This window comes from Nansenia antarctica (assembly GCF_963989245.1).
Source record: "Nansenia antarctica genome assembly, chromosome: 5".
Lineage (NCBI taxonomy): Eukaryota > Metazoa > Chordata > Actinopteri > Argentiniformes > Microstomatidae > Nansenia > Nansenia antarctica.
Window position 1 is genome coordinate 60758050 of NC_137690.1, and position 72089 is coordinate 60830138.

Below are 72089 nucleotides of genomic sequence, written 5' to 3' on the forward strand. Positions count from 1 at the left end.
AAATAACTCTGACATTAATGATCACACAATGGTTCCAAATTGAGATTAAACTGTTTTCTCAGGAGATAAGAAAAATACCTCAGTGAGCAACACATTTTTCCTTTTGGTTTCTCTTGGCATTGTAAAGGAAGGAATCGAGGGCCCCTTAACAATGTGGTATACAGTATAATCATTTTATGAAGAAAAGCTAAACTCTATAGAGTTTTGATAGTTATAGTATACACACACACACACACACACGCACACACACGCACACACGCACGGATACAGGGGCAGTTACGGAAGATGAAAGTCTGCGCAATTGGAGGACCCACTCACAGCCTCTGTTTGTATATAAACCGGATTTAAAAGTTGGGCACAGCGTACCCTCTGAGAACCTTTTAACTGTGTGACGCGTTTCAACAAGACACAATGCATTTTGACAGGAAGCCTGTGTAGAGCTTTACTGGCAGTCTCTCCTTCTGACGCCATCCTTCTAATTGGCCCATTCTACCTGTCCCAAAGACTTGCCAGGTTTGACTGGCCACTGCAACGTTGACTTAAAGCAGGGAAATGTCGAACCGTGGTGGTGACTGTGCCGCTCATTTCACCATGTTGCAGAAGTCTTTTGTTGGGACAATTCCAGCCTCAGAAGCAGTAACGAGTTAGCATTTAGCTTTTAGCATTTAGTCCTAGCTCAGACCCAGGGGACAGCAGTAGAGTATTTCTCTGTGGTATAACCCTGTCTCTGGTCTGCCCTGGCTGTGAAACCTGCTCCAATATGATTGGATGGCTTCATAAACCCAAAATAAACCCCTGGTGTGGCCCTCGTGCCCAAACCAGCATATTCCTAGCCTGGCTTGGCTGAAACAACATTACATAAACATAGATTACTGCAGATTAGGGGGTGTCAACACTCACACAGGTCACATTACTCTCCAGCTTCAGGATCACAATGTGAGAGAGGCCGTTTTCTGTGGCTCAAGGTCTCAGTTCGTGTTTCAAATGAGTCGTGTGTGTGTGTGTGTGTGTGTGTGTGTGTGTGTGTGTGTCTGTGTCTGTGTGTGTGTGTGTGTGTGTGTGTGTGTGTGTGTGTGTGTGTGTGTGTGTGTGTGTGTGTGTGCGCGCGCGTGTGTGCGTGTGTGTGTGTATGTGTGTGTGTGTGTGTGTGATTGATGATATCATAAAACATGATTATTGTTATCCAGGTTATCCAGAGTGTACAGAGCTGTAGTCTTGACCCACGGTCTGAGAGTCTGAAGTTAGCAAAAACAGCAACCCTAAACCCTGAGAGAACGAAGCAGTACTGTAGATAAGCTTGTCATTTTCAGGGAAACCAAACCCCTGCAGGCCCCATCCTGGGACAGACAGCTCGTTCCCATGGGGACAAATTCTGCTCTGAAAGGGGAAATTAATACAGCACCTCACCCCCCCCAACCCCCCCCCCCCAGAACCCACTGGAGGACATGGCACAGCTACCTCTCTTTCTCTCTTTCCTTCTCTTTCCCCTTTATCTCCTGCTCTCTATACAGATATAGAGATATAGATATTGACATCATTGTTTTGTGGTAACCAGGGGGGTAACATCATGTTTTGATGTCGGCCATGTTTTTTTGTTTTGAAACGCCATCGAGATGGTGCATGTATACAATAACCATAACCGCCTGGCACCTCTTTCTCAGCTGTTTGATTGTCAGAGATTAATGCGTGGCTTGGGACGCAGTTTTAGGCAATCAGATCCCATATTTCTCTGAACCTGTTCTGTAACCTGTTTTCTTTCACTCTATTTCCATTACATCACAATCACTACCTCCACTCTCGTCCTCATTCTAGTGTCCCCTCTATTTTACCTTATGTTACTACACTATATCTATCCTTAACTTGCTAGAGCCTTCTAAAGCGTTCTTCCCCACTATCTTTCTCTCTCTCTGTCCCTGTCTCTTATCCATTCACCCTTTCCCCCCCCCCCTCGCCACCCTCCCTGTCACACCCCCATGCCAGCAGGTAGCGAGTGTCTCTCTTGAATCAATGTAGCATAGACTGTGTAGCAGCAGACTGTGCACGGGGTGCAGGCTGTGCCGACAAGGAGCTTAGGCAGTTGCTGCAGAATGTGACAGGGCACCGAAAGAGACGTCAGGACACATGACAGAGACACACGGCTGGACAGAGACACACACAGGCCAGGTGCTGGGGTAAGAGAGGGACAGGGGGAGGAAGGAAGGGAGAGAGATGGCAGAATTAGAGCTGAGAAAAAGAAGGGGGAGACGGATACAGTACATAAACATTTTCACGGTGAAAGGAAAAAGTGTAGAGAGAAAGACTGATGAATTTCATTGAGACTATCTGAAGGCCACAGGTCCATTGCAGGTCAAGGCTAGTCCAGACCAGTCCGTTACCAGAATAATACTCTCAGATCTGTGGAACGGAACAGACCAGCCACTGCCCCCCCCCATCCCCATACCATCCCAAATAATCATCTGCTTTCAGTTCTGATTCATCCAATTACTCTGACCCTAATACTATTAGCTGCTCAATTGGATATTCGTTTTTTCCTTTGGTGCTCAATTGGATGTTAGTGCTTTATTAAAAAAGGATGTGCTCTGTCAAAGAAGCAGTTACGGAGCTGCTGTCTCTGCTGTATCCTGCTCTTGGCTGCACAGTAGACCCTAATAAGGCTTGGTAAAGATTTAAGCAATATCACACGAGAGGGAGTGTGTTATACTGAATATCAGCACGGCTGTGATTCGGTCATAGGTACGAGGCCGCAGGCCGAGTACCGAAGACAATCACAGCCGTGCTGATATTCAGTATAACACACGACCTCGAGTGTGATATTGCTTTTATACAACAGTTCTACAGCGCAATTTATTAGTTAACAGTAATAAGTGACAACAGATTATGATTTGTTTGTTTATTTAATCATTTATTTTGGCTCCGTCAAGAAAAAATAGTTCCGCAACGGGAAGCGAAGTTTCCCACAGAAGTGGGGGAAAACGTCAGATCAGATACATAAACGGGTTATTTTGATAAACTGGACACATTTTGTGAATATATATGGTTACTTTCTCGCCTGAAAACATATTAAAACTTCATAAAATGACATATTAACACTTGTAGAGCCAAATTACAGCTTTTAGCCAATGGTGGCCAAAATTGAGGATTTAAAAACGGAGGGTTTTGCTTTGCTCGCTGATTGGCTATAATGTTCTTCTTCTACGTTTTATGTGACAATGTATTTTTAGTAACAACTTGCGCATTACTAAGTATTTACTAGCTAAGATTGACAAACGTTTGGCGTGGTGCAACCGACATTAGTAAACAACTAGTTTGAAACTAGCTAGTAACTACTAGGGGTTTAGTAACTACTAAATGCCTACATTTAGTAATGACTTATGCCAAATTGGTGCAACCCAGGCCAGAACACAAACTAGCATACTTTGTATCGTAATGTAGTCTAATTAAGGTCATTTAATAGAACACCTGTGCGGCGGAGTGATACATATAGTTAAAAGTCCCAGTGCTGTTATACTGTATATCGTAACTCATGGAATGCCTCTTGTCCAATCAAATTACTTGGTCGGAACTAACTGTTGTATAAAAAGCCTTAAGCTCTGTCAGCTTCAGGTACTTCAACCTCAGCCCCCAAAAACCCACAGTCCAGAGTCTGACAACACTTCTTGGCCTCCCTCTTAGTCTCTGTTTCAGGGCTAGGAGGAGTTCATGCTCTGCTGACAATTAAAGCAGAACCCAGACACCTTAAACACAGGAAAAACAGCACTTGTACAGTATATGTTTGTCTCTGATGAAGAGTTTCAAGAATACAAGATAACTCTTTATGTGCGGGACAGTGAGCTTTAGTCAGAAAGTGTCTATTTTGGGCTTTTTCTTGTGTGTGTGTGTGTGTGTGTGTGTGTGTGTGTGTGTGTGTGTGTGTGTGTGTGTGTGTGTTGTTTACCGCTAGGTCTTGTGGTGCTACATTAAGTGTCTGCACAGTTCAAAAGTCCTTCCATCTTCGATGCTCCCTCTCCTCATTTCACATGACTGAGAAAAGAGAAAGCATACAGACAACAGAGGAGGAGGAGGAGGAGAGCTTTGGGGGAGAGGGGAGAACAAGCAAATCAAGAGAGAGGAAGTCAATTAAACAGGGTGGTTGAGTGAATAAGATATCCCCACTTCAGAACAAGAAGAGAGGACTGACGAGAAAAATAGAAGCAGCCTTTGAGGATTGTGAATGGAGGAGAATTTACACATCCCACTGAGGTGAACCAACAAGAAAACATTTGGTAAATGAACAACAAGGCTACTGTGGAGCAGGTTAAAACCCAGACAAAGGGCCAAGTGGCTTCCCCCCTCTACCGCTTTCTAATGTTGCTGCTCACTCTCCCTCATTATCAATAAACACACATTCATATGCTGACTGGAAAGGCAAACGTCAATACAAAAAGCTCCTTATGATGCTGCTTAGTGCATCAATAATAAAAACACAGCCCTAGATATCATGCATCATGAGGTGTTTTGGGCGGGGGGGAAGCTTTAGTGATGTCTGCGCTGCGTGGTAAATGTTGTTGTTACCAAACTGTTGACACACGCTGTTTGGTGTGACTGTTTGGTGCCCTGTCAGACCAACTCAATCGAACCCCACTCGACCCAGGACAGAATGGAGGACGACAGAGGGGGATGGAGGGAGAGATGGAGAGAGGGCGGGTTAAGAGCACTTGGCTTATTTAGAGAGGTCGTCAGGCGGGCAGCTCACATCTCTACAGTGCCGAGGCCTAATCAAAGCCAATTCACACATGTCATTTGCTTTGTTTGTTTGAACCGGCATTTGAACTCCCTTGTAGCCTTGTTTGTAATGTGTGGTTGTGCTCGTTTCCTACGTCAATCTGTTCTTGGATGTTTCACTAGAACTTCCTCTTGAGTTACTACAAGAAAGTACATATTCTCTTTAAGTGTTATGCACAGTGATACTCGTTTCATACTGATTATATGTTACTCTGGGCGGAAGCGTCTGTGGAACAGCTAAAATGAGATTGGGAATAATAATCTCAGATATCATCCTCTGTCCTTAGGGGACGTTGTGGGAGAGTTGTGGGAATGTTGTGGTAGTGTATCCATCCACATCGATTAACTAATGTGGGTATAAGAGCCAAAGAAGGTTAAAGTGGGGGCATACACGTGAATATGACTGTGATTTCTTGCAGCGGTTGATTTGTAGATCAGTCATTTTGCAGCACCTTGTTCAAATGTGACCATCAAATGTGGAGGCTGTCTCGGAGGGGAACAGACCTTTGCAAATTGTGCGCGGCCCAGGACAGATGCTCAAAGGGCAGTAGTCTTGCTGCAGCCATCATGCGTGCACTGTCTGTGTCCAGCATGGTTCACTTGACTCCTCCTTACATTTCCATGTTTTTGTATAGTAGCTACTAGCTTGTCATTTTGAATACCATGGATATGGCAGAGTAGATACAAGTGAGAAGATTTTCTATTTACGTCATTTCATCTTATTTGATTAGTTACAGATACCTTTATCACACCTGGCTGAATTGTTGTTATTGGTTGAGAAGATACTAATTAATAAAACGTCTTTAATTAGACCAAATCAAAATTGCGATTAATCACAGCAAATTATGCGATTCACTCAATTCATAAATACTGGAGATGCCATGGTTTAGTTTGGTTGGTACCAATGACAATGAAATAATGGGACAAATGCAATAGTCCCAATTGTGTAAACTCTAAAGTAAATAAAGAACACATCAAATGTCTTTTAACCAAGGTCTGCTGTGGACCTCTCTCCACAGTGTGTTTGTGTCTTGGGCTAATTGACAGGGCACTGCGACTGTAGAGAGATCCCAGACTTCACAGAGAGAGAGAGAGAGAGAGAGAGAGAGAGAGAGAGAGAGAGAGAGAGAGAGAGAGAGAGAGAGAGAGAGAGAGAGAGAGAGAGAGAGAGAGAGAGAGACCATCACCATCGGACTCATGATCACTGTGTAATTTTTTCTAAAGGAACAAACAATGCATTATTAAACACAGTAACAGCACAGCAAAGCTAAAGCACTGTTGTGGGTGTCTGTGTGGTTTTAAATGTGTACAGTTATTAAGGTATTGTTAGGAATTCATAAACAATTTGAATAATTGTATGTATTTCAGGAGAAAAAAATTGTAGGAATCAGATAATTTAGAAACCAACACAAGTTACAACTATGTTAGGTAACAATCATACTGTTATGTGCTTCATGACCAATTTAATATTGATTTGCCCTCTCTGCTTGTTCATGTAATTTGGCACCTCATAAAACCAGCTCTCTGTGTCACTTTCACAATTCTCACCCACACTCACCATCTCTATTCTTAGACTTACAAATACTGGATCTTACCAAGATAGAGAGATCTACTCATGCCCTTTCAACTAGAAGAGCGCTATTCCTGCTCCTGTTCCTTGCTTCCAAGGCATCAATAATACATGACCATTCTGACTCTATAAAACCAATCACTCATTTCGTCTGGTCAGCCCCCCTATTTTCGTTTCCTTTTCCAGTCTGGCCACACTGGCGTCAGTCCATTTGAATACTTCTCTTAAGAGTGGGTATCTGAGACAAAAAACAAGACATTACTAAACACCTCCGGCCTCGGTTTTGCCTGATCACCGCTTGGCACTGCGTGGTGCAGACAGTATGAGCTAGCGACCTGCTTTTAGAATGACTTCTGCGACCCAGTGGGACCCCTGCAGATCTGAGCTACAGGAGCCATGTGATGTTCTATATGTGGATTGACTGGAAATGGGGAAGTGGTCAAAGGTTAGTGAGGCTTGTTGGGTAAACCTGATCCAACCGAATGCCAGGCATCTGCCACGTTTACTGGACACATTCAGTTTGCCAAAGGCCCTGTGCTGTGCACACACACGCACGCTTTGTCTCTCACACAGACACAGACACAGACACAGACACAGACACACACAGACACACACACACACACACACACACACACACAGACACACACACACACACACAGACACACACACACACACACACACACACACACACACACACACACACTTTAATGAGGCCTCTCTGACCAACCCACTGACATCATGAGTTAACAGCAGGTGAAAAGAGATGGTTGAAAGGTGACAAAGAGGTCTTAGGCTTTTCTGTAATTGAAGAAGCCATTTTAAGATATGGGCCACTTAACATTTTTACAGCCCACACACTGTTTAAAACGGATGCACGTTGCACGTCATAGGGCACGTGTGTCTAAGCAACCGATCAGGTTGGTGAACAGAGGAATTCGGCACAACCTGGGTTGGTGGGAAAGAGCAGCAGGAGTTCCTCGGTCTGATACTCTATTTTAACGAGGACCCCGGTTTTGTCTCTCACATTCTGGGAACAAAGCGTTCGGGTCAGCCTCCTCAGACTTCACCCAGGCTGTGCCAGCTCTAGTCAAATCACTGACACGTTAGCAGTCTGGAGGGCACTGGTCTGAACCCAGGCGAGGGAATCAGAAGAGCCCCTCTCAATCGTGGGACCCTTGAGTATGTGTGCAGCTGTTGTTGTTAATTAATTAATTAATTAATTTTGCCATTTAGCAGACGCTTTTAGTCCAAAGCGACTTACAATTACGAATTACAGGGACATTCCCCCTGGAGTAACTGAGGGCTAAGTGCCTTACTCAAGGGCACACTAGTAGTGGTGTGGTTTCAGGCGGGATTTGAACTCACAACCTTCCGATCACAAGTCCAACTCACAAGTCCAACTCACTATCCACTAGACCACCACTACCGGAAGCAAGTGCTTGAGAGAGGGTTGAGGAGTCTGTGGAAGGAGAGACCTTGTATTTCGGGTAGAAGTTGCCTGTAGGCATAGATCTGGCTTACCCTCCCCATAATCCATTAGAGGGTCAAACGGGCCATAGCATCTATCCAACTCCACATGAATGGTCTGCTTCTGAGTGCAGCTGTTGCAGCGGAAGGGAGTGCTTGAGAGAGGGGATATGGTGGATGCCTAAGGAGAGACGTAGTAGAGGGCTACTTCACTCCGTTAACTCACACACACTCTCTCCCTCTCTCTCTCTCTCTCTCTCTCTCTCTCTCTCTCTCTCTCTCTCTCTCTCTCTCTCTCTCTCTCTCTCTCTCTCTCTCTCTCTCTCACACACCACACACCACACACCACACACACACACACACACACACACACACACACACTTGCCAATAGAGGCTCCCCAGGAGCAAGACATCTGCTCCACCTGCCCCCCTCCACAGAGTAGGCCTAATTAAACGATCGAGGGACATTAACACTCCATCCTGATGTCCCCGCGCAGCGCTGTATGGCTTGATTCAATTAGGATAGATTAAGCATGTCTTAATGCAGCGCCCTGATACAGCCCGGTTTCTTGACAAAGCATAGTTATCTGCATGCTGAATACCTCTACTGTAATTAATCAAAATAAATGCACAGCTCAGGGTAATATTGAGGGGGAAATGTGCTCGGTAGGCACATGTGCACCGAATAGATTGCATACCAAAATAAAGAGACTTTGTTTAAGAAAAGCCCTCAAAGCCCTCACTCATGTGAGCACATTGTGTATGCGGACAATGTACTTATGATGTTACGTAGTGAGCGCCAGCCGCGGTTAACAGATTAACGTATGTGTGTAGGCCTATGGGTGTCTGATCACTTCTGTATGGACAGGGCAGAACAGTGCTGGGCAGAGAGAGACAGATGAGAGCCACTGAGGGCATCGGCATCTGAAACATGAGCCCTGTACTTCCCTTGCCCGTCCGCCGCTCTAAATGAGAAATCACAACAACAATAGAGCTGCCAACATCCCCTCACAGCTCTAACACATAGTCAACTGTAATGTCATAGGAATAGCGCCAGTATTGGCCACCAGGAACTGTCTTATTAAGAGTTATCTATGGGGTTGCGATGGTGCAATGCATGCAGACAAGAAAACGTCACTGTGTGTGTGTGTGTGTGTGTGTGTGTGTGTGTGTGTGTGTGTGTGTGTGTGTGTGTGTGTGTGTGTGTGTGTGTGTGTGTGTGTGTGTGTGTGTGTGCATAGAATTAAGGAGAGTGCATGTGGACTCTACCCCTCCTTGGGTTTCCCTCTGGTATAAACACTTGGTGACACTGGCAGAGAGACAGCTGTGTCTGTCTAAACAACAGCAGGGTAAAACACCGGGGCTGACAGTGTAAAATACTGGACCTGAAGCACTTCAAACTTTTTCATTACTTACCATTCTTGTACAAGTTATGGATAAAAGCATTAGCCACCTAATTGTCTGCATTCTGTGAGGAATTTGCCATAAATGCATAGGGGTCAAACCTGTGTTTATACCCTCTCCCCACCTCATCCCCAAATGATTGTCATGAGAATGAGATGTAAGCAAAAATGAAAGCAAAACATTTGCCGAAATCTTTCAGATCAGTGCACTTCACAAGCAAACTCTGTCTGACTAATTGTAATATCAATGGAGCTTCGATTGTGATTGAGAAAAAAACAGCCCTTGTTCTGTATCAACTGTGTTGAGATGTGGCGGAACATGCAGTTCTCATAAGCCCAAGGCCCCAGATCTAGCTCTCTGGTTCTGGATATGCCCACAGCCTGTATGGGAGCCGCGTTGGCGATGACATCATCCCTCTCCAGTGTTTGTATGGGATAAGTCATTCTACTGGATAGGGCTTACGTATACTGTATACACTATGGGGCATATATTCACAGGGGCCAATGATAGATCACTACTAGAGTGGAAAAAGGAAGAAGAACTTACAGTACAGATCACACAGGTTTATTATGCTAGTATGGGAATACTATTGCCATTATTTGAGTGCTTAACAGGTACCTGACACCTTAAATATCGCATTAACAATTTTAAACAGCTGAAAATCCCTTTGATTGGCATTTTACTGCCAGCGTTTACCGCATGTGTTATATACCACAACTGTCACGAAACTGCTGTTGCAAACGAAACATGCGCAGAGGAACTGTTTTCTTCACACAATTACCCGTTCAATGACCCCTCTCACTCACATGACAACCCGGCAACACGCTGTGGTTTTTCTCAGGGGATTCCATTGCTCACCGTGCACATGGTCATAACACCAACATTGTGCACCGCCACTGTACTTATTTGTTCAGTACACAGAAAACTGATGATGGTCTCAGTTTATAGCAGTAGGTTTTGATACTTAAAGATGAAGACATTGAACAATGCCTGATAAAATTCCAATTACCCCCTCCGACTTTGGACAAATTTAATTTGAAACCAACGTTCTTACTATGATCAAATCAGATGGTGACTGGGGAAATTTAGTATGAGACCCCATGTTGGGATGATGTAGTAGGGCAAACACATGATCTAATTGCCGAATAAGCAACTTCACCTATTCAATGAGGCTATAGCCTAGATTCATCAGATGAGTTCGTTGCAGGTGTGTCGTAGTTGGCTAGCCCGAGCAGACAGGTGCATCTCAAAAAAACGTAATATTGTCGGAAAGGTTATTATATTGTAGACTCACACAGTCCTGAGAAGAGCTCTAATCAGCTAATTAACTCAAAACACCTGCAAAGGTTTCCTGAGCCTTAAATCTCTCAGTCTGGTTCAGTACACACAACCACAATCATGGGGAAGACTGCTGACTTGACAGTTGTCCAGAAGACACTCATTGACACCCTCCACAAGGAGGGTAAGCCACAGAAGGTCATTGCTCAAAGGGCTGGCTGTTCGCAGAGTGCTGTATCAAAGCATATCCATGGAGAGTTGACTAGAAGGGAAAAGTATTGTAGGAAAAGGTGCACAAGCAACAGGGATGACCGCAGCTTTGAGAGGATTGTCAAGCAAGGCCTATTCAAGAACATGGGGGAGTTTCACAAGGAGTGGACTGAGGCTGGAGTCAGTGCATCAAGAGCCACCACGCACAGACGTACCCAGGAACTGGGTAGCATTAGTGTCGCATTAGTGTCAAGCCACTCCTGAACCAGAGACAACTTCAGAAGCGTCTTACCTGGGCTAAGGAGAAAAAGTACTGGACCATTGGTCAGTGGTACAAAGTCCTCTTTTCAGATGAAAGTAGATGTTGCATTTCATTTGAAGATCAAGGTCCCAGAGTCTGGAGGAAGAGTGGAGAAGCACAGAATCCAAGTTGCTTCAGTCCAGTGTGAAGTTTCCACAGTCAGTGATGATTTGGGGTGCCATGTCATCTGCTGGTGTTGGTCCACTGTGTTTTATCAAGCCCAGTGTCAACGCAGCGGTCTACTAGGAGATTTTAGAGGACTTCATGCTTCCATCTGCTGACAAGCTTAATGAAGATGCTGATTTCATTTTCCAGCAGGACTTGGCACTTGCCCACTGTGCCAACACTACTAGTAACTGGTTTAATTACCATGGTATTACTGTGCTTGATTTGCCAGCCAACTCACCTGACCTGAATGCCATAGAGAATCTATAGGGTACTGTCAAGAGGAAGATGAGAGACACCAGACCCAACAATGCAGACGAGCTGAAGGCCGCTATCAAAGCAACCTGGGCTTCCATAACACCTCAGCAGTGCCACAGGCTGATTGTTTCCATGCGCATTGTTGCAGTAGTTCGTGCAAAAGGAGCCCCAACCAAGTATTGAGTGCATAAATTAACATACTTTTCACAAGGTCGACATTTCTGTATTATGAATCCTTTTTTTTATTATTATTGGTCTTATGTAACATTGTAATATTTTGGATTTTCATGAGCTGTAAGCTGTAATCATCCAAATTAAAACAAAAAAGTCTTGAAATATGTCACTTTGTCTAATGAATCTAGAATATATGAAAGTTTCACTTTTTGAATTAAATTACGGAAAATAATGAACTTTTCCACGTTATTCCAAAAAAATTGAGATGCACCTGTATAGGCAGGGGTGCACATAACTGGTGCGCCAGTGCGCATGCGTCGCCAAAATGCATGTTGCGCGGAGGATCAGCGGCATGAACGCGCTCTTGCGCACCAACAGCTGGAAGCGCTGGGAGAGGAATTGACTTCCTCAAAACTCCTACTGCTAACTGCTGACTGCCCGTTAATACCAATACCATATCCTTTCATGACCACAATGTACCCACCGACGACGACCACGGCGACTCCCCTCACGAAAACATTCGGAAAGTATCGTAACTTGTACTTTCATTCCGCGTATCGCGCATCGCATGGTTATCACGCCGACACGTGAAAATTCAGTCCCGAACGACTCGTCGCTAAAAGGAAAAACAACACCAAGGCACTTAACGTTTCTTTTCTCTGAAGCTTTCAAACGTTCAGACGTTTGTTTTACAGCTTCATTATCGCACCTCGACCCCTGACCCAGGGAATATGGTTGGGAATTATATTAGAAGAAAAAAAAAAAGACTTTGTTGCACAATCAAAATAATGAGCTATTTAAAGTGATAGCCTACAACATCCTCTACCATGGTTGAAATTGAGGACAGTATTAACAACAGTCAAGAGAGCAGTGATGATGATGATTAAGCTTGTAGCATAAGTAAATGCTTAGGCTGTAACTTTTTGTTGAAAGTTGATTTCAGTGTTTACAGAACAGAGCAGTGCTTAAAGAGATATCAGTTGATTTCATTGTATTTAAAGAACAGACATTCAGTTAGTGCTTAAAGAGATGTCAGTTGATTTCATTGTGTTTAAAGGAGTCTGACAGACTTTCATGCTTAAAGAGCAGTCATTTGATTTTTCATTTGTTTCTTTTGTTTTGCACACAATCATTTGTTCGTTCATCTTATTTTTGAATAAATGTCGTTTTGCTAATATAAGTTATCCATGTATCCCTTTTTTATCCATCCTGTGGGACGGATCGTGACTCGTGAGCTCGGGGAGCACCAAGCAGCATCCCTAGGTGCTCCTCTGAGCACTGGCCCCAAAAAGTTATGTGCACCCCTGTGTATAGGCCTACGTATGTGGGGTCTGAGCCTATGTTGCCTGCCAACGGTATTCACTCCTACAGGATAAAGTCGTCCTATGGGCGGTATTAATGTTATCCTATTCCCGAATAGGGTACCTCACTGTGAACCTAAAGTCCTCTACTTCCATACTACCCAGAAACAATTTTGAATCGCAATATATGCAACTTTATTCCACCGTCTACGACGCTTCACATGTACCACCATGTCCGCCGACAAAGGGTGGAGGCAATTAGTTTTGTAAGTGTGGAGCATCATTAGTCCCATTCCCAAACTAATTGCATCTACCCTTTGTGAGCGAAAGTTGTTGTACCTGGGAGGTACACGTGATGAAGATGTTTGTTAACTGAGCCTCTGCCTCAAGGCGTTATAGGACGTTATCGTCGGATCAAAGTGTTACATGTTGCTATAACATTATTTCTGGTAGTATGGAAGTAGAGGACTTTAGGTTCACAATGAGGTAGGCCTATCGTTAAGACTTCATTAAATATCAATTGTCTCAAATAGCCCACACGAACTCTCCATTATAGTTTAATTGGTAAGAGTGCGCAAACAACCAAGCTAGGACCGTTAGATATGACACGCAGTACAAAAAAAGGCTACTTACATGAACGCATGGTATATGAAAGCCCATCCTCGTGGTCTCTCCAGCACGTTGTACAGGCAGTTCTGTAACTTTCTGTACCGCTTGCTATGAGAGGAGGTGCCCGCCCGAGGTCCAGGAGGTCCGGGTCGTGGGGTGCCGAGGAGCCCGGTGCGGTGACAAGGGTGTCCCCGTTCGGGGGTCGACGGCTCGCTCCTCTCCGTGTGAACAGCGGTCAGAGCCACAAACTCAACCCGTCTATCATCATTAGAAGCAGGGGGAACCAGCATCCTAATGCCGCCGTTATTTGATGGGCTCCCTAACATGGCTAAGCTGATAAAAAAAATAAATATGAAACAATAATAATATTTCACCTAATTAACCGGGAGACCATACTTCCTTTCTTTTAGCCGAATGAAATCGAAGACATGATTGGGTTATCTGCTCAATAACCTGAGCTATAATACTTTCAGCCGGTCGGTTCCAATAGAAAATTGCATCCCTCCGATTTCAGTGATGACCTTCGAGTTTATAAAATAATAATAGCTACAAAATAAAAATGTTTATCTGTAAATTAAGTCACGACCGCTAAAGAAACATGGCAGATAAGTACAGGACGTTAAAACCTGACCTTCGAGGCACATTGTTAAAACTCAGAGGCAAAGTTCAGGGGGTTGCAGAAAAGTTATTAACGCAATAATCCCAAAGAGCATTGCACTTTGAGCGCCTATGTCGAACAAGCAATTCCAAAGATCCCTACCATACTCTTTCCTACAAATGACTGTCTATTCGTTAGTCAAAGTTCCTTTTGCTACTCATATTTTTGTAATTGCTTGAGGTTCGCGGCAACACACAGCCCACTCGCCCTCCTGCCTCTTTTCTGGTGCGTCTGGCTTGTTCAGCGCACTCACGGGGAGGAGCGCCGAATACAGTCCGTGGGATAGAAAGGGAGCTCAGCCAACTCTACATTAAACTTCTTTATCTTATCTCAGCGACGATTCCCGGGTTGCCGTTGACTTGTCACTAAAAGGATCCTGAGCGAAGCGAGGTATTAAGCACAGTTTATTCGTAGCGCGACCGACGACTTCGCACGCACTTTTAGATCTGTTAGGATGAACGCAGTTATGACAGGGAGAGTTGGAGAGCAATTGCGCACAGTGAGTGTGGCTAATTAGCATAAGGTCTGAGCGAACACTAATGTTTTCATAAGGAGGCCGATACGACTACTTGACAATGTGGAGATTAAATAAATATAGGCTAACTGATAAATAATGTTGTATTTGCCAAGTAGCCTAGACTAATTTGGTGAATGTTTTGATAGGACACTACGTCGATGATGTATTCGGCGCTCCTCCCCGCAAGTGCACTGGACAAGCGAGACCCACGGGAAAGGAGGCAGGAGGGCGAGTGGGCTGTTCGTTGCCGCGAACCGCAAGCAATTACAAAAATATGAGTAGCAAAAGTTAATTTGACTAACGAATAGGCTACAGAAAGAGTATCCTGGTAGGGATCTTTTGAATTGCTTGTTCGATATATAGGCTCATTTGGACGTATTTGCCTATAATTACCTCACGCTCAAAGTGCAATCCACTTTGGGATTATTGCGTTAGGCCTAATAACTTTTCTGCAACCCCCTGAACTTTGCATCTGAGTTTGTTATGTCACGACACAGACACTCTTCTGTGTATTGAAGAAAATATTTATCGTCTGAAAGCTGTAGCTATAGATATAGAGCAGCCAGGTAACACCTCAGATAGAAGGGGGTAGTGGCATGACCAGATTCCTCATGGAGTTATGACAAGGAATATAATGGGAATTCTACTTTTGATGTTCTGAAATAGAGAGGGTTAATATGGTCATGTTAATATGGTTATGGTTATGAAACACCATGCCCTGTAGAACTGCCACCTGTTTAGCATAGATCTCCAGCATGCCACCAATTGACAACAGGTACCTCATCAACCCTGATCTATGTTTTGAACACAACTGCAGATCAATAGATTTAACAGATCATGTCAGTCTAAAGGATATAAATTAATCTAATCAAATATGTGTTAAAACAGTACAACAGTGGCCAAAATCTGTATTTATTTTATTTATTTACTGAAATACGCCCCCAATTGATATGGGACTTGCAATGACAAATATTAATATTGGCTTGACAGGTGTTTCTGAGTCAGGTGGATTAGATCATTTGTGCAGGCATAAGAGAACTGTTGGAGGACCTGGTATTGTATTTTAACCATTTAGCCGACACTTTTATAAAATGCGATTTACAATCAGAGATTACAGGGGCAGTCTCCCTGGATTAATGTAGTGCCTTACTCAAAGGCACACCAGTGGCGGTGTTCCCAGGTGGGATTTGAACTCATGACCTTCTAATCACCAAACCAACTCACCATCCACTAGGCCACCAATTCAATTCAACTTTATTCGCCATGTGGGGTGCAGTAGGAACATGACTTGGTATTCTCCATGCTGAACAAGCTACAGTACATACAACAACAAGATGACAACACAACAATAATAATAATAATAATAATAATTCATTACATTTATATAGCGCTTTTCCGAGGCTCAAAGACGCACAATACTCAAGACACACAATATATACAGTACCAATACGAGTGAATACTGTACAACTATAGTGCAAAAACATGTAAAGTGCAAGGTGCAATGATCAGGAGTTATTAAGAAGGGCTATGGCTTTGGGGAAGAAACTGTTCTGTTGTCCAGAAGGGAGTAATTCAAACAAGCTGTGAGCTGGATGTGAGGGGTCAGCCACAATCTTGCATACTCTCTTCAATGATCTGGAACTATGGAGGTCTGTCCCTATTGGTGTCTGTCAACATGAGGACCAAAGAGACGTGACAAAAATCAACAGTTTGCATCATTAAAAAAAGAAAGAAATCACATGGTGAGCTCAGCAACCGCAAACAGGACTGCAGGCCAAGGAAGACTTCTACAGCGGGTGACCAAAGAATGCTCACAATAATTAAGAAAAATAATATTACTGTATGCAATCATCAATCACAATGTTGGTTAGTTTAATAAGTAGCATTAAGTCCTGCTGTAGTTAATGGAACATTTTGTGCTGAGGAACTAGCTGCATGGGAATGCATGAGGCCACATGGATTCTCTCAAAAGTCACACATCTTTACATTAGGCTACAGCAGGGATGGGCGGTTTCCAATATTTTAAACTGAGGAAAAAAACGGTTAACCGGGGATTCCAAATGACATTGTTGAGCCGCCAATTATAATTGATAATAAATAATGGAGCCCTATTATACTACTACAATACATGCATGTCGAAAACACTGGAAGCACAGTCGCAACACAATTAGGCTACTTAACGGTTTTCGGGTTAGCCGTAAAACCGTCCAACCCTTAACTCGTTACACCACATCACAACTCAGTTAGCTTACCATAGACATACAATGAGTAGTGCATATACATTATACAATCCCTACAATTTATCATGGTCATCCTATACGGCTGTCAGTCTTCATTTGTATGAAATTAAGATAGCATTCTATAAGGCTGTAATGCAGAAATAAAACTTGATGGAAATGTCCAGACTGCGGTCCTCAGATAAATACAGATACAGATTTTGGGAGGAGGATCCATAACATTGAGTGTGTATACCCCATGTTGTAGTGGAGTGGGCATCAACATATCAACAAATCAATCGTCTGACCTACAGTGTCTCCTGGTGTCCAGTAGAGGGAGAGGAAAGAAGGTGATGATAGACCTGATCTGGGCCTGATGGGACGGGTCAGGGTAAAACACTAACACAAGCTCCCAGGCTCAAGGGTGCACTTCTGACAACAAACAACAGCTGGGCAAGATCACTGTTTCAAAAGCCACACACACGCACACACACACACACACACACACACACACACACACACACACACACATACACTCATTAACACTTCCTTCCCCTTGTCCCCCTCTCTGCCTGGATGGAATTACTTTGGGTGACACAATGGGCGGGAGTTGTGCTTTTACACCCGACTCTCCTCTGTTGTCCCAAAGCGCACTTGGACTCACGCCCCACAGAGCCAGCTGAGCTGCAGGAGCCGACAGCCGCTCAGGGAATCTCTGGAAACTTAAAAATACCCTCAACAGCAATCCCATACAGTACAGCACAACTCGCTCTGAGCGACCCCCCGCCCACCCCCAACCTTGTATTTCCACTACGCACTAGGAACTTTACTTACAGCACTTAATGGCTTTCCCAGACCGCGTCATTGTTTGGCTTTATTTAATCCCCCCCCCCCCCCACCACACAACTGTACTAGCTGCTTCCAGGTCTTTCTGGAGCTCTGCTCGACTTTCTGACTGCCTGGTCAGAAATCTTGCGAAGAGTTCCTGTGCGTGGCCGGTTGATGGTTGATGGTCCATCCACTTCCGGATAATGGCCCCAATGGTGCTTATAGGAACTTTTAGGAGTTGAGAAATCCATCGGTAACCAGTGCCATTACTATGCTGCTCAACAATCTTGCTGTGAAGGTCTTGCAAGGGCTCTTTGCCTCTACCCATCATATTTCTTAGAGGAAAGCTTGGTGACAAATGATTTTTTTTACTTGCATTCAGCGGTGCGAACCCCTTTTTCAAAGTGTGGAAGTACTTACCCACCAACATGCACTAACCCAACTGATTCTTATTAGCACAGGTAGGATTAGTGGCATAAGCTGGTTTAGTGATTTTTTTCTTACTGTGTTCAATACTTTTTTTCCTGTGTCATTCCACTTTACACTTTACTGCACATAGCTTTTTTATGGATTGGAATGTTACAATTTCTTTAGCTGTGTAATTTTATTGAGTTAATACTCATCTCAAAATGTCATGTGAATAGCAATGGAAATATGCTGAATTTAAAAACTGATAATGTGTTGAATACTTATTTCCCCGACTGTAAATGCGAAATGTCAGAAGTGAATCGGTCCCAGAATAAGAATGCCACTGTAGGATGGGCTGTCTTCATCAACAACTTGATTTATAACCAGTGAAAAGAGCTTATGTACATCACCCCCTTTACCCGTTTTAAACCATATTTAATCTATGACTATAAGAAAGGCTCAACTATGGCATGTGTAAAGCCTACTGCTCTAAACCAGTGGAAGCAGAGTGTTCCTAAAAGCAGCAAGGCCTACGTTTGTCAGAAATCTGCCAGCTCTGGCCACCACAGTGAAATCCATCCTCTCTAACTATAACACAGTGATACAGTGCCCTCCAAGTATTGGAAAGAGGAAGCGTTTTGTCTTGTTTTAGCTCTATACTCCAACAGTTTGGATTTGAAATCAAACAATTACTATAAAGTAGAGATTCTCAGCTTTTCTTTTTTCAGAGAACTGTATGTGTGATTTTGCTGGACCGAAACAGTGTTCATAAATGAACATCTTTCAAGGGATCACATTCCCTGATCGCTACTGATTAAACATAGTCATTACAACCATTAGGAATCTTTTAGAAAGCTTGAATGTTACATACTGGACCTTTAAAGGTGGACTTATATGAAACACCCTCACCTCCGTGGCCTAAAACAAGTTTCCAGACGTCTCCACTATAAAATGTTTGACCAAACAAACACACATCTACAGTGGTGGTGTAACCGGCCCGGCACAGCCAGTACTTGCCAGCAGGTGACTCTTCAGCCAGAGCTGACATGAAATGGTCCTGCCTGTCTGCTATGTCTGCCTGTCGACTTCCATGGGTCTGGCTCCGCACTGCCTGCACAGGTAGCCTGGATGCCAGTCTGTTTCTGCTTTTACCAACCACAAAGCAGTTGGTTAATGGAGAAACAGACTGACAGCCTATTGGGTAGACTAGCACCTATTTTAAGCCTTTGTCCAGCTATATAACATGCATCTAAGGAGGGCTCGTGTAACATGTGATTGTATAATGTAGGCCTACCAGACTGATACTTTAATGTTTCTACTTAGGCATGGATGAAGTCACAGTGACAGTTGACATTAATTAAAAGAAAATCTCTAACACCTGAAGAAAAAAAAAGGATCAAACACAGTAAGATCAAACCCCATCTAATTCAAAGTCAAGTCATATTAGGGCCTATGTTGTTAACTTGGTGAGAAGAACTGATGTTGTGGCCGCGTCACAAGTTCCAGTGTCGAGCAGGGGCAGTCAGCGCCAATTCATCTTTCAAACAGGACTGGGCAGCTAAGAAAAATACCCATGGTCATGGAGAATCCTATGCACGCATCGCTTACGCTCAAACATTCTCGCAATCCTCATTGCCCTTATTAGATGGAGCGAGCATGAGTCTGCACTCGTTAATGCAGTTATTGTTCAGCGATTAAGTCGATTAGGGAGGGGAACGTGTCCACAAGAGAGGCCTGTCATGTCACTGTTCACCTGCGTTTCTAACCTCCACAAAACTTGACCAGACACTACTAAAGAGGAACTAGTGTTAGCCTGGTTTTAGAATGAGGCAGAAGCCACAAAAAAAGTAGGATTGTGTAAAAATCCCCTTCAGTTGCACAGTTGATAATATTTGACTTTTTTGAGTTAACAAGTGTGGTTTTTAGGATAATCAGTCGTCGAGGTGAAAAACGTAAGCACTCAGTGCTACTCTCCTTCTCCATGATTTTCTGTCCCAGCATAATTACCTCTTTCTTTTAAGATTTAGGTCGGATAAGGAATGCAGTCTGATCTCTCTACAGAGCTGTGAGCCGCCTCTAGCCAACTACCTCGTGACTCTATTGTTACCCGCTTGCCCTTTTAGACTGAAGAACTTATTCCAGTACGCGAGGCAAGAGCAGTAGGCCTATTATTGTTCTAAACCTGAAGTATGGGGGTGGATTTTTGCACAGAAAGAGCGCTGCACTTAAACATGTCTTTGTTACAAGAGATATAGAGCTATATATACGTAGCTCTAGGCGTATTTCTACGATATGGGCTTTAAATCCTGATGAACAATAAATCAGGCTACAACACGGTACCACGTTAGGTGGTTCAAAGTCGCCACCCTGTGGCCAGAGTGTTGACTCTCAATGTGGCAGTTCTCACAAGTGTTTACGTGGAGTGGGCGCACGTTAGTGATTTGCTCACTCAGATCGCACACGTTTGGGATGTTTTCAGGCCTTTCTGTTTTTTAAACTTTCACATACAGTATATCTCAAAAGTGAGTACACCCTTTAGATTTTTGCAAATATTCTGTTATATCCTTTCAGGGGATAACACTATCCTACTGAAACTTTGATATAACTTAAAGTAGTCAGTGTGCTGCTTGAATAACAGTATATATTTATTGTCCTTTGAAAATTACTCAGTACACAGCTGTTAATGTCTAAACATCCGTGTCTAAACATCCGTGGGCTCCGTGATGTCGTCATGGAGGAGTGGAAGAAGATTCCGGAAGCAACCTGTACAGCTCTGGTGAATTCCATGCCCAGGAGGGTTAAGCAGTGCTAGATAACAATGGTGGTCACACAAAATATTGACACTTTGGGCACAATTTAGACATGTTCACTATGGGGTGTACTCACTTTTGTTGCCAGCTGTTTAGACATTAACAGCTGTGTACTGAGTAATTTTCAATGGACAATAAATCTATACTGTTATTCAAGCAGCACACTGACTACTTTAAGTTATATCAAAGTTTCATTAAGATAGTGTTATCCCCTGAAAGGATATGACAGAATATTTGCAAAAATCTAAAGGGTGTACTCACTTTTTAGATATACTGTACATTGCTTTTTGCGGATGGAATCCTAACTCGAGCCGTTTGAAATCTTGCACTGATGTCGATTGGAAATGTAAGCGATGATTCGACTTGACGCGCGCAGATCTCGATTTAGGAGTCCACCCAAAGTGAACCAACAGGGTGGGGGGGGAAAAAGAAAAAAGTTATTGTTGCATTCACACTTCTGTGTGAACGAGTTGACAGAAGATTACATTTCAAAATGAGAGCTCTCGGGTTATGGGGCCATCCTGCTCGTGGCCAGTAGGATTTCCCCAAATATTTAACTCACTGGCCACCCGACTGGACCTTTATCAACACAATGAACAGTATTTGAGCAGTTGCCGACAAAAGCTGATCTAGTTGCATGATGCACTTTATCAATTCTTAATGGTGAAACCAATATGTGCATGAATACCATAAAATAAAGGCTAAGAATCTCTACTTTAACCTCATAGTAATTGTTTGATTTAAAATCAAAATTATGGTATTTGAGAGATCTATTGACTGTTCCTAGCTTCGCCTTAATTCTAGTCTGATTCCATTTTTTATTAAAACAAGTCCAATATCTGTTGCCTTGGAACACCACAGACCTATGTTAAACTCGCAGTTTGAGTCAACCTTGCATCACTAGCCCACAGGAAGTGCTGGACACTTCTCTGTTTCATCATATGTATTGTTCCGATGAGGACAGTCATCATGGTGGAGCTGACCGTTCCATGGGAAGAGGGGATGGAGGCTGCCTTCGAGAGAAACAAGGAAAAGTACACAGACTTGGCAGCTGCGTGCTCGCAAGCAGGGTGGAGGGCAGTCACCTATCCTGTGGAAGTTGGGTGCAGAGGCTATACAGGAACATCTACACAGCGGCTCCTGAGGTCGCTGGGGATCACAGGATCCAAGCTGAGAAAGGCGCTCAAAGACCTGGCGGAGGAGGCTGAACAAGGGAGCTTCTGGCTCTGGCTCAGAAGAAAGGACAAGGCGTGGGGGAAAGGAGGGTCCTAGGGCTGGCTGCAGGGAGTGGCAGGGAGACGTCCCTGTCACTGCTCCACCACCTTGAGATGTTCCGGGATTAAAGGAGCGAAACATCAGTGAAGGGTGGCTCCCGGCTGACGACCCTGCAGTCAGCCCACTGGCACCGTCGGAGGTGCGACAGGCAGCAATGCCCAGCAGGTATACCCACCTGTGCTTTCATCTACCTTCTATACTGGCTTTACTGAATAGTGATGAGCCTAATCCAGGGGGGTATTCCAACAACATCAACATCGCTAAAGGAAAATCCACTTATTTTTAAGTGTGGAGACTAATCAAAATAAGCCTGGATTTTCCTTTAGCAACGTTGATGGAATACCCCTCTGGTCTAGAAACAAAAATGTAATCACAACTTAATTTGCAACAAAAACGAGGACACGCCAGCATGTTCCGGTTTGCATTTTATTTTTTTCTCACAAACATAATTTGTTTACAAAAAGGAACAAAAAAAATAAAATTTGTACCTATCTATTGCATATCATGCTGGCAGTTTAAACTACATGCAAAACGACAATAATAAGAACGATGATAATGATCATTATAAAATAAGAAAGAGGGGAAGGAGGGAGAGGAGAGGTCATTTCAAAAACAAACCTTGACAAACAAACAAAAAAAGGTCTATAAAAGGGTATTTTCTGTTCAGGGGAAGTGGTGCTCATACATGAGCCCTTCCATAAGGTCAGGGAAGGACACCCAGAAACCACTTGTGTGTGAGTCAGAAGGAAAGAGAGGGACAGACTGCATAGAGGCAGAGGACAGGGCTAAACTATCCCTGCTCTAATATGATAGGGTGGATGAATACTAGGTTTTAATGACACACACACACACACACACACACACACACACACACTACATCAAAGTCAAATCTCGTAAAAATGGAAAACTAAAAGAAAGTACAACAAACTCTATTCATTGACCCATCACAGCTGGTGGAGATTCTCATACAATTTACAACGATTTATTGTGAATTAAAGGGGTATGGCTTTATCAATTATTTATTTTAACACCTATTCATTAAAACATCACAACAAAGGGTTTTCATTCATGCTCTCTCAGCTTGCAGACAAAACACATGTGGGTCCAAAGTAAAGGCCTTTTAGAGAGTAGAAACATGATATACTTCTCACACACACACATGTACAGACAGACATGCGTGTGTGTACATAGAGTTTACACAGAGGAAGAACAGAGAGTTGGTCACTAAAAGGAGATATGGGTCCTGGTGAGTGGGCCCTGGGTGAGGTATTTCTGGGGTGGGGGTGCTGTATAATATGGTCACCTGTTGTATAGCACCTAGGGTGCGAGAAATGCGCTTTATAAATAAAAAGTCCATACTATTATATATGACATGGCAATACGAGGGCATTGTTGGGAGTCCCTTTGGTATTCGACCCAGTGTGCTGAATAAAAACAAAGAGTCTTATCAGAGTCTCTTGGATGTCAGTGAAGACCGGTGTGATGAAAGAATGCGTTGCTGAGTGTCATGGGGAGTCCGTTAGGGATATGAGCCAGTGTTGTCCTATTTGAATTAGGGGTATTGTAGTCGGGTTGGGGTCCTGGCGTTTATTGGGGGGAGGGGTCTGGCGGATGATCCCAGAGCCTCAGTCGGCGCTGACCTGTGTGGTGACCTGGCCGTCGGTCGTCTGATTGGTCGACTGAATGAACATGGGCTGGGTCAGCTCCTGTCCTGCCGGCATCGTCACCTGCTGGATCTGATACAATTGCTGTGGGCAGACAGAGAGAGGTATTTGAGAGTGATTGTGTGAGTGTATCAATGTGCTTGTGGTGTGTAAGAGAATTAATTTGTAACTGGGAGTTTAGAAGTCTAACTGGGTTGAACTGAGGTCATAGGTTCCTCTTACCTGTCCGTCAGTAAACTGGTTGAATTGCTGCTGGCCTTGCTGTACCTCTGTCTGTGTAATCTGAGAACAACCAAAAGCAAGCAAGTCAGTCACACAGTGGTTGCATAAGTAAATTTGCTCCGAGAGCGTTGGGAGCACACACTGGGTTCAACGTCATAAAGAAGTCATTTAGTGCTGATCAGATTTCCAGAGCAAATTTGTTTCACACGGCTAACTATACATCTTTATGTATAGTTGGCCAAATACAACTCGAGTCAGAATTTATGTCCAAATAATACAATATGAATAATAATACAACTTGAGTCAGGGAACACGTTTTGATTCATTGAAGTTAATTAAGCATACTTAAAAATACAGCATTTGGATTTAAAACAGCCAAGAACATATTGTTTGATGCATAATTGCTTTGTCATGTGTTGCATCATGCAATGTATTGTAATACCACACCAGCAGCAAGTGTCTAATTCTGATGCAGTAGTTTATAGGGATGTAACGATGCATCGCGGGACAGTTCATTATCGATACAAATGTGACGATTCAAATCGATGAGATAAAAAAATCATCGCGACACTGTTTTTAACCCACAGCATTTTCCACTTGTTCTCATTTCCCGTAATTAAACCATATGTCCTAAACTATTATGTACAATCGAAAGAATCCCAACGATTCCTGAAAGCAGAGAAGCTGCACTTTCTACCCATGTAGGGTTATCACTGTCATTGAAAGCATGAAGCTGTGGAGAGTGTAATGTGGGCCTGTGTGCATAGTTTGTGTTTTGCAGTTACCCTACTTAAGAAATAAAAATGAATTCTTTAAGAAAATACAGTATTTTGTAGTTTTTTTGTCTGAGAAATTAATTAAATAATCTTTTTCAGCAATTGTCTGCATCTCATCTCCTTTTCTCACATTTCTATGTATCGCGAACCCAGTATCGTGAATCGTATCGAATCGTGAGTTGAGTGTATCGTTACATCCGTAGTAGTTTAGTTTCATGAGGTCCAATGGTTTCTTTTTAAAAGGTCTCTGTTCAATAAATACTCAGACAGAGAGTGCTGTGTACCTGCTGGGTGTTGCTGAGTGTCTGTATTTGTCCCTGAACCACCTGCGTTCCGGAGACAGGCTGTGCCAGCCGGATGTATTGGAGTTGGCCAGTGTTCAGCTGCACCTGTACAGAGCCACCACATGGGGGAGACAAACTCAAGCTTAGGCTAAGGTCATTCATAAACAGTACAGCACAGAGGTCATAAGTCAGTCAACTACAGGGGCAAACTACAGAAAATCTTTTTCTCAGGGGGAAATTCACTAGCTCCCTCAAGAGATTTTGCACAAATATTGAGCTTAAGAAAATGTCCCTCATCCACCCCTCTCTCTTACGGGTATCTGCTGTATCTCCCCAGTGTTGGTGATGATCTGCTGCATGACCTGCATGGTCTGTCCTCCAGCCTGGGACGTCTGGCCCTGGCCCTGCGCCTGCACGATCTGCACCTGCTGGTCGCCCACCTGCATGGTCACTGGAGCACTCTGAGAGGGGAAGGAGAGAGGGGGGGGGGGGGAGGGTGATACAGGAGGGTTTAACGCAACACGCTCTCGTTCTCTCATCCTTCAAGCGGACCGTTGCGCCCCTCCAGGAGAGGCTGGGCTACCTGATCTGATCTGGCAGCCACTAATGGAGCGGTGAGTGGAGCTCTGTCACCTGATGAGGACAGAGCTGTGACCTACAGGCCCGTACCGCCAAGTGGAGCACACCCACTGAGAGATACTAGACGAGAGAGGCAAGATACTGAGCAGGCAGATCAAACGCTTTTAGACACTTCCCCTAGCTCCCTTGAGGGTATGTAGTACGAAGGATGGACAGCTGAATGTGGAGGCTGTTCTAGAGCACTATACTAGAACATTGGAGGAGTGGAGGGAACAGCTAATTATTCATTATGATTATTATCTTCCAGGGGGGGGTCAGGGTGGTAAAGGGCTGGGTTTGTACATGTTGGCAGGATATGTGTGTGTTTGTGTGTGTGTGTAGGGTATGGGGATGGGGTTCTGTAGTGTTTACCGTGATGGGTGTGGCTTGTGACTGGGCTACCTGCACCTGTTGTAGCTGCTGCATCCCTTGCAGCACCTGAGGAGGGGGAGGCCAGGAGAGAGAGAGAGAGAGAGAGAGAGAGAGAGAGAGAGAGAGAGAGAGAGAGAGAGAGAGAGAGAGAGAGAGAGGAGAGACAGAGAGGAGCTTTACAAATGAGGCAGACACAGGCAGAGCACACAGGGAAAAGTGTATACATGTGCACATATATGACAGCGGCTTGTGAAAGGTGTACCAAGTCGGCAACCGTGAAGTCCCACAATTTGAGAAAAAAGTACTTCTTTTTTAAATGTGTTTTTCATTTTTTTATATTACGAAAGTTTAAAGGTTGTCACTATAACAAACAACAGTTTTAGGATCACTAAATACTAATAATTTGTAAGCAAACTAAGCTTGCTTTCACATACAGCACAAGTGATTCACAGCACCGTCTGCCGGAACACGCTCTGCTTTGTGCTCGGGTGAGTTTGATGATACATGTCTTGTTTATGTTTTATGCATTGTATTTTTAACAAGCTGGCTCTCCCACTACTACTACAGTACAGCCAGAAAGGAACAGCCGGTGTTTGTTTATTTATTTGTTTATTAGCCCACTAGAATAGCCAAACAGTTGTTCTTTGTTGTTAGCTAGCTAGCACAATGTTTCTCCGCTAGTTGACTTGAGGTATAGATGAGGTGTAACATTAAAATAAGCATATCTTCAACTATTTTCAGATTTTGAATGGTAAACTGCATTTCGTTGTATTGTACTTGTACTCTGCATGCGATGACAATTACATTTAATCTAATCTCATTTCAATGTAGGACGCATCATTTGAAAGCTTTCGTAATCTGTAAAAAACAGAAAAAATGACCGTGCCGACTTCACCAGCAAGTATGTACACTACATGCATGCTGTATCCACATATACAAAACAGTGACGCCTCATAGCTAAGCAGCAAATAATGAGCATATGAACTAAATGAAATGGAAGACTGGGAGAACTGTAAGCACAGCAGAGGCTGCAGAAGGAAGTGCTGTAGAGATAGGGAAGTGTTCCCTCAACGCTAACAACAGAGACGCAACGTTATTTAAATGGATGGCATGACAGCGTAGTTGTAAAATCTATGTGGAGTGACGTTCATGTACATAAAGATATAGGAATGGTGGTTTCGTAACAACTTATTAGAGACTTGGTGTCCTGAGAGGAAGATGACAGAACTGGTGCAACAGTGACGACTAGTGATACTGAATGCTCTTTGCAGGCAAGTCTGGCAAAGCCCACCCCCCCCCCACACAGCAATGAACCAGGAATTAAGATCTCTCTCTCTCTCTCTCTCTCTCTCTCTCTCTCTCTCTCTCTCTCTCTCTCTCTCTCTCCTCTCTCTCTCTCTCTCTCTCTCTCTCTCTCTCTCTCTCTCTCTCTCTCTCTCTCTCTCTCTCTCTCTCTCTCTCTCCTCTCTCTCTCTCTCTCTCTCTCTCTCTCTCTCTCTCTCTCTCTCTCTCTCTCTCTCTCTCTCTCTCTCTCTCTCTCTCTCTCTCTCTCTCTCTCTCTCTCTCTCTCTCTCTCTCTCTCTCTCTCTCTCTCTCTCTCTCTCTCTCTCTCTCTCTCTCTCTCTCTCTCTCTCTCATTCTGGGATTGGTATAACCATTTTTGGACTTTATATTCTTGAAGAATAAACAACTTTATTGTACACTGAATACCCTTTATGCTTCAGAACATGGTTAGAACTATCAGTTTGATCCCATGGGACGGTGAGTCCTTGCATCCATAGCTCTGTCTATGAATTTGAGAGTGGTTACATTTCTCCAGCCCCATCTCTCAGCTTTTTACCCCCCCAAAAAGGAAGTGTGATCATTTTGGTGTCGTTTGATTCCCAAATTGCCCCTTTAACATCCTCCAATCTCTCTGCCCATCTTTAATCCTTCATCTCTTCCGTCTCTTTACCCACTTCCTGTCCTCTCACTCCACCCTTTTAAATGTGTGTTGATAAAGGAAAGGGGACATGGAAAGGACACCTCTGGATACTATTCAGATATACATAGACTAGACATATATGTATACCTGCGTGAGAACTATAGAGTGTGCTAATGGCTGACCCTCCTCTGCTCTCTGAGAGGACTGCAGCAGTGCTGGTCTGACTGCATGCGAGTGTGACAGCTCAGCTAAAGCCAGCCTGCTGAAGCAGCACTGATCAGCCAGGAAAGGGGGGGGGGGGGGGGGGACAAAGACAGAAAGCGATAGGGGTGGACGATGACAGAGGGGCAGAGAAGGAGACATTAGCAAGAGCAAAGGCAAAGACCGTGTGGGAAAGGGAGAGAGAAAGAAAGCCTGGGAGTAAAACAGAAAGGGAGCTAAGGAGGGGATCTGAGAGGGAGCAGAGTAGTCTGAGAAGCAAACCATAACGTCTGCTGCTCTGGAGAGAGGCAGAAGAGAGCGGGGGGGAGGGGGGGGGGACTCTCTCTCTACACTGTATGTGGGGCTCCCTTGGGAGAGGAAAGGAGGAAGAGAGGAGTGACTACTGTGTATAGGTCTGAGAGGGGGGGCTGAGACTGCAGGACACACACTGGTTACACTGCATGACTCAAATGTTCTCCCAGCATGGCCATTGAGCTTGGCTGCAAGGTGTGTGTGTGTGTGTGTGTGCATTGTGCTTGAAGAGCTGGGGGTGTATGGGGTCATTCATCCCTGCTGGTGGGAAAGTGTTCAGGCTTTAATCTGAATACAGTGCATCTGCCAAGGCTATTATCAATAAAACCCTGAGTGTTATTACCCTTTTACGCCATTTTAATAGTAGACTTCATAGGACTACTGAGAATCTGGTGTAGTTAATGTGAGGGTGTTGCAATTGGGCAACTAACGATCTGTTCCGTTATATCATTGTGGTGTGTGTGAGTGTGTGTGTGTGTGTATTAATGTACCTGTCCCTGTTGTGGCTGAGCGATGATGATCTGGCCAGGCTGTATGGTGGTCGCTGTCTGGCCTGTAGCCTGCTGGCCCTGCTGTTGGCCCTGGACCTGCACGGCTCCCGGCTGCTGGGCCAGGGTGAAGTAGTACTGCACCGGCTCCGCTGGCGCCACCGACTGACGCACCTCCTCCTGCAGAGGACAGAGAGAGAGAGAGGCCATATCAGTCTGTTACATCTCCATCAATTATTTTTGCCGTTGTAACACTATAGGCAAGGAGCCCAATGAATAACTAATGGGCCTGAGGCCGGGTGAGTAATGCAATCTGTTCCCTTCACACTGGGAGACCTTCACATCAGACTGGTGAACACTCTGGTCTTTGGTAGAGCCGGCAGTATCTTCACCGACTAAGCAATACTTTACAGAACATTCAAAACGAGAACACAAAAAAATACCTTGAAGCAATATTATTTTATTTTCTATTCATCCACTGTGAAGGGAGAGCCACTTCAGTGACATAACACATTTTTGAACACCACATATTTGTGCTTGTGTCTTCATACACTATATGCAATACATATACAATTTGTATAATAATAATATCCATACTTATGAGTGTTAGGAGGTCAAAGACAGGGAGGGACACACAGCCTTCTGTGGGCCAGCAGGGCCTGGGATGGGTCGGAAGGCGACGGTTTCCCCGTCACCATGAGCGTAAACACCCCTCTCCCAGCTCGGTGATGTCACAGCTGAGAGTGTAGGATGTTTACACCCCTGGTCACAGACTCTCTGACGACTTGTGGTCAAAACCATACTGGTCCCACAAACAAGTACAGTAGAATACAGTTCCCCGTGTTTTCATGATTGTGATTATGATGTTTGGAATGGCTTTCAAGGAAATGGCATTTTTTTTATTACTTGACATAGGGCAGGAAGACAGTTAATGTATGGTGTTGGTGGCATTTGTTTATGTTGGTCAGGGGCAGCCGGACGCTGCAAACATCCGACTGAAAGCCCTCGCCAAACGCCAGCTTCCAGTCAAGGATGTTTACAGCACCCCTAGGCTGTCAGAAATGGAACTGCATTTGACAGAGGACAGCCTTTTACTCACACACACACACACACACACACACACACACACACACACACACACACGATGTTTGGCCTGAGACTTAAACTCTGCTGCAAAGCTGCTGGCTGCAGTGTTCACCTCTGCACTAACCCTCTCTTCCTTTCCCTCTCCTCTTTCCTCCTTTGAAACCTAATCTTCACCTTGCTCTCTCTCTCCCCTGTCTCACTGGCCCTCTATTTTTCCTCTCTCCCCTGTCTCACTTCTCCTCTGGTTTTCTCTACCTTTCACTTACTCTCTCACTCTGTCTCTCTCTCCAGGACAAGCACATATATACATGAACAGTGTTTAGGCCAGACTGGGTTCAGATGCAACAGTCACAGTGATGACCTCATCCTGGTTTTGTCTCCCACCTGTCGTTTGGGGGGTTTGAGCTCGTCCCGGGGCACAATGTCGATCAGGAAATCAAACTGGTCAAACTTTGTTATTGCCATGGCAATGTCGTTCCTCTGAAACACAGGAAATGGAATAGAGGTTGAATGAGTTATGCTTCATATTCAATATCGGCAGAAACTGTATCGAAAAATGCAGTTTGTACGTGGAGTTCTGTTCTTTCCAAAAATAGCAATCTGAAAGCTATTGAAGAGTTTAAATAAACTTCCTATCCAGATTAAACTAGAACATACAGTACTACAGTTTTGAAAACTGAGCTATAGGAAGGTCAACACTCGCAGTGAGTAATATATACCCGTCTCTACAGAAACAACAAATGGCAAGACCTTCACATTACAAAAATAACAGAACATTAATCATTGCTCTCAGCTACACTGAGGAACAGGATAGTTGTGACGTTTTTCTGACATCAACAGGCTCTTCAGACCCAGCCCACCCCAGCATGCGTCTCTGTGGAATTTTCCACAGGATATTGGCAGTACAGACCCCCCACATCAGCAGCTATTCTTAGCACTGTGATTAATATCTGGTAACACCAGGTCACATCCATAGTTGTTATATTGATGAGCGTCGTCATGGCGACCCTGATCGTCATGCCATCGGCACAATGGAATCCTGGCCCTGATTGTGTGGCAGGGGGGAGGGGAGGAGGGGCTTACAAACAAATCTGTCTTATTAATACACACACACACACACCCCTAAATCACCATCTGTGGTGTAAAATGCATTTAACATGTGAGGAACTTGAGGTAAATTGGTGAGCTATTTCTACGTTGTAACATAAAACACAATTAAAACAGCTTTAGAAGATGTTTTAGAGGAAACAGAAAAGTTTATTTATGCACACAGACACACATTAGGGTTGGGCGTTTTTTTGGTTTAATCGAAAACCCCTGTATTAAAAAATAGCAACGTTTTTTGTCAATAGCGTCATAAAACCATCATAAATTGCGATATATAATAAACGACGCCTTAAGAGTGTTCGTCCAGCACCACTGTATGTGTGGTTGAAGATGCTATGAAAATGATGACAGAACGTTTTGTAAACAATGTAATTTGTCAAATAAATAACCTGTCAAAAAATACTATTTAGAAGCATTCATAATCACATGTCACGTGACAGCTTCTCCTCAGAACGGAGAATTAGAAAAAGTTATGCCGAGCGCAAGCTTGGTCCCTAAAAAAAAAGCAACTGCTGCATTTTGGAAGCATTTCAGGTTCTGACCGAATGACAAGAGCAAGCCAGCAAATCTTGACGAGTCTGTGTGTAAGATTGGCATGAAGAAGGTGAAAGAGGAGCGAGCAGAATGAGAGACGACTGCCTATTGTTGTGAGCCTGTAAGTGACGGATCCCCTTCTCCGGTGGAAATCAAAAGGCCCAAATCAAAAGTCAACCGCTTTCCACTGATGTTTAGAAAATAGCATGGTTTTTGTCAATACCGTCATAAAACCATCATAAATTGCTATATATAATAAACGCCTGAAGAGTGTTTGTCCAGCGCCACTGTCGGTGGTTGAAGACGCTATTGAAAGTGATAGAACGTTTTTAAAAAAATGTAATTTGTCAAATCTGTAAAAAAAAGACTATCAAGCAATCATAATCGTGTGTACCATGACTGCTTCTCAGAAGGATACGCAATCACTAAGTGACTGCAAATGTAATGCTGTATTTATCCACGGCGTATTACTACACTTATTTTGAAAGTTCTATATTTTGACAGCTCTACAATGGGTACTTTTATTTTGATAGCGTTTTCTTTTCTCATAGACTTAGGACAGTTCAAGACGAGTCAGTCACATTGATTTAATGAGGAAGAGGCATGTGGTTTTTATGAAATATATTTCAGTGATTATTGAGCAGTATTCAAAAACTGAAATTGGCAGCTCCGACAAAGCCCTACAACAATGTCATTTTGAATCCCGCGGTTTAACCGAAAACTGGGGTTTTATTCTGGAAGGGTTTAACGATTAAAGTAAATAAAAAATTGGAAACCGTCCAATCCTAACACGCATAACTTAGAGGCATGTGAATGGAAACAGAGAAAGGGGGCACTTTGAGTCTGTGGCTTCCCCTCTTGACACCCAGGTGAGGCTGGCCCTGGCTTTCCAACCCACTCTGATCAACGCTCCCAGGAAAGGAAAAAAAAAAAAAAAAGTTCCTCCAGCGACATCTCGGAACCCATGTTATTTTGTTGCTCCATGCAGGCAAAAGTGCATTGGGAACACTGGGTCACCTTTGCTTCCAGGGCCGACTGGGAGTGACGGAGGGAGTCCTCTGGTGTGGGGCCTCTCCACACGCACTGGGAGTAGGACACTGTGTACTGTATGTGTGCACACGGTGTGTGTGTGTGTGTGTGTGCGTGTGTGTGTGTGTCCATCAAATACCAACTGAGACCTAACCTGTGTGTGGACTGGGGTGAGAACAGAGGTTGGTTGAGGGGGGGTGGGGGTGACGATAAGGAGAGAATGAATGTGATCGATGAGGAGGGAGGGGAGAGGGCGGGAGGAGATTTCTCTCACCTGTAGTGTGCGTCTCTTGTTGTCTTCTGTGTGGATCCAGGCCCTTAGAGTAAGCTCTGTGATGAAGATCTGTGCTGCCTTGGCAAACAGTACTGGAGCCTCCGCACTGATCATCTGGGGAGACGTGAATTGTATCAAATTCACACATGCGAGCGTGCTCACACACACACACACACCTAACCCTAAGCTGTTCGTTTCCCCCAAAATGCGCACATCCACTACTCAGGTAGTGAAAAATTATTTTCCCAAATGCACACACACACACACACACACACACAGTGACATTAAGCTGTTATTTTCCCAAATGCACACACACACACACACACACACAGTGACATTAAGCAGTTCTTTTCGCCAAAGAAATGATAAGCACTACAGACTATGCCTATGTAAAGTGATGGTCCCACTTTAACCCGTCTCCCAACACACGCACGGTGGAAACAGCTGCGTCATGGCGAGCAAAAGAAAGAGTCTAAAGTATATCAGTGATCGCCTGATCTTTTTAACCCTTTAACCCTCCTCTTACTTAAGCTGATGCTTACAGGACACTGCTCTGGACAAGGTGAGTCCTGAGACACACACACACACACACACACACACACACACACACACACACACACACACTCTACCTACAGAGCCCAGACTAATAGGCTCATATATGTCACCATGGTGTTGAATGGCAGGATCAAGTGTTGATGTGGACACGTCGTTGAAAACCTCGCCTCCTACCTTTACATCCTCATCCAGTTTCATGATTTTCTTGATACGGGCGAGAGGTAACTCCTGCACGCGGAAATCCTTCTGAAACAGAGCCAAGTGGCGTTAGGGGGGGGGACACACAACAACAGCACAACATATAGGCAGTACATTAACACGTTGACTGCGTCAGGTCAGTCAACGCGAAAGTGTGTGCATGTGAATGACTTGAGTGAGAGACGGAGCGCGTACCACAGTGAGGTTCCTGATCTCCTCCATGACGCGGGGCCAGAAGGACTGCAGGCTCTGCTGAGCATCGCTCCCCCCAGCTCCAAACGAATCTGCAGACATGCTCACTGCTGTCGAGAGAGGGGAGGGGGGAGGGGGGGAGAGAGAGGGAAGGAGGTGAAAGAGAGGAGGATGGGGAGAGAGAGGGAGAGGAGAGAGAGAGAGGGCACAAGGTCAGGTACAACCCACACAATTAGTAGCCTTAGTGAGTTGAAAGGACAAACAATCTCAGTCACTGAACACCAGAGCTGAACGTCACCGGCCGCTGCTGCCCAGCGCTCCCAGAACTACATAGGATAACCTAGAATTAGAATACAGTGAAATCTAAAAAAAGACGAGGCCACGTCTATTTCTGTCCTTCCCAAGTGTTGACATGCCTAACGACTGAGCTGCATGCCTGCATGATTTTCAATGTCTCAATCGTTCCCAGTGTGAAACAAAAGCTCACATCACTTGTAGGGTGCTGACCCTCTGTCTGAGGACAGTCCTGAGTGTGACTCCGTTGGTAGAGCACTGCGCGCCGCTAACAATGTTGTGGGTTTGATTCCCGCTGGGACCATACTGAAAAATGTATGCACTCACTGCAATGTAAGTTATTATAATGTAAAGTTTTATAAATTATTATGGTGGCCATACACACACACACACACACACACACACACACACACACACACACACACACACACACACGTCCTTATATATGGGGTCTGTGTAAGAAGAGACGCCAGGTTACTATGGCATGCCAGGAATCTGCTATGTGAATATTGGGCCAGCCTGCCTGAGCGTGTCTGCACGTAAACCTCTCTGCTCCCTTCTCTCCTTTCTTTCCCTCTCTCTGTCGGCAGGAGAAAGAGAGACAAGAGGGGAGACACAAGTGTAATAACTGGGTGGGAAGTGGGAACCCATTTAACGTCTGTCTCTGTGTGTGTGCGTGTGTGTGTGTGTCAAGTGACTTGTACAGTTCAGCCATAATCCAATGCTGAGACAATGTGCCAAAGGCTTTAACAGGGGGAGTTAAAAAGACAGACAGGGCCTCAGTTAGACAGCTATGCAAAGCAGCTATGTGGGTCAAACACGAGCAAGGGAGAGGGAGAGAAGCATGACAGCACAAAGACAGAGAGGATGGGGGGGGGGCGCCTTCTCCCTCTTTTTTCGCTGGGCAAGCTTCTCAATACACAGCTCTTAAAGCTCCTCTATGACCAGCCTAGACCTGAGCAGAACAAAGGAAGTCGCTTTAAAACCCTGATCATTCAATTCCGTTATTTATTTTTGAAATCTAGTATCAATGACAAACGGGGAAGGAGGAGGCGAAATGGATCAGAGCACTTTCAGGACGGCGATTGACCTCCAAAATGAGTTTGATGCCTCCAGCTGCATGAAATCCTGCCATCCCTGACCAGCGTCCCAACAAACAATCCCAGCATTCCAGAGGGCAAAGATGACAGTAATGGTGATGGGATTTGTAGTCATTCGGGGATACTAGCTAAGCCCGAAGACTGAATGCCCTCTTACTGTCCCTTGTCTTTGTCTGTTCTGACTGGGCTGGAGCATGACAATGCAATCGCATGTAAAATGACAGGAACAAGTCTGAGAATTTGTTAGTCTATTTTTACAAGCTCTACATTTTCAGAGAAGCATCAGGAGATGATCTTGTGATAGATATCACCAGGAAATGTGTGTGTGTGTGTGTGTGTGTACAGTATGTGTGTATGGGGGGAGGGCCTCTACAACTGGTACCCAGATAAGAAATGACAAATAGAAGATTCACTCAAGACCATTACAGACTATATGACAAATTACCACAGCAACAGTGCGATTTTCACCGTGGACCAGGGAAATGGAGAAGGGGGTGAATTAAGAGCAAACACTTCAATTAATGAACAATACAAATCCATAAATAAACGAGTAGGGCCTAACCACACCAGTTGTCTCTGCTTACATTCAAACACTCCAACAAACACCCAGCTGACTACACTACTGTAGGAGCTGTGCTTTTCTCTCAGAGAGACTAGAGAGACCGCGTGATTCATTTCCCCAGCTCTCTCTGTGACCCTATGACCTTCAATATACATACACCGCCGCAGAGGAGGAAAGATAGGGGGGGGGAGGGGGTAGTGAGAGAGCGAGAGAGATGGGTATGTGTGAGAGAAAAACGGTGTGTGTGAATGAGTGGGAAAGGGTGTGTGTGTGTGTGTGTGTGAGAGAGAGAGAGAGAGAGAGAGAGAGTTCGGCTAGAGAGTCGATCTCCATGAACATGCCTCAGGGCGTCTGTCGTATAGCATACTCTACCTATATTGATATAGCCTAGTTTCTCCGTCCTCACATGAATGGAAACTTTATTTCGGGCCATAGACAGGCGAGAACACAACCTCCAGCAATTCCGCTCATAGTCCTACACATTCTAACGGTCAATAGATATTAACATCGCCTTACTGGGTAAATCCTCTCCAAATGTTCCTTTGATATCCTTTAGTGGACGATAATATCAGTTGCACACCTTGAACCAGTCCCGATGATGATGATGAATGCGTTAGGCTTCTGGCTAACCTCAGCAAATACAACTCTGCTAAGACTCTGCGGCCGTGTTAGCGCCGCGCTGCGCAGTACGATGCTCTGTTGCCCTGTGCTGTAATGCTGCTCTGGGTCTGCTGGCCTGCACTCTGTTCTGCAGTGGTGCGCTCTTGCTCCTAGTTCTGTGCCGGTATGCTGCGCTGTGCACAAAATGATGTTGCCCTGTGCGATGCTGTTCTTTGCAGTGCAGTGCTGTGCTTATGCTACATAATGCTATGTGTCTGCTGGGCGATGCTGTGCCATGCCGTGTTCTTCTCTGCGGCTCTGTTGTCCTTCAGCAGGTCAGAGAGAGAGAGAGAGAGAGATAGCATTGGGTTTCTGACCTGCGCGCTGTGCTTGTGCTTCGTCGGCACTGACCGCACCACCGCCACTGACAGCCCCACCATCACTCCTCTTCCCCTCTCTCTCTCTCTCTCTCTCTCTCTCTCTGAGAAAGTCAATGCTGTTCTGCAAGCAGGAGCTGAATCAGCAGTATTGTTGTTTTGCCAGCCCTAGCCTCTGCTGCTTTCCCCCTGGCACATCAGGCAGGGACGCAGCCGGCCACTCCAAGCAGCATAAGGGCTGTGTTCCAATAGGAAAATGACACTGCCTTACCTGGGCCCTTACGGACTCGCCCCAGAAAGCCTGAAAGGTCTGGACAGGTGCAAGCTAAATGGTGGAAAGTTCTCCAAACCCACTAGAAGGATAGATGGACTTGGCCATCACCATTTCCGAACGTACACCTGTCCAGTCCATTCAGATCCGCCAGGGAGAGCCTGCCATGGCAAAGACGTTTTCAGATTCAGAACTTCCTCAGCACAAAGAGTAGCGTACTAACAGACGTGCCCTCTTCCGAACCCTAGAGGGGAAGTTATGGGGGAGATGGTGGGGTAAATGCACGGGCCGATGGAAAATTACTAACTAAAATGCGTAGAGAGAGAAAACGGCTTTACCCTGCTGTCGTTTGAGGGTTAATGAGGCATGGAGGACATAGGAAACCAGGAAACCTGGAGGCAGCGAGGAACAAACCCTCTGAGCTGACCTGAACTGCACAGAGGGAACAATAACACTGCCAGGCACACAGCAGAGGAACACATACAATCTACTGTCAATGGTCGACAGTAGACAAAGGCCTAATTGACTAATGAAGTGCCATTCGTTCAAAAAAGGCTATGAACGCACACACACACGTTAGCAAAGCCTGGAGGCAGGTTAAAGGGATACCGATTCAAAGTCATGGTGCCATGACTTCCTGACATGGAACAAAATGTTTACAGAAGTTATCTGGCTAACTCATTAATCCAGCCTGTTGAGACACCGTTCACAGCCTGCACAATTACACTGGGGGAGCGGGTGAAGAAAAACAACAATATCCTGGCTGATCATTCAATGGCTAACTAGACTTCATGAGGGGATATCAGGCATTTTGTTCATCACTAACATGATTAGACTAATTGTTAGCCCAAGCTGGTAGCCTAAGCAAAACCCTAAACTGGAATGACCTTTAAAAAGGAAAATGTCACCAATTGTCACCATGGCTAAACAGAAAGGTATGGTCTTTGTTGTTGTTTCAAAGTGGTCTTTGTTGTCTAAATACCCAGGAAGTATACAAAACTAAGCAACTAAGCGAGAAAATAGTCTTTTATTGGACCAGGAAGTAGGCTAATAGTCAGAATGATAAACTTCCTACAACGTGTAACAGAGGCACGCGCTGAGATGCACGTTCATACAAGTGATAGATGTACTGTTAGCACAGTGCTTAAATGCTTATGTATGCTGGATGGATGTAAACAAACCAGACAGCAGCTAATTTAGGTAATAATGGTGAGCTCACTCCTTAAAGCAAAATGACTTTTGGAGATAACATTTCTGTAATGTGTCCCTTTAACAAGACAGTACTATAATGCTTTGGCCCGTGTAGCCTAGCATGTGATTGAACCAACTACAGCCCTGCCTTTTCATGCAAACATTGAACTTGTTTGTCTAACTTTGTGTAGGCCTACGTATCTTAGGCAAATAATCACAGGTCTCTTCACAAATGAAGTCAAGTCATTTCTGACACTGACAGAGTCAAATGAGACTAACACCAAGGACAACTTCTAGTGTCAATCACCTCTTGTCTTAACACCTCCCTTCCTACCATGCTCCACTTTTTTTTTATTGTTGTGGAAACAACAAACCAATGAGGGCAGACGCAGAGCCTTATCAGATAAACCACCCTGAGGGAGGTGAGAGAGACCGAGAGGGAGATTATGGGAGGACAATCAACAATCCAACATCAACAATGGAAAAAGGTCACTTCAAGGAAAGTGGCTCGGAACCTTCAGCCTCTGGGACATTTTTATGACATTTTCCAAGCAGAAGTGGGTTCTTTTACACGTGACATAGCCTACTTTCTCTTCTCACATTATGGGTAATGACATTGAGAGCTCCCACCACAACTTGTTCAGTCACTATATTTTAGTATTCAAAATAATCTGTGGGAAAAGCAAACAACATCTGTACGACTCAGCAACACTATAGAAATGTGATAAAGCAATAGGAGGAAGAAAAAAAAAGAGTAAATGGAGGCCCTTCCTATTAAGGACTAGGCAGCATACTCATTCAGGGCAAATGTAGAAAGTCGGCGGAAAGGAAAAAAAAAAAAATGTCCATTGCAGTGAGCACAGGTAAATGATCTACTCTTGCAAAACATAGGAGTTCTCAGCCAGGAATTACAAATTAACCAACACATAAACCTGCATACATTCTGATCTGTGGGGGATTTTGCGCCCGAGAAGAGAGAGTGCTGTAATAATGGCTGACAGCTATCCCTGACCCGTGTCAAAGACGCCCCCGCAAACTTTGCCCTTGGTTCTGCTTCAAACCAACTACAGGAAGCAGTAGTCACTGATCTCCCAAGGTCATTCAACAGAGGAGAGAGAAACGAGGGGGGGGGGCGGGAGCAAGGAAAGAGAGGGGGGGAAAGGTGGAGAGGGAAGTGAGAGAGCGCCAGGGAGACAGGACAGGTTTTTCAACTTTCACTGCAGAACCCCATGGTTTTATCTTCACTGTATGAAGGGGCATCGGCGAACAAAATCACATCTCTCCATTTTCCTTCCTCTGTCCTTCTTCCGTTGCATTGTCCTTTCATCTCTCTCTCTCTATCTGCTTGTCCCTCTCTTCGCTGACAGAGACTGCGGGAGCCTGTCTCACATTCCTGTGACCTTCATCCAGCACTAGGCCCAGCTCTGGCGTCAAGGTGGGCAGGGCCAAAGCTACCTGCATTTCAGCCACAAAAAAAGCACCAGTAAACTGTGCCTGACAGTTTGGATCATGGTATTGACAAGATGCACAAAGCAGGGCTGCAAAGGGCAAATGAATAGGCACAAAGCTGGGCTATTCAGCATGTCTGCATATGTGTAGAAACATATGCAATGGTGACTACTGTGAAATACGAGGGAGCTTCAATTATATTCAAATCTCATGCAAACGGCGACCGGCACAGGTATTTGGCACGCAGGGCTTCAACTCAAGAGTTATTTTTAGTCCTCTCTCTCTCTCCCCGGGACTTGGTTTTGTCCCAAGCTCCGATGGAAACTTTCAATTAGGGAGGAGGGCTGGGGAGGTATAACGGAGCAGAGATGGACCAAGATTCCATCAAAAGAGATCAAATCAAAAGCTGACAACACTGTGTGTCACATTTGAGATTAAGGAGCATGATTCTGTACCAGCCATCACCACCGGACACACTTCAAACCCCCAAGGACCCCCCCCCCCCCCCGCCACACACACACACAACTATCTGGCCCCTGATATGTCCCCCAAACGCCAGAGCCATCTTGGACTCTGCTCTGCATCACTGTCACTCCAGTGTAAACAACACGCCAAGGACCAGGCCTTGGACAAGCCCTGGACCGCAACCACAGCAACGGCCATGACGTGACCATTCTGAATGACTTTGAAGCCTCGGAGCATAGCACCGGCCTAACACTACAGAGTCAATAACACACAGGCCCAGTTCTGCCCTACTCACTGGTCCAAAGTCAAAACATACCAGCAGGGTTGCAAACAAACAAGCTACACATTTATAACAAAATCAACTCAGAGAAAAAACAACTGAACATTCAACAAATCTAATGAACTGTGGAAATTGTTTTTAAAACCACACCACTTTTGATTTTGCCAAATTTATGCTACAGCTGTAGCACACACACAGTACTACTGTACTGGAGTGACAATTGAAGGACACGGGCCAACAAGGCAGAGTGCTGTCCGGTGCAGAAAAAACACACACGAACACACACACAGCCAAAACACGCACTCAGATTTCTCCCAAGGAGAAAAGTAGAGGACGAGAGGAGGGGGGGGAGGAGTACTGTAGAGGACAGAGAGAGCATCCAATCTCTGCAGAGAAGAGCGCAAAGAAGAGAGAGAGAGAGAGAGAGAGAGACAAGAAAAAGTACACAAGGGTAGGAGTCCAGATAGATAGATAACCTGCCAGGTCTGTGGTTAAGTCATTTTTGTGTGTGTGTGTGTGTGTGTGTGTGTGTGTGTGTGTGTGTGTGTGTGAGCATGAGTGCAGGCAGTGGTCACTTACCCTGTGCCCTTCATGTTGTGCAGAATGCTGTGGGAGAGCAGGACAGAGGAAGAGAGAGAGAGGCTCTACTGTACAAGTCTCCTTGAGAGGCGACAGAGAGGGGGGGGCGACAAACAAAGTCTCTCAAGCCTCCACTTCCTCAGGCCCCGGCCCCAGAAACAGACAAAAGGCACTCCGTTGCCTTTAAAAAGCTTAACAGCCAGACAGAGAGAGAGAGAGAGAGAGAGAGAAAGAAAGAAGAGCGATCACCACCCCCCTTTCTTCCACCCCTCCCCCTCTCTACACAACCCTGTCTCCTCCAGCGCCCCCCCCCCGCCTAAACACACCCCCCTCTCTCCTGTTTCTCCTCTGACCAAGTCCCCTCAAATGCCCCATAGCTGAATGTCTCCCTGTATCTTTCTCTCTCTAGTCTGTCTATTTATCACTTGCTCTCTCTCTCTCTCTCTTTCTTTCTCTCTCTCCAGCAGTGACCCTTGCATTTGTCTTTCAGTTGACCCCTGCCACAGCCCTCGGGAGGACAAGTAGAAAAAAAGAGGAGAAACAGAAAAGCAGCAAAGCGGCAGCAGCTCAGCGGCACTCCCGAGTCCCAGACAAAAATCTCCTTCTGCCTCCTTTCCCTTTAACATGCAATCTAGCCTGCTACATGATACTCAAACCCCGCCTCTGGCCGGGCTCCTGCCCAACTCTAAGCTCTTCCCTTGATGATAGTCAAGAACCTTCAGATTCTATTGGTCGAGACGCCTGCCTGTCAGGTCTGACACTTCCCCCCTGCTCCTCTACCTTCCTCTAACCAACCCCCTTTCACCGACAGCCAACTTCCTGTTTTAAGTTACCTTGAGCTGCAGGATAGGGGTCAGGGAAAGAAAAGAGGAAGAGAGAAAAGAACGACAGAGAAAAAGAGAAATAAAGTTATGAAAAGCACATTGTAGGGATAAAGTAAGGAAGTGCTCGTGGTAGCTTGCCTCTGCATTCTGTGTCCTCCAGCTGATCTTGGGTTTCTCATGGCTCGACAGAGAAGAAAGGAACCACTGGCTGCTCTCTGACAACTGTTCCCTGCTTATTTACAATGTCAAACTAAATGTCTCCCTAAGTCCCACCTCCCTACCGCATGGATTGGCTCAAAGGCTAGTGATGCAAAAAGCTCTGCTGTCTCTGATTGGACGCAGGGAGTGTCAGAATGGATGCCGCATGTTGCAGCCACATGATTTAAAGAGCCACGGTATATTAAACAGACTTGCCGTCTCATACGTGTGCGCAAGCATTTGTGCATGTCCGCACGCACAGTCTCTCTCTCTCACACACACACACACACACACACACACACACACCCTTCCTCAGAGTCACAGGTAAGCACCATACAAACACCAAGTTATTGCCAATGAATCATAGGCAATGCATTTTATGTGAATAGTAGCCTACAATTAGCGTAGTAGGCCTATAACATTTGCTGATAAAATGTGGGCATTTCAACTTAGGCTAGATGAAAAACAGGCTACTCAGTATACAATTGAAATATGTAGGCCTATAGTCAAACTCAACAAAAGGGCAAATAGGTCATCACAAAATGTTATCATAGAAATCATCTTGTTTAGCTGACCATATAAAGCAGCATGAACACAAACAAAAGTTCTCCACATTGTGCTCATGTTTGTGGGTAAACAAGATTTTTACAGATACGGGAGAAAGTCAGTAAACGCAAGCATTGTTGTCGCCTTCTTGACCTTAAAACTATGCTCACAGCAACTTCTGCAATAAAAATGGCATCATCATAAAACCATGTCAGCAATGTCATACATGCCTTTCTGTCATCATGGGACCGGTTAAACGGACAGGGATGCTTTTTACACACACGGCTAACCTTGCTTGCACGCACACATGCATGCCGTTCGTGCACCTTCTTGCTACAGCAATAGGCTACTGAAAGATATGGTTGGCAAGAGATTAAGAAAATGTAATGCCCTGGAAATGAAGTGTAGGCCTACTGAAGTGAGAGATTTGAGGAGCAGACATAGCAATTTGCTGAAAGAGTTGCTTTTAGCTGGCAGTCTGCACAGAGGATGGTGGAATGACCTGAGGCTTATCCTGCATATTACTGCAAATCCCCACTGTACCGAGAAACAAGCCAGGGAGAGAGAACAAACCTGCTCCATCAATGAATAAATTGGGGGGAGGGGAGCCGGAAGGATGGAGAAGGACAGAGAGGAGAGCGATGCTAACAGGATGGGAGGGAGGGAGGGACAGAAAGAAAGACTCAAGAGAAACAAAGCAAAATGTTCCCTTTTCTATTTTAGTAGAAAGGGGGACAGGGCAGGTAGCACGCTGGTTAATGATTACAGAACAGCACAAAGATAATTCTATTCGAGCAGAGCTGTGATGCCGCGGCCACGCTGCCTTCTCTCCCTGTGCAAGCTACTCGAAATGCCTCCATGATGACACCTGGCAAGGTCACACTGCAGCCGAGACCTTCCCATGACTTGTGCTGGTAGCTAGGACATGTTTGCTCACTGACTTTGTTTAGAGATAAACACACATGAAGGGCTATCAGTTTCACAGACACACAGAAGAAGAGAAGCATCAGGGCTGACGGGCAAAGTCATGCGCACACACACACAGACACACCTGCATACAAACGTACTAAACGTAGGCCTACTCAAATAGATGCACTGATAGCAAATCCTTCGATTAAGATACATTTTTGTTGTTTTTAGTCTATATATAAAACTGTCGTACCTCTAGAGATAAAAAGAAAAGAAAAACTAAATATTTTTAGTCTATCTATAAAACTGACGTACCTCTAGAGATAAAAAAGAAAAGAAAAACTAAATGGGGCAATGATATCTATCTTTCATAAAGAAGAATTAGTGTGCGTACAAATAAAATGAGGACTGTGATGATGAGCACATTGCAACTGTAGGCCAACGTAAAATCCTGGAAGAGGTTCGCTGAAAATGCTGCTCGTGCTGGGCGCCCTCACAGAAAGCAACACAGGGGAAATCTGTGCAGAACTGTGAACTGAGAAATACAGACAACCAATCCTAACGACAACGCATGTTCCTGAGTGCATAGAGATGTTCACTCATTACTCACAAACATTGGCCTACTGTAGCCCTGAACATACCCTAGAGATAATTGTATAACATAGACTATATCATCTGCATTTGACCCACACAAAAACCTCTCTTAAGCTAATATTCTGCCATGACTCATTAGAGGCCTTCTTGGACAGCTAGCATCCTCACCTTTGAATCATGTGATATTCAATTGTCCAAAATTAACTTTTATGACCAGCCACAACATAGATAGTTACATGGCCTAGACTAGTATAGGCCCATGCAGTGGCGGACTGGCCACCGGGCAAGCCTGGCAAATGCCAGGAGGGCCGCGAGACTCTGGGCCGCTCAGAATGTATTATATAAAATATATATATATATTAATAATGATTAATAACTTATTTCAGCAGACCACGGCCCAAAACATTTGATATCGGCCGGGCCATCCACGCAGTTCTGCATCGCGGATGCCCAGGGCCCTAAACCAATAGGAGCAGAGTTCCCCTATGGGGCGGAGCTCCACGATATAGAACTGGAGTATGTAAACCAATAGGAGCAGAGCTTTAGTTAGCGGGGTAAACCAATAGGAGCAGAGCTTTAGGTAGCGGGGTAAACCAATAGGAGCAGAGCTTTAGGTAGCGGGGTAAACCAATAGGAGCAGAGCTTTAGGTAGCGGGGTAAACCAATAGGAGCAGAGCTTTAGGTAGCGGGGTAAACCAATAGGAGCAGAGCTTTAGGTAGCGGGGTAACCGCTCCACTCATAGGGAGTATTATCTCCATAACTATCGTAGTCAGCTCTGTATCGCCAGTGGACACGCACCTCATGTCATCATTCCGTTTATAACAGCAGTTAACGTTACACTGCTTTCATTTTCAGAATGGGGGAATTTGATGAGAGCGATGTGCAACAACTGGATGCAGGGAGCAAGTGTAGTTGGAAGTAGGAATGCACCGAAATTCGCATGTATTGGGCCGAAAATAGCACAAAAAAGTACATTCGGTGTGAAAAGGCTATTGAAAGAGATATTGACTGATGACTGCCTACTGACAATACATATAATTACAGCAAACATGTCGGTAGTTTGGCATCTGTCCTCTGACTTTTTATGTTAACAATCCGTGTTGCGTTTGGAAATAGGGCTGTTGTGTCGCAAATGCCAGGGCTGTTTTTTGATCCCAGTCCGCCCCTGGGCCCATGTAAAAACATGTAGGGCATGTTCAGGGCTAGTTAGATTATTAAATGCAATATCATGTAAATATAATTATATCAATAGGCATTGCATGTAATTAATTGCAATTTCCTTTTTTCTCCAAAATGCATCTTGAAACAGAGCTAGTCCTAATGAATGGAATGGTTTTGATTATTAATCAATAAGGTGGGGTACAGCAAAAGACATATAATGATAATTCTATGTCTATGGGCTACAGCTCATAAAATGCATGTACACACAGTAGAATGGTTAGGAACTGTTGGCATATTGAACAGCATAGGACAAAGGACAGACTTCAAGTAGGCTACTCGAAGAGTGTGCGCACACATAAATGTGACTCACAAAAGAGCTGACAAAGTCAATACACGAATGAGACCTCGCAAATGTCCTTTTACCTCCACTTGTCATTTAAGCAATGAGTTACATATTAGCTACATATTGTAGAAAATGCAATCATAGGTACTTTCATATTGCCCAGTAGCAGTACTAGTGACTGATAGCCCACATAGGATATAAACGTTACTCCCGTAGCTAGAACTTCGTACGCTTGCTAAGGACCGATAATGAGAATATTATTTATTTTTTAAACACATGCAAGAAGCACGTCAGCAGCTGGTTTCATTGTTGTATCACTGGCTAACATGATAGCTAGCGTAAGCTAGCGTAGCCTAATCATCTATCTAATAAAAAACTAATGGTCTGTTACTAGCACCGAACAACAAGCAGTGATTATCAAAGGAAAGTTTGCAACGCTTTGGAAGGGCAGTCTAACCAATAAAGACTACGTTTGGATCTGTCCTTCAGACCAATCAAACCTCGGACTAGATTCCACCAATCAAGGTTTCTAAGGGTTCAGTTCGTTTGGAAACTGACGCCATTCGGGATCTCACAGAAATCGCCAATCATACTAAGCGGAGTGTAGACAAGAGCCAACATGGCGGACACAGTAGAGCAGTTTCCTGGCCGCCTATGTTCCTATCAGCTGGCCACCAATAAGCGCTTCAGAGAGCGGGGAGGGAAATGGCGCCTATGTTCATCTTCCAAAACAATCGTCTATTGGACAAGAAGAGCAATTGAAAATTTGTGAAGTAATAACCCCCCACTCCAGAGTGACATGAAATGCTTTCACATATAGATATTAACCAAGTATATAATTTGATTTCTTACTCACTTTTTAACGGGTTCGCACTCGCTGTGAAGTCCGGCTCAGTGTATTATTTATTTTTATTCAAGTGGCAACGGGAAACAAGATGGCTGCCACGTACTTCTGAACGAACCGGAAACAGTGCTACATTGACGCGCGCGCTCTGACGCTGTCAAAATTCTCTGTCCAGTAATTTGGGATAAGAATCCCAGCCCAAGATGTGTGCACTTTCCTACTTAATGAACTAACTGCCTGTCCTGAGATGGAAGTGTATTGAGGTGTGCACTGTCATAGAAATATCGGAACAGGATTGTATATTACCTCAGTGGGTAGCTGTATGTACAGTGCCCTCCACAATTATTGACACTCCTGGTAAAGATGAGTAAAAAGGGTTATGAGAAATGTCACCTTTTGGTGAATTAACTTAATGTCACACTGGAAACAATTTGAGAAACATCCAACCTTTAATTGAAGTAAATGTATTCTTTATTCTTTATAAGGTTTGAGAATACAGAACAAGGAATCTGAGACCATTCCTCTTTACAGAATTCTCTTCACTGTGCTTGGGGGCAAAATAAACGTGGGCCCTTTTCCAGGCAAGTTTGTAACAGTTCCAGTTGCTTTGAACTTTTTAACTACGGTATTGCCCTATAAAGATATGGGCATTTTCTGGGGAATAGATCTTTTTTATAGCCATTCCCTGACTTACAAAGCTCAATACACTTTTCCCTCATTTGATTTGACTTTCCCATGTTGATGTATTAATAAGGGAATAAGGCCTCTGTCACCTCATATTTATATCCCAGTGAAACAGGAAGTCATGGATTACTGCTGCCTAAACACTCTGATCAACTTTAAAAAGTTAATATAAATTGAAAAAATGCTTGTTACATTTTCTTCATAAGAATTTCTCTCCCAATAATTGTGGCACACATGGTTTTGTTAGAAATAATTATTTCTTGCTGAATTCTTTTTTTTCAGAATAAATATTTTTTCAGTGTGACATTAAGCTAATTCACCAAAAGGTGATTTTTAAAAAACCCTTTTTACTCATCTTTACCAGGGGTGCCAATAATTGTGGAGGACACTGTATGTATGCACTTCTGGGGTTGAAGTCAGCCTGATAAAGCATTGGTTAATTTAGGCTATGGTTGAATCATTACTCATACTCAACATCATACAAACAATTGTGACAAACATGAAATATTTATTCTGTAATAAACTACCATTTAGAGTAAAAAAACTATTCATATTTCACAAACATGTTTTATTGTAATGGTAGGATTGCAACGCAGTACTTTACTACTGCAGAGTTAACAGTTTGAATCTAAACAAAAGTATTACATTTCTATCAGATATGTACAGTGCTAAGCCTACTTATGTCAAACAATACTTAATCTTTTTCTTTTATCTTATCTTCAAACATAACAGCAGTATTACATTTTCCATATTGATAAATGTAGTGCATAGTTAAAATAAAATCATGATTTTCGTGACACAAGTTCCAAGAGAGTGGAGGTGATTTTGTCTAGGCTAGTGGAGGTCTGAGGGCCAGGGGGCATCCCATATCCCCACTCCCTTCGAGTGGGGGGTGAAGGTTGGTAAGGGTCATAAAACTCATCCACAGCAGGTGGATAGTCATCTGGGTACATGGACCCTTGGGACCTCTCCGGATACTTCAATGGCTCTTCCTGCCAGGCATGGGATGGTGGGTACCTGTCAACCTGTCCAAAGACCTCTGAAGAGATAAGGCATTGTAGTTGAGTTTTCAGATGAGAGAACACTGAAAGTATCTAACAACTACCATCCCATTTTGGGGTTGGACAGTAATAAAAACTGCTTGCAATTTGACAGTAAGGTAAATGCATAAAATTAATTGCAAGTAGCCATCTTTATCATATCTTAGTCATATGTCAACCATGGTATTTCTAGGACTGAAACAGTTATACATAAAACGTTTTTTATGATTTTATTTATTTTTTTAAACAAATAATGATAATAATAATAATAATAACTTACCTTCATAATGGTTTCTCCTTGAACCTCTGGGTTCAGAACGACTTGCATGGCTGTGTTTCTCCAATTGCTCCTCTGCGTCTCTGGGTCTCTCTCTGTAGAGACCCTGTGTAGTTTCTGGGGAGTAGAGTTTCGGTGATCGCCTGGGTTGGCTTTCATAATGTCTCTCCTCTTGTACTTGGCTGAAGTTTCTTTCGTATTGGTCTCTAGTAGATTCCAGGTGGCCCTTGCTCATGTGATTGTAGTCTTTGGAGACAACTGTTGGTCCTTGGCTTTTGTGCTACAGGGGAGAATGCGGAAAGGACAACCTTATTATTCAAATAAACCAAGCTCCTTTATAGTTTCCATGGCACCGGTTAATGTTTTGCATTCTATGATAAGCCGAGGCTACATGCAACACATGCTGTGCAACACAATAAAACCTACCTCAACCTTCTCTGATTTGTTGGCTTGGAACTCTTTCAGAAGATGACACAGCTTGTCCTTCAGGAAGTTGGCCTCTTCCACATTCTCAATTTGTATGTTGTTCTAAGAGGCGGAACCAATAACATCAAACAACAACATGAGTAGATGGAATAAGGAAGGATTATTTAGGACTTTCTCACAAAAGTCACCAATGCCCACTAGTCAACTGAAATCTAAATTAGTTGTTTTACACAAAGGGCATAACATCTCTGCCCCTTTTGAGCTTACCAACACATCCAAAACATTGCCTGTGTCTGGAGTCTGTGTCCGTGTCATCTCAGCTCTGGAGCTTGTCCCCTGGTAGACACCCTAAAACATCACAATAAGATACTCAATATCAGGATATCAACAAAACCATTCAAACATATCTGCTATCAACAGCTGGGTTAACAATGCAATTAGCATTACCTGTGGCTTGGCAAAGGTTTCCTGCCGTGGTCTATTAGAGTCATCAACACGTCTGCAAGGAAGAATTAAGAGCATTTAGTAAAACATAATATACTTATATAGATAAGGCCGGGCTACCATTCAGCACAATAGGGCCCAAAACATGATGGAACAGTCGATTCCATGTATGGTCATGTACATTTGCATTATCACTTACCTTATTTTAACCACATCCATCTCCTGGTCTGTGGCATCAGAGAACCGGCTCTTCTTCTTCCTCTTCTCAGGGTACTTGTTACTAACTGTGGCCCCAGACAGAAATTGTCTGAAAGGTTCTGGGATCTCAGACCTCACTCTGCTGCCCTCTGCTGGCCTCTGAAGGGGTGCTCTGCTGGCCTCTGTTGGCCTCTGAAGGGGTGCTCTGCTGACCGTTGCTGGCCTCTGAGGGGGTGCTCTGCTGGCCTCGAAGCTCTTTCCCCTTCCCTCCTGACGAATGGCCTTAACTAGGTCTAACAAATGGTCTCTACTGTGTTGACCACCCTCTTCCATTGGCACTGTGAACCTATTCTTGTCTGCCCCCCATTCCCCAGCTGCTGGCCAGAGTGCCTCCTTTGAATAGCCCCGCCCATTTGGATCCCTGTCACGAGTCCGCCGATGAGGGTCAGATTCTGAGTAGGCTAGCTCATCAGGTTGCCCCACAGGGAAAGCCCTGTGCCTCGCATCTTCTTTGATGAAGCCTCTTCTATTGGCAGATTCAGAGTAAGGGTCTTCAGGAATAGCTCTTCGATGGGTCACATCCTCAATGTATCCCCTCCCATGGTTATCTTCGAAGTAGCTTTGAACAGGGTCCACTTCAGGATAGGCATGACCATGTGATTCATCTTTCAGAAAGTTCCTGTCTTGAGGGGCCTCAACAGAGTGAGCTCTCCCACGAAGAACCTCTTCTGAATAGAACTGCTTGAGGGGATCATTTTCTGGGTAGGCCCTCTTGCGAATAACCTCCTTAGAATAATGATCATCAGGGTAAGCCTGGTGTTGAGGTATTCTCTCTGGGTGGCTTGTTCTTTGAACTTCCTCCTCCAAGAAGTCTCGTCTTTGCTGGTCCATTGTTCGATGGTCATTGATGAAAAACTCCTGTCTGCGAAGGTCTACATCTTCCAGGTAGTCTGCTCTATGATGCTCCTCCTTCACAAAATCTGGTCTATGGAGTTCTTCCCTCAGATAGGTCCCTCTCTCTGCATCTCCCAACATGTAAGCATCATCTTTATGGAAGGGCGGTCTATACAGATCATCTTCTGGAAGGCCCCCTCTGTGCAGGTACTCCCCTGGGTAATCTCGTCCCCGAGGAGCCTGGTCTCCTTCCTGCATCTTGTTCCCTCGGTTTCCGAGCCTCTCCTCCTTTTGGGGAACTGAAAGAAAACAGTCAACAATTACCATTGGTCGTACCGGGTAATTCAAGAAAGAAGTTTGGTGACTAATAAAGTCCATTCATTCATTCATAATAGATGGTGTCTATTTTATTTAGATTCAAGTCTTTTTAAGAATTGGTTACAAATTGGTTACAAAACATCCATAAATGCCAATGTGTCAATACACAAAGAGAAAAGTAAAAGATCTCACCTTTTGAGATATTAGATTTTCCCACATTTCTGTTTGTCCTTAATGGCTGAAATGTACATAAAAACAATTATGATCATAAGTATCCCAATCCATACCTGCATACTGTAATCTAAGGAATTAGTTAGTGTTTACATGTCAAACATATAAAGATGTGTATATCTATGGCTTTTTTTTAGAAATACTGAAATACCAAGACAATCTAGTCTTACCTTTGGAGTTCCTTGTCCATCCTGTCTCTCTACAATCTCTGCCTTGGCTCGTATAACCTTTCCTGATTGGGCCAGCATACTCCTAGTGTCCCAGGTCACCAGGTCCTTCCGTTTCACCTCCTGGGAGAAGGGTCACATTAAAGTCACATTCTGCTATTTGTGCATATCATCAGAGTGGGCCACAAACAAAAATGTTAACAATGGAACACATTTATCTAATCAGGTTCACATTCAAATAGCACTTGTTTTGTGAGATGTATCTGTATTGCTCAATGAATTGACATTCCATGAGCAGCATTAAGGCCCTTGCACACCAATGCGTTTTTTACGTCCGTTAAAAAAATAAATTAGAACTCATGTTGTGTCAACCACGCTTGCACACCAATCCGTAATATTCGCCCGAAAAAAAAAAAAAAATGCAACAGGTTCGATTTTCAAAAAGCCTTTTTCAAAAGCGTTTTTCAAAAGCCTTTTGAGAGTTGTTTTTGACCACTCCGCCATGGTAAAGACCTTTAAGGCCCTTGCACACCAATGCGTGCGTTTGTTACGTCCTCCCTCAGATGTAAGACTAGGGAGGAGGGAGGACTGCAACATAGCCTGTGTACAAGCACTGGTGAAGCAACTGACCGCGTGTGTGGTGCTCAAACACTCTCAGACCGACAACAAGGTAACCTTAAAGAAAAGGATTTATTTGCCACTAAATAATAATAATAGTGAAAAACATGGACATCCATGGACATACAAATATACAGGAAACAGGGGGGGGAAAGATAATACAAAAACTAAGCCGGGGAAAATTAACAGAAGGTAGGAAGGGAGGGAGAAGGCTGCGAACGGTGTCACACTAAAACCACAGCCCTATGCTTCCCTACACTTCTAATCTAGCCTATCTACCTAGGTACAGAACTGCTAACTAATCTACCCGGAACCTAAATCTAACTGCTACAAAGGATGAGTGACATCCGCTCGTTCTTACCTAGTGTTTTTAGACAAACAGTTACCTACATGATGTGATGTAAACCCCAGGGTATCTTACCTAGCCCTCTCCCAGGATAAGGCAACCGGGGACCATAGGTAACCAAACAAACACTAGACAGACAAATGTAGCAACCAACTAATATACTAACAAAACAGAATGAAACAGAATTACTCAAAATAGAATGAAACAAATATAACCTCACCCCTCTTCCCTCTAACCTACACAAGTAACAAACAGCCACATATATAGGGAACAGGTAGACAGGTGATTGGTTGACAGGACAGGAACACAGGTGGACTTGATGATGGATGATTAACAGGGAGACAATCAAGGGATCACGAACACCTGGGAGAGGGAGAGAGACACAGACACAAACACAAAGCAAAAACAGACAGGGACGTAACACGTAACAACTGTACAGTTGTGAACATCATCTAAAACCTGGTTAACAAGTCGCTGGAAGGTGGCAGGGGCGTTACGTAAACCGAATGGCATGACAGTGTACTGTAGAAAAGTATCCGGGGTAGCAAAAGCGGAGATCTCAGAGTTTTTTTATGTTGCGAACTTTCAGGGTCTGTTGACACTCCTACTCTCCTCTCCTCTCCTCTCCTAACCCTTTCGCAATACGCAACATGGAGTCTTCAAGCAGTGAGGATGATTTTGTGCTCCTCTCACTTCTTGAAAATAGGAAAAGGAAAAGGAAATATTGGATCCATCCCACCCTCAGAACTCGTCGGCAGCAAGGGGAGTTTCACCTGCTAATAAAAGATCTGAGGAATTATCCAGATCGTTTCCAGGTTTACCTCAGGATGTCGGTGGTCCATTTTGATTCGCTGCTAGCAATACTGGAACCACACATCATAAAGAAGGCCACCAATTACCGCGATCCAATTGATCCAGAACACTGTTTACCTCAGTGTACATTCGTACGGTGGCCAGAGTTGGCCAGTAAAAAAAAAAAAACTACTCTCAAAACGCTTTTGACTGACGCGAAAAACGCAGAAAATCGAACCTGTTGCGTTTTTTTTTGGGACGGACGAATATTACGGATTGGTGTGCAAGCGTGGTTGACACAACATGAGTTCTAATTTATTTTTTTAACGGACGTAAAAAACGCATTGGTGTGCAAGGGCCTTTACAGTTTATAATATACTTGTTTAAAAAAGTCTCCTATGACAGCAAAACCATACACAAAATAACTATTCCTCCACTGTGTAAGTTATATATTTGAGCAAATAAAAGTAACAGGAAAATTGTACACTTGGGACTCTAGATCATTTCATTTTGTGAGCATACCATCCTAGAAGGTTGGTATAAAGCTAAGTACACCCCTTTTCTTGAAACATTGCAATCTAGTAGTTGGTCTTTGGCAGTTTCTGAACTACTGCCAGTAAATTACCGACTTACCAGGAATTTCTGCCGATGTCTGCGCCCAACTATATGACTGACCATATTAGGCAAGTTTGCATGCAGATCGCATAGCAGGCATATGTATCTTGGGCCTGGCTGAGCGTCAGTTGTAAAAAAGTCCTCCTCCTCCAGTTGACTCAAACCTAAGATTAATAAATAGGACAAACAGATCAGAAAAGCACTGTCTAAATAATATGAGAAAATAAAACAATATTTTCGCCTCCAATTGTTTTTGACAACATTTCTTTTCCTATGGTATTTCTCTTGGAATTAACAATCCAAAAAAGTCAAACACATATTACCAATGATGGGCTCATCAAGATCTAGGTATTTCAGGTAGTGTTTGATGTCCCTGAAATCTGGAACTATGTGATCCCTGGTGGCATGACCTGTGAGACCCATACAACGAGTTAGATCAATGTAACAAAATCAGTGACAGCCAGTGAATGCATAAACAAAACGTTAAATACTGGCAAACTCAACAAAATTTGGCACTGGAAAAGCTGATGAAGCTAGTAAGGATGAGTAGAACATTTATTGTTTGAACAAAATAATATTGGTACTTACATGTATATACTTAATGCAGACTTATTAATCTTATTTCACAATTTGTCCTTTTAGATCTTAGTTATACAAAATCAGTAAAAGGTCACTGTTGCAGTACATCTATATTCAATATTGATATCATGTTGTTTTCATTTAACCATACGTATCTAGGTTAGTCTCATTGCGATAAATGTCTTTCAGGACACATTGTTACGTAGTACATTTGTACTTCCTTAAAAATGTAGTAATAAGGATCATGTTCTGGGCAAAGGTAGGAGGCGAAGGAGTTGCTGTATGTCAACAACAGGTGGTGTAATCTGGCCATGTTCACGTGAAGGAAAGCATGTGTAGCCCAGATATTGAACTTTTGGCCATAGAACATTGCCTATATTATTTGCCAGTTCTCTCATGCTATTGTTGTGGTTGCATATATTCCCCCATCAAACAATGCGGATGCAGCGTGTGAGACTATAGACACAGACTCAGCACCCCAGTGCATTCATTGCAATCTCTGGGGATTTTAACCATGTCACTCTGACAAAAACGTTGACAACGTTCTCCCAGTTCGTGAAGTTGCCCACTAGAGAGACAAAAACACTGGATCTGTTATATGCCAATGCATACATCTCTCCAGCACTATCCCCCAGATCGGACCACAAACTAGTTCACCTCAAGCCCATGTATGAGCCACTTGTCCAGCAGCACTCTGTGACCACTAGGACTGTTAGGAGATGGACACAGGAGGCAGACGAGGCTCTGCAGGACTGTTGTGAGACAACGGACTGGGAGGTTCTGTGAGTCATAGGGAGAGGACACTGATGGTCTTTCACATTGCATCTCGGATGACATTAACTTCTGTGTGGAGAACACTGTACCTACTAGGAGGGTGCAGTGTTCTCCCAACAATAAGCCTTGGAGTACAAGTGACCTAAAGGCCCTCCTCAACGACAAGAAGAGCTGAAGGAGAGCAGGGACACCAACAGGCAGAATATGGAGGACAGCCTGCAGGACAACAACAACACGACATGAGGCTCCTGGTGAAGACATCCTTGGACCCCTGCAGTTTGCCTACCAGGCAGATATTGGTGTGGATGATGCCATCATCTACCTGCTACACAGAGCTCACTCCCATTTAGATAAGGCTGGCAGCACTGTGCGGGTCATGTTCTTTGACTTCTCCAGTGCATTTAACACCATACAGCCCTCACTACTTGCGGATAAGCTGCTGAGGATGCAGGTGGACTCCCCCATTGTTTCCTGGATCACGGACTACCTGACCAACAGGCCACAGTTGGTACAGCTGCAGGAATGTGTGTCGGACTTGGCGGTGGGTAGCACTGGCGCCCGCCAGGGGACAGTTCTGGCTCCCTTCCTCTTCATCCTCTATACCTCGGACTTCAGGCACAACACAGACACTTTCCATCTGCAGACGTTCTCAGATGACTGCCAATGTGGGATGAGTCAGTTGAGGCCAGGAGACCGAGTACAGGGGACTGGTGGACAGCTTTGTTGAGTGGTGTGGGAAGAACCACCTGCTACTCAACATCAGCAAGACAAAGGAGATGGTGGTGGACTTCAGAAGGACTGGGATCCCCCTGTCTCCTGTTTCCATCCAGGGATAGGACTTGGAGGTGGACCAGGGAGAAGTACCTAGGGTGCACCTGGACAATAAACTGGACTGGACTGGTAACACAGATGTCCTGTACAAGAGGGGTCAGAGCCAGCTTTATTTCCTGAGATGGCTCAGGTCTTTTGGTGTGTGCAGGACCCTGCTGAACATGTGCTACCAGTCAGTGGCGGCCAGCGCAGTACTGTATGCTGGGGGGGTTAGCAATAGCATCAAGGGAGGTGACACCAAGAGGCTGAACAAGCTTATAAGGTGTCACTCTGGAACAGTGGAGGAGGCGGCAATAGGAGGATGAGGACCAAACTCCTGGCCGTCATGGACAATCCCTCCCATCCCCTACATGACACTGTGGCAGAGCAGAAAAGCTCAGAATAGCAGCAAGCTATTACAACCACGTTGCACTAAGGAGTGCTATAGGAGATCTTTCCTGCCTGCCACAAGACTGTACAACTCAATAAAAAAAGATCAATAAAGCACCTCTCTCATATCTATCCATCATTTCACTTGGTTAATAAAGTGGTTTACATTAGGTTGCACCATTCCAACTCTGTAATGGAGTTGAGCAGTTTATCTTATTACACAAGTCAAGTGGGATAACAACTGTTCCCTATTCTACTTGTGTAATAATACAAACATCTCCTTATGTATGCAATTACCTAATTATTACCACTTCTCTAAAAAGTCAAGTTTGAGGTCTCCAAGGGCATTTACCTCCTCATATAAAACCTTTTCTTTTAAAAATAGAGAGGAAAACTTAAGTCCAACAACAACAGAATGTAATGACATTCATGGTTTTGCCATGGATATTCTCTTATCGTTGTCCATATATGTATACAAGAGATCCATAGTTGTAAATATTATCCATTAAGAAGATGGATTAGTCTACTGAGCAGAACATTTATTGCATTCAATAAATGTTCTCCTCCAGCATGTCCATGTGACTATGGTCCTTCATCTGTCTTCTTATCTTCATGTAATCCTCATGTCGTTGAGGGAGGGTCTTTATACACACCAGTCAACTCCACTGCCAGAATTGGTAGGTAGTAAAATCAGGGGTAGCTATTTGGATGTGGGTTGGAACTTGCAATCCTGTGAGCAAGCATCAATAACCATCAACATCATCACAGGAGTGAGCACTATCAAATGTTGCATAATCAAGACTGATTGCTTCCTTGATGTCCTGACCCGATATGGCCAGGACAAAAAGGTAATTGAAGTAACATTCAATTGAAACCACAGTAGGGGGTGTCTTAGTAATAGTAAGAGAAACCCTAGTCCTGAATCAAATGCAAATCAAATCTGGAGATGATTTGTATTTCAGGGAGAGTGGGAGTTTCACACTGGGTGTCGCTTTGCCACTTGGTCAATCATTGTTGAACGTTGAGGAAGGGCTGTATGATTACTGGCAGGTCAGTTGAGGGCAACATCCATTATTGCTTTTGCGCTCTGGGTAAAAGGATTCCGTTGGCAGGAAGCCCATGTGACACATGCATCTGTATAGTCCTCTTCAAATGTATTTTGCTCTGTTCAGCAAACATCTTCCATGGAAAAATGCAGGATCACATACTTACATGATATAAATTACATCAGCTTAGCTCAGTTCATTCATCATAGATGTGTTTGGTTTTTTTCACATTCAAAATGCAACTCCCTCCCCCACAAAAACAGAAAAGCAAAGTGTGTTTCCTGATTCAGGTAGATGAACTAACAATGGTTCGATGTCCATTTGAAATCCACAGGTGAATCAATCTCTTCAATACCTCTGAACGTGTGAACGTGAGCAGTGAGCACCCAGACTAAGAAATAACTGTTGCTCATGAAATCTGGTTTGTACTCTGAGGCCTTTTTACCCCAGTGCTAGGAGAAAGGACAGCAATTAGAGACTTACTCTTAATAAATCTGAGGTCAGGGTTGGACCGCGGTCAACCCGAGTCAGGGAATGAAGTAAAGATGGATCATTACTTACCAGAAGCAACCAAGGCGTCCTCTTTCTGTCGGGAACGAAGGGAGGCGCAACCGAGAAAAACAGGTACAGTAAGTCACTCACCACAGGATGGACTCGCTGCTGGTTGTTAACCAGCAACCCTGCTAAAAGTACTACATAGTAGGGGTGGGCATCGACGATCGATAATTGATCGATAAGGATCTTGGTCGATCACAAAATAAAACATTTGGTCGATCACAAAAAAAAAAAATTTTTTTTTTTTTTTTTTGTGATCGACCAAATGTTTTATTTTGTGATCGACCAAGATCCTTATCGATCAATTATCGATCAATTATCGATCGTCGATGCCCACCCCTACTACATAGAGTTAGGATTTAGAGACAAACCATACACATAATAGAACGCCACAACCACAGCTCTTTTGAGGTGTAGTGAAGAGCCATTTGGGAATACAATTCCATCATTTAAATTAAGACAAACATTTCCATCATGACTCCATGAGGCTTTTCCTGTACTTACCCTTTACATTTTCAGTGTTGGGGTTTGAGACAACCCTATGAACTGGTTGCTAATTTTTATTTGCGAGAAGAGTATAATATGGAATTGCATTTCATATTTGCTTGACGCATTTGATCAATTTCCTTCTGAAATTAACCTAAAATGAAAGACTGAGGTTCACACGTCATTATAATGTGGTTGTGGAGTATCGAATATAATACAGCAAAGAGGCCTTCAGCTATGGAATTGGATGACTGACGCCAAACTGTGCAAAGGGAGTGTAAAGATTGCACTTAGCAAGAGAATAAGATCCATAACTTTGTGACACATTCCTCCATAGTCAGTAAAAGAAAAAGGCACCATTATCCAGACTGAGAAATCTGCTTTGCTCTGTCATCAATGTGCATCATGGGTGCAACTCAATGGTCCAATAGCAAGTCAACTATTGGATTATACCTTGATTTTCCAAAAATGCAACTGAGAACTGGAGGTGTGGTTTAATGTACCGTTCGAAAGCCCAACATTCAAATGTGTCAGGTAAAGGTGAGGCGTCACAACTCTCCGCCCGTTGACTCGACTGACTTGATTTAGAATGAACATGAAAATATTGGGTGTATGTCCCCCCCAAAAAAAGACATTTTGGAAATTGTGTTTTTCACTTTAGTTCCTCTTTAAAACAGAGGGATTATCTTGACCACATTTAGTCGTTACACCTGGTTGGAAGCATGAGCTAGACTCAGGGGAGAGACAGCACACTGTGTCTTTCACTAGTGCTTCAAAGCTGCAGGGTGGTGACGAAAGCAGCCCATGATCATCCATAAGAAGCAAGATGGGAATAGTCATGGAAAAGGTCCAAGGGATTCATCTGAACCAAGAGAGGATGGAAGTATTGCCATGATGAGTCAATTTGTAATTCTTCCTCCATATTCTAATACAGAAGAATACTGTGTATCAAACTTGATCAGCACCAATAACCAGCTCCATGAGACCTTGATGACTGATGCAAAAGTATAATCAGGAAACAAATATGTTCCAAAGCCAAGGCTGCTTCAAGTATGTGATGGTGTTGATAAAGTCCACAGACCAAAATATTAACATTAAATCCTTATTGCAGACGCAAAGCGTGTGTGCATAAGTATTTTCTTTTTTATTCTTGTGTTTCAAGAATTCACGTTTCTGTTCAACCATCACATTGACCTAGGACACAAAGCAACATGAAACCAAGTGTGTTAATAGCACTCCCTGATGAAGTTGGTTCTGGGAGTAAGAAGAATCAAGACAACAGAAATGCAGGTCATCAGTATTGAAAGACTTGTTACGCATCCAGATGTACTGGGATTCTAGCTCAATTCATTCACTCTTAATGACAGTACAACTGCCATCAGAAACTCTCTCTTCATCAAACAGATTTACTAAAATAATAATAATAACTTTTATTTGTATAGCTGTTTTCCTGCAAACGTTGCAGCTAAAAGTTAATTATCTTCCTGTATGTTTCGCTTTATTGAAGCAATCTGTTGGCAACAGGAAATAAAAAATCAACAAAATACAAGTGATCACTGCTGGTCCTTATGATGCGGAGCTCTGGAATTAAGAAATTGCTTATTCACTTACTGTGGTTTTATACATAAGGTACAGCTATAATTATTTTTGACAGGTAGCTAAATAATTGTCTTTACCTTGACATGCTGTGTTGTTGTCAGGTGTATTTTATACAGGGTGTCACCCCGTATGGATTTATTGCATATCTGAAAAAGAAAAGATAGGTATGGAGTGAGAGACAGCGAGGTGGTAGCTAGAACACTAGTCAGAGGACCCTTCTCTGTATACAGTAGGCTAGATCAAGTCAGAAAACAAAAGCCCGCAGAGTCGACAAGTCCACATTGCATATATATATATAATAATCTCGTTCTGCAGAGAGAGGATATACTATAATACATAATACAAGATCGTCGCGATGTTAGGAATACATCAAATACTAATCCTGAATACTAAACGACTTACATTACACTCAACGAAACAAACGGCGCTGCCATCGTCGACGTAAATGGTCTCGAGCCCCTCCATTCCATACTCCATTGTTGTTCCTGTCGTGTGATCGGGGCTAGGCTATATCAAGTTGAGATGGTTTAAGTCGCGAGCGAGCAAGCCAACCGGTCAGAATTAGTAGCTGTACTAGTAACGTTGTTTAACCAAATACAGTACCGTGTTTCAACTAGAAAGGATATTATAATATAAGTGTTATCTCTGTTAGTCACGAGGGTCTTTGCTACTACCAAAGATGTATGAGTAGAAAGACGGTTGAGTGACTCCGGAAATGTATGTGTATGTGCACGCATGCGCAGAAAGGTTTGTCAGTAAATCGGTTTGTCAGGTTTCCTCGTCATACTTCTGTGCTACTACTATTTTAAAGCTTGAAATTCTACTTCCTGTTAAATTGGCTGACCAACTTCCGTTTGAATCCATTTCTGTGTCGCTCCCCTGCTCGTTCCACATGTACCACCCTTTACAGGACTGTAGTCGTATCAGCTGCAATTCATAGCTTTCATGTGACGTCACAGCATAGTGGAAACGCCCACCTGACGGGCAAAAGGCACTTTTTGCGGGCAAAACCCACGGGCAAAACCCACTTTTTGCGGGTTAATAACTTTGATTTCCCGTGGGTTAGGAAAATAATTCCAACGTGTCCGGAAAGAGGAGGAGCCAGGGAATCCAAAAGTTTTTGAATGGAGTCGATCCTCCACTCCTATCACAGTGGACACAGCAAGGAGCGAATTAGCGGTAGAACTCCCGAACGCCCGGTTGATCGAGTTTCGTATTAAAAGTATATGTTCTCGGGGTGTCAGCGCGGTGTGTAAGGGCTCAAAATGACCGTATACTGATGGTGAATTTAGAGAAATTAAAACTGTGTTTGTAGCACCTCCATAGCCGGTGTTATTCACGGTCAAAGCCGGTCAAGGAGGCACCCTTTGCGGCTTAATAACTTTGATTCTCCGGGGGTTACGGTAAAAATTCCAACGTGTTCGGAAAGAGGAGAAACCAGGGAATCGAAAAGTTTTTGAATGGAGTCGATCCTCCACTCCTATCACCGTGGACACAGCAATGAGCGAATTCCCGGGTAGAAATATCCCCTCGACCCGCTGTCAGCGGGAGTTCCGTCCAGCAGCGGTAGAACTCCCGAACGCCCGGTTGATCGAGTTTCGTATTAAACGTATATGTATACAACAACCTGTAGCGAATACCCTGGCAATCTAACAATTATATTAGAGTGTATAATGCATAAACTGGGCATAGTCATGGTCTTTGCTTGGCTGGCTGGTTGGCTGCATTAACCTGTTGTTGTTACTTGTATGTTCATTACGTTACTTCAAATGAATGCCCCCTAAGTCAAATCCATCAACTGAAGATAACTCGTGAGTTTAGAATGAGAAGGTTCTATCTCCGTTTAGAATGATAAGGTTCTATCTCCGTTTAGAATGATAAGGTTCTATCTCTGTTTAGAATTATAAGGTTCTATCTCCGTTTAGAATGAGAAGGTTCTATCTCCGTTTAGAATGATAAGGTTCTATCTCCGTTTAGAATGATAAGGTTCTATCTCCGTTTAGGGTAGTTCAGAGATATTGAGCGTCAACGTTTTGACATTCCATTATGTTTTGTGAGATGGAACCTTTGTATTTTATTAACCGTTTGCGTCCACTCGCCATGTTGCTATGATACTTTTTGCCCGTCAGGTTGGTGGTTGCTAGGGAAGAAACCACGTGACTGAAAGCTATGAATACACCAATGAAAGGTCACGGACCAGCTCTCAATGAAACTAACTAAAGGTTCATTCAAAATATATTTTGGTCTATGGCCCAATAAAGGATGCAAGCATGAGGCAGAAAAACATGACATGTTGATACATGTTTATATCCATTGCTGTTTATTTGGTTCTGAGAACTGAACTCTTTACAACAATTTGTGTGAATTCAGTTAAATAAGTTCTGGTTTTGCAAACAGTGGGCCCTTCAAGTTCCTTAAACACCAGCTGTCATAGGCATTAAACACCATAGCTGTCATAGGCAGATGAGCAACATTCAGTAGAGGTTCAAACCAGGGAGCAGTAATAATACAGTAAACAAGCACACACCATCGATCCACCCAGTTACTCCAATATGGGAAAGGCTGGAGCTAGTATGGAGATATCACATTTCTATAGAGATACATTTGCAGTGAGACCCCAGCATTTTGGGGGGGAATGCCTGCCATTTCACAATGAGCCCTAATAACTTTGATTAAAATCATAAAGACAGCAGACAGGTAAATCAAGTCTATTTTTTGTTCCTAGTATTCACATACAACATTGTGGTAAATACAAACAAAACATTGGATTACCATTTCAAGAATACTGTAAGCAATAACCAAAGGATATTTTTTTCAAAAACAGTAAAACATCGCCCAATGAGTTGGTCAACATACTATCCTACTAATCAATTTTTTTAACATGAAATTAAAGTGAATCTCTCTGAAAAGGTTCAGCTTACCTTATTTTAAGGCCATTCATTAAATAAACAGTACAATCCCTGCTATTAGTGAAGCACCCAGCAGTATGATCTACAACTTAGTGAGCTGTATAAGATTTATAGGACACTAGTTACAGCAGTAGTAAAAGAAAACATGTGTTTTGCAAGCAGTGGGGTGTGAAATTAGGTTTGGCTACAGAATTCTGGGCCTGTACTTACCATGAGGAATTAACTACACTAATGAATATAGAGGGTTATGAATCCTAACCTGAGATACATGATCATAACCTGAGTTTTTGCATCAATATCCAATTCACGTCAATGGTTGAGTTTTAATTAAGCATTTGCATCTCAAGTTCAAATTCAGACCAAAGAGCTTAGATTAAAATACTATTCTTTCCCAGTGTAGGTTTACTGGGTAGGGGGACTCACCAAACATACAACTTGGTGTAAAAAAAAGATCACAGGTTATTAAATGACACAAAGGGAAATATATCACTTAGTGAGCTGTATAAGCTTTATAGGACACTAGTTACAGCAGTATTAAAAGAAAACATAAAGATGATAATCGTAATAAAAATACTGCAGCTGTTTATAACGATATACCACACTGAGGGATGTACTCATTGGGACTTCATTATACATTTTGTTATGTTATATCTAAATTCGCTACAAATACAAAAATAATATCACAACAATATCTTTCTGACCATTTTAGGGAGGTTGGGGTTAGGTGAAGAGAGCAGGAGAAGAATAGCATGACAAGTCTGTCAGTGAGAGTGAAGGCCAATTCAGCATGTATCAGAGGAACAGGAGAGAGGAATAGTGTGCATTATGTAAACCATGAGAGTCGTGCCTTTAGCAATAACCATTAGATACAGAGTATATGTCAGTCAAAGTATGAGTGATCTATAGAGAACATTTCTCTTTTGGGGAATGAGAGGGAGAGATATAAGCAAGAGTGTAACATGAGTGACAAGATTACGGTGTTGTCAATCTGAAGAGCAATGATATATAGGTATCTACCTGATGAAAGATGAGATGAGAAATACTTCACATGTAATAAGAGTAATGGAAAGATGCACACACATGGTAAGGGGGCATATCATATAGATGTCAACATCATAAATGACAGGACGAGAGATGAGTCAATCGGAAGGAGTGCGGTCAGTCAGTCAGGGGTGAAAGAGCACAGGTGAGCTGTCATTCTGAAGGGTTGTACAGGTCACCAGAAGAGGGCAAGTGCAAATGTCCGCCAGTTACATTGGGAAGCAGGGAGAAGTCTGGTAGATTGTTCAGCCGAGAGCGCAGTTCCTTCCGTACCTGGGTCACACGTGCCAGTTTGCGCTTGTACTCCTGAAACAACAAAAATAGGTGTGAATATTAAAACCAGAATCATTTTTGAGGTACAACTAAGGATCTAGATTACACATGGAATACAGTATATAGTTGATGTATGACTTAAGAAAAACATGGCATTACAATTTTAGGAATATTTATATCGGTTGAGGGGTGGTTGTTAAAGACACAAAGGGACTTTAAAAGAGAAAGAGAAACTGATTCAGGTCAACTACCTGTTATATTTGCAAATAATGTGAGGTCAATTACCCCTCGCAAGTAATGTCACACTGTCAAAGAGTGGCTTTTTCATTGAAAAGCATATTTCAGGCTGTGTATTTCACCCTCATTTTATATTCAAGGTTCTTTCAAGTTCAAGATTCACCATATGTGGCATCCAAAAACCTGGATGACATAGGCAAAGTGTCTGACAACCATTCAGTTTACCTCCAAATGTCTGATTTACTAGGCTTATTTAGGCCTGTGTGACAAGTCTAACCATTCAAATAAGCATCACTATTATAATAGAAAATGGATGCATTGATGAAAAGTGCAGCACAATTTTGTATTCACTCCTTGGCCACTTTCTGGACTTGCCAGAAAGTGGCCAGAGTCCTGACACTAATGCTACAAGCCATTCCCCTACCCTTCTTCTACAGTTTAGTCTTAACTTGTGTACTTTCCCACATACATTTTAATGGGCACTTACTCCAATTCATTCTCATTTAAATTCATGTGGGAAAGTGCACAACCGCATACTTCCGGAGAAGGGTGGAGAAATGAACATATGTGATCAAATGCATGTTGAAAAGAGGTCAGAGTGCACTTGTGTATGGTCTGTGTGTTTGCCAGATGTGCAATCATATTTACTGAACACTAAATCACTATCTATATGGATTTCTTTTAAATTAAGAAGGCCTTCTATTACATCCTACAACTCTACTAGCATAGCGTATAGAAAACAAACATTCACTAATCACAAATCTTTCCCTAGCTCCAAAAGTCCCCTATGCACCTGTTGGTATCTGAGGGGTTTGGATGGGCGTAAGCAAGTAATATAGTAGTAACTCATCCTGGTCCTCTGATAGGCTAGGTAGAATTTTCTATGCACTGCAGTTCTCACACCTATTCAGTCCTTTCATGTCTCATAGGGATAGTGAGTAGGGGGTTTGCAACTGGACACCAATTACATTAATGTCTGGGTAAGTTTAAAGTCTTACATTAATGTCTGGGTACGTTTAAAGTCTTACATTAATGTCTGGGTAAGTTTAAAGTCTTACATTAATGTCTGGGTACGTTTAAAGTCTTACATTAATGTCTGGGTAAGTTTAAAGTCTTACATTAATGTCTGGGTAAGTTTAAAGTCTGCCCTGCTTGTTTCAATTTGTTGTCAACTGGATTACACATCACATGGAAGCTTGTTGTCATGAAGTAGGATTGCCTACAATAACTCTTACATTTGTGAGAATGTTGTGTAGGTAAATAATTAAAAGCAGCATAAACCTAAGACAATTTTCACAAGAGTCTTACTTATTCAAGATGTGTTCTATTCTTGTGCTTGACTTATTTTTTTTCTGTTACAAATAGTACTGTTCTATAGCTTCACATCAATCAACAGTAAGGGCATTTTACCAGATATTTGACCAATCTGCGAAGTAAATCGTTACCAAGAAATGTCTTCACCAATGTGTTTCTAAAGGTGTGTAATAACATGTCCTAAAAGGTTGAAATTCAACTCCTGTGGGAAACCTCATAAAAAACTGCTCAAAGTTGGGGTACCGATAACCGATTTTCGAAAATACTTAAATTGGACTTGAGTAACTTTTGAGGGGTCAAACTAGGCATTTTTCATGATTCTGAGTTGATTGCAAGCATTTATTCAATGCTTCCACCTCTACTACCACCTCCACTACCACCTCTACTACCACCTCCACTACCTACCATCTCCACTACCACCTCCACTACCACCTCCACTACCACCTCCACTACCACCCCCACCACCACCTCCACTACCACTACCTACCATCTCCACTACCACCTCCACTACCACTACCACTACCACCTCCACTACCACTACCACCCCCACCACCGCCTCCACTACCACCTCCACTACCACCACCTACCATCTCCACTACCACCTCCACTACCACCCCCACTACCACCTCTACTACCACCTCCACTACCTACCACCCCCACTACCACTACCTACCATCTCCACTACCACCTCCACTACCTACCACCCCCACTACCACCTCCACTACCTACCACCCCCACTACCACCTCCACTACCACCTCCACTACCACCCCCACTACCACCTCCACTACCACCTCCACCTCTACTACCACCTCCACTACCACCTCTACTACCTACCACCTCCACTACCACCCCCACTACCATCCCCACTACCACCTCCACTACTACCTCTACTACCACCTCCACTACCACCTCCACTACCACCTCCACTACCACCTTCACAACCACCTTCACTACCTACCACCCCCACTACCACCTCTACTACCACCTCCACTACCACCTCCACTACCACCTCTACTACCACCTCTACTACCAAACACCTCCACTACCACCTCCACTACCACCTCCACTACCACCTTCACTACCACCTTCACTACCTACCACCCCCACTACCATCCCCACCTCCACTACCACCTCTACTACCACCTCTACTACCACCTCTACTACCACCCCCACTACCACCTCCACTACCACCTCTACTCCCACCTCCACTACCACCTCTACTACCTAACACCTCCACTACCACCTCCACTACCTACCACCTCCACTACCACCCCCACTACCACCTCCACTACCACCTCTACGACCCCCACTACCACCTCCACTACCACCTCTACTACCATCTCCACTACCACCTCTACTACCACCCCCACTACCACCTCCACTACCACCTCTACGACCCCCACTACCACCTCCACTACCACCTCTACTACCACCTCCACTACCACCTCCACTACCTACCACCTCCACCTCCACTCTGAGTATTATGCAGCTAATTTAAATAAATGTATATGTAAATGGTAAAAAAAAGGGCGTGGCAGTTTCTCTACCAGGAAGTGGTCTTGGTGACAAATAAATGCTTGCAATCAACTCAGAATCATGAAAAATGCCTAGTTTGACCCCTCAAAAGTTACTCAAGTCCAATTTAAGCATTTTCGAATTTTCGAAAATCGGTTATCGGTACCCCAACTTTGAGCCGTTTTTTATGAGGTTTCCCACAGGAGTTGAATTTCAACCTTTTAGGACATGTTATTACACACCTTTAGAAACACATTGGTGAAGAACATTTTTGGTAACGATTTACTTCGCAGATTTTCATATGTTTCCCTTACTATGTGCCTAACTTGGTACTCAAGTGCAGTACTTCGTAAAAAATTAGTTTGATTGTTTGTTAATGCTGCTATTGCTATGACACTCAAAAATGAAGTCCAACAAACTGGACTGGATTCATGTTACCATCACCAGTAGGAACATATTTAACAGCAAATAACAGCACTCACAGATTCAGTTTTATTCTTTATTTTCTCTTTCTTTCTTTTATTACAAGAGAGATTTGTTGAACTGCAGACAAACAGACCAGGAGACTTAATCTTGCTCAATTCCTGTGGATAAAGGCTGGACAGTTAAGCATTCAGTAGGTCAAGTTGATTAAAACCTATAGCAGAAATAGTACAAAACTATGGAAATTGTGTGTAGTTGTTTTGCAAGCAGTGGAGTGAGAAATGAGGTTTGGCTACAGCATACTGTACTTACCATGAGGAATGAACTACACTAATGAATATAGAGGGTTATGAAACCTGAGATACATGATCATACCCTGAGTTTTTGCATCAATATCCAATTCACATCAATGGTTGAGTTTTAATGAATGAAGCTTTTGCATCTCAAGTTCAAATTCCCCTCATTCAGCTTAAACTAAAACACTATTCTTTCCCAGTATAGATTTACTGGGCAGGGGGACTCACCAAACATGCAACTTATTAAAGCAATATATCACAGGTTATTAAATGACACAAATGGAAATATATCACTCAGAAAGCAGGGCACATAAGTGTAAAGGGGACATAACAGAAGGTGAGACAGACAAACAAATAAATAAATGGCAAGGCTAACAGTAACATGTGGGTCAAGGAGAGACAAAACGTGCAAAGGAGACAATAAGAGACATGCAAGACTGACGGACAAGGACAGGAAAGAGAAAGAAAGAAAATAAGTGATTATTTACGCACTTCTAGTTTCTGCTCATTCTGGACCAGGCCATCCCTCTGGCTGTGCAGAAAAAGCGTGATTGTACGCGTGAGCTGCCGCCGGTCATCAATCTCCGCTGCCAAGCGGCCACTGTAGTCTGCCAGCAGCATACACGCCTCCTCCACCAAGTGAGACAGACGCTCCCCCGACTCCTTATCTGAGACACACACGGCGAATGGGGGGCAGAGAGAATACTTTAATCTGAGCTGAAATGGTTTGGTGAAACCGATGGCGGCAGTAGTGTTTGTGTGTGTGTGTGTGTGTGTGTTTCCTCTGTAGCTACACAGCAGTCGGGCTGCCCGATCACGTCTCTTCACAACACTGGCTCCCCGCTGGTGGAATGAGCTCCCCACGGCTGTCAGAACGGCAGAGTCACTACCCATCTTCCGTCGTAGACTGAAGACCCATCTCTTCAGGTTACATCTTAACTGCTCCTCCTGAGACATCTTCTGACCCTCACCACTACGTCTCCTAAAGACACCCGCTTTCCCCTCTACTGTGTCCCTAAGAACTTCTATTGCCCCCCTTGTACTGTTTCTCAGTTTCTCCAATAATAATAAAAAAATTAAAAAAAGTTTTAGTAGAAGGCGATAATAGGGAGAAGGTTTTTCCTTCTATCAGTGGCCCCGGGCCCGAGCTAGAGTACTCTTCCTGCAACGAATGGTGGACTGCTGATTCACATGCTTAGTATTCAAATGTATTGATTGTAAGTCGCTTTGGAATAAGGCGTCTGCTAAATGCCAAAAATTTAAATGTAAATGGAAGGTGGGTTGTGTCTACTTACCTGTGATCCTGTGCAACAGTGACGTGTCCTGCACCTCAGCGGGCAGGGAGGAGATCCGCTGACGCAGCGCTAAGTCTCCAGACGCTGCATTCTCCAGCTCCTGCAGGGCCCGGACTAACTCTGCCGTCTGAGCGGGGAGGACAGAAGGGAAGAATGGACGAGAGAGGATAAGAGGGAGGAGAGGAAGGAGAGGAGAGGAGGAGGAAATTGGGAAGAAAGGCAGAGGGAAAAGACAATTTGCAGAATGGGAGTGGAGAGAGAGGCCCATACAAATTAGGTAAAATCAGTCCTCAAAACAAGAAAAGGTTTCATCAAAACAATTGGGATAGGTAGAAACAAGAGGTTAAAGGGACATTTCAGCTTTCATGTTTACTTTACAATGGTTTACATACCTTACATGTGCTTTGTAGTTGGCCTGTGTGCATGTATTCTGTACATTAAACTGTCACAAGTCACATTGCCAGCACCAGATTACTTTAATTCAATCTGTAATAAATGTTTCTCAAAGTTGCATTTCGAATGCTCTTCCCATCTATCGGCTGAAAGTTGTTTACTTTTCCTATGTGTGTGGTGACCATGACGTGGAGTCAGCTGGCTAGGGGCAATCTACCAAACATCATTTGACTGAAATACAGAGTTTGTCACATTTAGTTTGCTTGGTGCATCAGTGTCACCTTTTCAAACAAGTATATATCCACTGACAACTGTGCAGATTTTGAGAAACATTTATTACTGATTGAATGGAACAATCATGGTGTTGGCCTTTCCCATTCCATTAGCAAAATGTGACTCATGAAGGTTTGATGGATATACAAAATGAATGAATGAATGAATGAATGAATGAATGAATGGTCTTTATTTGTCATTGATATAGTACAGGTACCAAACAACGACATTTGGGAGGGGGGGCTCCCCTGGTGCTAGGAAAAAAAAAACTAAAAAACAAGAAGGGAAAGGAGCTGGTTTACATAAATAAAGGCTATGTACACTATCCACTATACTACACTATACAAATAAAACACTGTGCTGTACTCTATGCTATGCTATACCTATTCTAACATTTCCTATTCTCTGAACCTTATGTACCCTAGGGTTGTCATATTGCACATAGTGTTATTGCACATTCAGTTTGCAGGTTTGAAATGTACACATTTGTGTTTCAGTATTACACTTGATTTCAATCTAGTAGCTGCCATCAATTTGTCTAGATTGTCCAGGGCCTAGAACCTAGGTCTTTGCTGTGTTCAGGGCCTGAATGGCCCTGGGGTAGAAGCTGAGCTTCAGTCTGTTTGTCCTTGCGAACATGGCCCTGAACCGCCTGTTCGAGGGCAGCCGAGCAAAGTGTTCGTACCCAGGGTGGGATGGGTCTCTGGAGATCTTGGAGGCCTTCCTGAGGCAGCGTGTGTTGTACAGCTCTTAAAATACATGCCACAATACCTGCACACGGTCCACTTGTAAGGTACGTAAAACTACTGCTGAAGTAAAAATGAGGGATGAAATGTAACTTTAATACAATTACAAAGGACCTCTATTTGGCTCAAAACCTCTGCCATTACATCTCGCAGCCCTGACCACAGAACACACAATCCACTCCCCCACCCACACCCACCAACTTGAGGTGTAGGGTTGCCCCGTACCTGTGGGGGCTCTGCTGGGGAGCTCTGGGAGGCAAAGTCCTCGTCATCTAGTTTGATCTCCTCATATGGCCTCTTTTTCGCCTTCTTCTCTCCCTCTGTGGAACATGGAAAAGGGGTGAGCATACATGGAAAGAGAGAGATTCTACCTTGCCTATCAGATATTATCGTATTGCTTATACCTGTCAAATACTTTTGAACTACAGGAAGTGACAAGGAGTAGAATTAGGGAAAATAACATTATTGAGATGCGGCCGACCTGTGTTATCAGTTACACTTACGCAAGACCTGTGAGAGCTTGTCCAGCAGGTTGTTCTCGTACACAGCTCTCTCCTGCCAGATGGACAGAACCCGACCCAGCTGTTTCTTACAGCCCTCCTCCCCTTCCCTGCAGACACAACACAGGGCAGCAAAGCCGTGTTCAATTACCATCATCAACAGGTTTATGTATGCTACATGAACAAAGGAGGGGAAGTGGGGGCTGGAAGTTTTCAATGGATTCAATAATTTCACGCAACTGATATTATACCAGCTATTGACTAGCTTTATTGTTTTTCCATTGTAGTTAGCTTACTTCAATTAACAATAGTGAGCTAGGATAGACACATTTGCTAGCTAGTATAGAGTAGATATGTAGATATCTATTTCCTTTTAAAATGACTTTAAAATCAACATATATTTCAATAATAATGTAACTGGTGATTCTCTGGTTTAGGACAGTTTGAAGGCTTTTCTCATCCCTCACCTGGAAACGTGTTTGAAGGCATCAACGATGATGGGAGCAAAGTCCTGGGTGAACTCTGGTCCTTTCCTCTTGCTGTTCTGGATGGCATCGTTGGCTAGGTAGAGGAACGTGAGCTTCCGTGACACCTGGGCTGCAGAGAGAGACCAGTCAGCTACACAGAACATAGTCTTTATTGAACAATGAACATATATTGAACTTAAGACAGAAAGCCTGCCAACTGAGGGAAGAGTCAACAAATCCATCTGCTGGGCTTGAATCACGTGCACAAACAAACAAAACATTTCTACATTGACTAAATATGAGCAGAAAGCTTCACATACAAGCCTAATTTAAGGTTAATTAGGCTACCTAAGATCTACCTAAGATTCTAAATTAGGCCTATGCTAAATTAACTTACAAGTGTTTCCTACTCTAAACAAACACACAAGCCATGCCTCTCCCTGGTTACTGCTAAATGTTCCTAAAGAGAGTGAATCAACCCCT

The 72089-nt window shown here is 43.7% G+C and overlaps 4 protein-coding genes across 7 annotated transcripts in view; all 4 read right to left on the reverse strand.

The window, feature by feature from the left end:
* The window catches only part of kcnq4 (potassium voltage-gated channel subfamily Q member 4), a gene marked incomplete at both ends in the record, with an annotated part of 46127 nt that extends 32303 nt beyond the window's left edge, over positions 1–13824 (reverse strand). The window contains one exon of the mRNA XM_080530636.1: positions 13523–13824. Within this exon, the coding sequence (XP_080386762.1) occupies positions 13523–13824 (302 nt within the window). The remainder of the gene's footprint in view (positions 1–13522) is intronic.
* An 8810-nt stretch (positions 13825–22634) lies between these two features.
* nfyc (nuclear transcription factor Y, gamma) lies at positions 22635–46709 on the reverse strand. Of its 4 annotated transcripts, none has more exons than XM_080530850.1 (11): positions 46647–46709; positions 34050–34153; positions 33831–33899; positions 33102–33215; positions 30542–30637; positions 29075–29251; positions 26147–26212; positions 25471–25617; positions 25157–25261; positions 24097–24156; positions 22635–23958 (listed from the first exon to the last, which is right to left on the reverse strand). In XM_080530850.1, coding segments are annotated over exons 1-11 (1062 nt in total). In that variant the 5' UTR covers positions 46648–46709; the 3' UTR covers positions 22635–23835. The 4 variants fall into 4 exon arrangements, with proteins under 4 accessions (XP_080386976.1, XP_080386978.1, XP_080386975.1 ...); XM_080530852.1 differs by having other exon boundaries at positions 26177–26212; positions 33831–33902; XM_080530849.1 differs by having other exon boundaries at positions 33831–33902.
* Positions 46710–47914: 1205 nt separating this feature from the next.
* On the reverse strand, positions 47915–57967 carry LOC308156991 (uncharacterized protein). The gene is made up of 11 exons (XM_080530459.1): positions 57845–57967; positions 54008–54094; positions 53703–53848; positions 51317–51436; positions 51108–51153; positions 49705–50896; positions 49509–49560; positions 49329–49409; positions 49062–49163; positions 48639–48915; positions 47915–48357 (listed from the first exon to the last, which is right to left on the reverse strand). Exons 3-11 carry the CDS (start codon positions 53745–53747, stop codon positions 48101–48103), a joined length of 2172 nt encoding a protein of 723 aa, XP_080386585.1. The 5' UTR covers positions 53748–53848; positions 54008–54094; positions 57845–57967; the 3' UTR covers positions 47915–48100.
* Positions 57968–64026: 6059 nt separating this feature from the next.
* Positions 64027–72089, reverse strand: part of slc30a8 (solute carrier family 30 member 8) — a gene marked incomplete at its 3' end in the record, with an annotated part of 9952 nt that continues 1889 nt past the window's right edge. Inside the window, exons 2-7 of the mRNA XM_080531796.1 lie at positions 71607–71736; positions 71143–71249; positions 70865–70959; positions 69228–69354; positions 68425–68600; positions 64027–64179 (exon numbers count right to left, since the gene is read on the reverse strand). Of these exons, the coding sequence (XP_080387922.1) occupies positions 64027–64179; positions 68425–68600; positions 69228–69354; positions 70865–70959; positions 71143–71249; positions 71607–71736 (788 nt within the window). The remainder of the gene's footprint in view (positions 64180–68424; positions 68601–69227; positions 69355–70864; positions 70960–71142; positions 71250–71606; positions 71737–72089) is intronic.

What these genes read in the sequence shown, in the direction of transcription:
- nfyc (XM_080530849.1), bottom strand. An exon ending in ACAAGAGACGCACACTACAG is followed by an intron (nt 30,638 to 33,101) that starts GTGAGAGAAATC and finishes CCTGTGTTTCAG; the next exon opens with AGGAACGACATTGCCATGGC. An exon ending in CTCAGCCACAACAGGGACAG is followed by an intron (nt 26,213 to 29,074) that starts GTACATTAATAC and finishes CCCCCTCCTCAG; the next exon opens with GTGCTGCAAGGGATGCAGCA.
- LOC308156991 (XM_080530459.1), bottom strand. Translation starts at nt 53,747, where the DNA reads ATGGTCAGTCATATAGTTGGGCGCAGACATCGGCAGAAATTCCTG. An exon ending in ATGGACAAGGAACTCCAAAG is followed by an intron (nt 51,154 to 51,316) that starts GTAAGACTAGAT and finishes TGTACATTTCAG; the next exon opens with CCATTAAGGACAAACAGAAA. An exon ending in ACAAATCAGAGAAGGTTGAG is followed by an intron (nt 48,916 to 49,061) that starts GTAGGTTTTATT and finishes TCTCCCCTGTAG; the next exon opens with CACAAAAGCCAAGGACCAAC.